The 72,089-nt window shown below is 32.4% G+C and overlaps 6 protein-coding genes, 1 long non-coding RNA gene and 1 pseudogene across 18 annotated transcripts; 6 read left to right on the top strand and 2 right to left on the bottom strand.

Annotated features, from left to right (window-relative positions):
* The window catches only part of LOC102618876 (geranylgeranyl transferase type-2 subunit beta 1-like), a 23,659-nt pseudogene extending 17,817 nt beyond the window's left edge, over window positions 1-5,842 (top strand).
* Window positions 5,843-11,156: 5,314 nt separating this feature from the next.
* Window positions 11,157-13,382, top strand: LOC102627322 (xyloglucan endotransglucosylase protein 6). The gene is made up of 4 exons (XM_006469681.4): window positions 11,157-11,444; window positions 11,633-11,733; window positions 12,221-12,414; window positions 12,775-13,382. Exons 1-4 carry the CDS (start codon window positions 11,285-11,287, stop codon window positions 13,193-13,195), a joined length of 876 nt encoding a protein of 291 aa, XP_006469744.1. The 5' UTR covers window positions 11,157-11,284; the 3' UTR covers window positions 13,196-13,382.
* A 10,739-nt stretch (window positions 13,383-24,121) lies between these two features.
* On the top strand, window positions 24,122-28,459 carry LOC112497274 (uncharacterized). The gene is made up of 2 exons (XR_003063993.2): window positions 24,122-24,430; window positions 27,713-28,459. It is a non-coding gene; the product is annotated as an uncharacterized LOC112497274 (long non-coding RNA).
* An 11,609-nt stretch (window positions 28,460-40,068) lies between these two features.
* On the top strand, window positions 40,069-41,130 carry LOC102619173 (fasciclin-like arabinogalactan protein 21). Its single transcript, XM_006469717.4, has one exon. It carries the CDS (start codon window positions 40,069-40,071, stop codon window positions 41,128-41,130), a length of 1,062 nt encoding a protein of 353 aa, XP_006469780.1.
* Window positions 41,131-41,282: 152 nt separating this feature from the next.
* On the bottom strand, window positions 41,283-43,924 carry LOC102627610 (uncharacterized). Of its 12 annotated transcripts, none has more exons than XR_003064106.2 (3): window positions 43,214-43,923; window positions 42,580-42,673; window positions 41,283-42,284 (listed from the first exon to the last, which is right to left on the bottom strand). XR_003064106.2 is itself a non-coding variant. In XM_025095627.2 (3 exons), exons 1-2 carry the CDS (start codon window positions 43,819-43,821, stop codon window positions 42,594-42,596), a joined length of 675 nt encoding a protein of 224 aa, XP_024951395.1. In that variant the 5' UTR covers window positions 43,822-43,924; the 3' UTR covers window positions 41,283-42,284; window positions 42,580-42,593. The 12 variants fall into 12 exon arrangements, 6 of the variants coding, with proteins under 6 accessions (XP_024951395.1, XP_052291409.1, XP_052291410.1 ...); XR_008052526.1 differs by having other exon boundaries at window positions 41,283-41,664; XR_008052528.1 differs by having other exon boundaries at window positions 41,283-41,620.
* Window positions 43,925-44,567: 643 nt separating this feature from the next.
* On the top strand, window positions 44,568-49,387 carry LOC102619459 (putative F-box/FBD/LRR-repeat protein At4g03220). Its single transcript, XM_052434935.1, has 4 exons — window positions 44,568-45,312; window positions 45,415-48,584; window positions 48,803-48,982; window positions 49,085-49,387. The coding sequence occupies exons 2-4, from the start codon at window positions 47,529-47,531 to the stop codon at window positions 49,385-49,387; spliced, it is 1,539 nt and encodes a 512-aa protein (XP_052290895.1). The 5' UTR covers window positions 44,568-45,312; window positions 45,415-47,528.
* On the top strand, window positions 45,213-46,039 carry LOC127900307 (pentatricopeptide repeat-containing protein At3g12770-like). The gene is made up of 3 exons (XM_052434936.1): window positions 45,213-45,592; window positions 45,642-45,733; window positions 45,819-46,039. The coding sequence occupies exons 1-3, from the start codon at window positions 45,213-45,215 to the stop codon at window positions 46,037-46,039; spliced, it is 693 nt and encodes a 230-aa protein (XP_052290896.1).
* Window positions 49,388-49,948: 561 nt separating the features above from the next.
* LOC102619770 (indole-3-acetic acid-amido synthetase GH3.6-like) lies at window positions 49,949-52,332 on the bottom strand. Its single transcript, XM_006469719.3, has 3 exons — window positions 51,884-52,332; window positions 50,877-51,784; window positions 49,949-50,728 (listed from the first exon to the last, which is right to left on the bottom strand). Exons 1-3 carry the CDS (start codon window positions 52,210-52,212, stop codon window positions 50,136-50,138), a joined length of 1,830 nt encoding a protein of 609 aa, XP_006469782.1. The 5' UTR covers window positions 52,213-52,332; the 3' UTR covers window positions 49,949-50,135.
* Window positions 52,333-72,089: the final 19,757 nt, after the last annotated feature.

Raw genomic sequence — 72,089 nt, 5'->3', positions numbered from 1 at the left:
ATGGTGAACTTGTCAGTTTTGTCAACAAAGAAGGTTTAAAGATTTGTCAAGATTTGAAATTACAGAAACGACTTAAGTGGGAGCTTAAGAAGTCTAAACAAGAATTAGGCGGTTTCTGTAAACAATTCAATTATGACCCCTTTAAAACTTCTATTTCCAAAGATTGTAATGGTGAGTGTTCTTCTAAACCTCGCAGGAAACATTACAAATCTAAACACTTTAAAAAACCTTTTCGTGATTTTAGGAAACTTCCTTATAAGAAACCTTCGAGGCCTTATAAGAGACAAAGTTTCTCTAAAAAGAAAGAACTTAAAGCCAAACCTATAACCCCATTCAATTTCAAAGATGCTACATGTTTCAAATGTGGCATGAAAGGTCATACTGCAAAATTTTGCAGAATGAACAAAAGACTTCATGAGCTTGACCTCAATGAAGACATTCTTTCCAAATTAGCTCCCCTCCTTGTTGAATCTTCTGATTCTGAATCTTCCATGTCGGGAGATAATGATCCTTACCAAGTTGATGAGCTTTTTGACTCAAATGACTCTGCATCTAGCAGTAGTGAATCTGAATCCGATTCATTTTTAAAGAAAATCAATGTTTTGACCAAAGACCAAGAAACTTTTCTTGAACTTGTAAAGCATATTTCTGATCCAAATCTTCAAAAAGAATATCTTGATAAACTTTTGAAAACTTTGGATTTTAACAAAGCCGAGACTTCTAAAGTCCCAATTGTTAAAAAGAATTCTTATGATCTTACTCAGATTTTGGACAAAAAGAAAACAAAAAAGTCAACACCCACTATCCAAGATCTTCAAAACGAAATCAAGCAGATTAAGCTTGAAATCAAGGATTTAAAAGAAAAACAAAAAAGTGATTCTGATACTATTCAACTCCTTTTACAAAAACAATTACAGGATAATTCAGACAATGAATCTAATCCTGATGATGATGGTGATGATATTAAAGTAGAAAATATTGAGTCAGTACCCAATGATTTTCTGTTTGTTTTAAAACAAATCACCACAAGAAAGTATTTGATTAAAGTCACTCTCATCTTTTCTGATGATTTTGCTATGGACGCCATTGCCCTTTTTGATACTGGCGCCGATTTAAATTGCATTAGAGAAGATATTGTCCCCAAAAGATTTCATGAAAAAACAAAAGAAAAACTTTCTGCCGCTAATAATTCGAAATTGAATGTTAGCTCCAAAGTTGAAGCCTCGATTTATAATAATCAAATTGAATTTAAAACTTCTTTTGTCCTTACAAATGATATTCATCATGCTATCATTTTAGGCACTCCTTTTATAAATCTCATAACTCCTTATGCTGTCAACTATGATGGCATATATTTCAAAGCAAAATCTAAAGAACTGGTTTTCCCATTTATTGAAAAACCAAAAACTAGGAATCTAAACATTGTTAAAGCTTGTTCTGTTTATCAGCACAAAATCAATGCCATTCTTAAATCCAAACAAGATGATTTGTTTTGTTTAAAAAAGAATTTAAACTTCCAAAGAATTGAGAGTCAATTACAAAATAATTTTATTCAAAGAAAAATTTCCGATTTTAAAAGCCTTATTGAAAAAGAAATATGTGCCGATTTACCTTCTGCTTTTTGGAATCGAAAACAGCATTTAGTAGATTTGCCTTATGAAAGTTCTTTTGATGAAAAACAAATACCCACCAGAGCACGTCCAATCCAAATGAACATGGAATTGGAGCAACATTGCAAAAAAGAAATCAATGATTTGGAGTCAAAGGGACTCATTGTCAAGTCAAGGTCCCCGTGGTCTTGCGCCGCTTTCTATGTAAATAAAAATTCTGAAATTGAAAGAGGTGTACCTAGACTTGTGATAAATTATAAGCCCTTAAATAAAGCCTTAAAATGGATTAGGTACCCCATACCTAATAAAAAGGATTTGCTCCAAAAATTGTGTTCTGCTCTTATTTTTTCAAAATTTGACATGAAGTCTGGTTTTTGGCAAATTCAAATTCATCCAAAAGACCGTTATAAAACTGCTTTTACTGTTCCATTTGGACAGTACGAATGGACTGTTATGCCCTTTGGTTTAAAAAATGCACCCTCGGAATTTCAAAGAATCATGAATGACATTTATAACCCCTACTCCGAGTTTTGTATAGTTTATATTGATGATGTGTTGATTTTTTCTCAAAGTATTGATCAACACTTCAAACATTTAAAGACTTTTCATCTTGTTACAAAAAAGGCTGGCCTGGCTCTTTCAAGTACAAAGATTTCATTATTTCAAACAAAAGTCAGGTTCCTTAGTCACCATATTTCCAAAGGCACTATTACCCCTATTGAGAGATCACTTTTGTTTGCGGATAAATTCCCAGACAAAATTCTTGACAAAACCCAATTACAAAGATTTCTTGGTAGTTTAAATTACGTTCTTGACTTCTGCCCTAACATCAATAGGATGTCTAAACCTTTGCATGATAGGTTGAAAAAGAATCCTGTTGCATGGTCGGATGAACATACCAAAGTTGTTAGGTTAATAAAACAGTCTGTTAAAAACATCCCATGTCTATTCCTTGCAAATCCTGCATTACCTAAAATTGTTGAAACTGATGCATCTGACATAGGTTATGGAGGAATATTGAAACAAAAGGATAATGATAAAGAACAGATAGTTCAATATGTTTCTGCTCATTGGAATGACTGCCAGAAAAACTATTCTACTATCAAAAAAGAAATCCTTTCCATTGTTTTATGCATTACAAAATTTCAAAGTGATTTATTAAATCAAAAATTTTTACTTAGAATTGACTGCAAAGCTGCAAAACATGTTTTAGAAAAAGATGTTCAAAACATTGCATCAAAACAAATCTTTGCACGTTGGCAAGCTATTTTAAGTGTTTTTGATTTTGATATTGAATTTATTAAAGGTGACAAAAATTCTGTTCCTGATTTTCTAACTCGGGAATTTCTTCAAAACAGATAATGCCGCCAAAGAAGAATAAAGGTAAAGCAGTTCTCAAAGACACTGGTTCCCAAGAACCTTCCAAAGAACCCCAGTCAACCCCTTCTAAAGAAAAATTACTTTCTTCTGCCATGCCCATTAAATCTTGGATTGAAATGGTTGAAGAACATGGAGTCCAATACAAATCTATTTCTTCTGATGACCAAGTAAAGCAATGGATGAGTTCCATTACAAAATCACCTGAGCTCATGCTCGCCCTCCAAAACCTTTCTCAAAGCCAAAATTCTCCCCAAAAAGAAATTGAAATTTCAAAACCCTCTTCCCAAAATGTTGTTGTCTCTGCTGAAAGCTCATCCTCCCAAATTGTGCTTTCTCAGCCAACTCCTTCAAAGAAAACCTCCGATTGGTTTGATAAAACCCATTTTCAAAATATCCTTTCAATGGAAGATGGATTTTACCATACTGATCATTTTCAAAGCATTTCAAAGTTTTTCCCAAAGGCTGGTTTTTCAAACCATGTGATTTAACAAAACCCCAGTCTTATTATCAAAGCATTTTGGAGATAACTGAATCAGTTAAATTCAAACATTTTTTCCTTGACAAAGCCCATCCAGAACCGGCTTATTCCACGGCCACAATCCTCAAAGTATTGAGCCCAAATCAGTGGGGTGACCTTCTCCACAATTTTAAAACCTTCCCTCTAAATTTTGAAACTCGTTTACCACATTGTCGGACTTTTTCCTACTGGGATTACCAACAAGCATGGTATAACACCTTTTTTATCCAAAACACTAAAAAATCTCATTCTTGGTTATTTTTCTTCAACACAAAGATAACCGTTCAAAGCCTTCCAAATTGGTTTCAGCATTGGTGGAATCATTTTGGCCCAATTCCACAAATCCTAACACCAAATGCTACAAATTGTCTAAACCTCTTCAAAGCCCATTATTTACCCTCTGACTCAGAGAAAAGATTTCCCCCCTTTCTAAACTTTTGTGCAAATTTCTTCTTACCTTGGGTCTGTTCATGGAACCTTCGTTTCCATACCCAGGATTCCCAAGTCATCCTCCAAAGAACCTTTAAAGTCAAATGGTGGTCAAAATTTGATGAACAGTCCAAACTGACTGTTAACATGATCAAAGATTGGCTTTCCTCTAAAAACCTCCTCCAACCATCCTTAACCACCTCTAAAGCCCAACAAACATTCTTAACCCAAAAATCCAAAGCCCAGTCTCTTTTGGCAGGTGCCAAAACTGAAGATGAGTACTTCAAAGCTATGGAACAACTCCTCGCCTCACGATCAAAGTCATCAGTGGCTGACACCTCTGAAGACGAAGATGAAGACGAAGATGAGGACGAAGAACCCTTTATTTCTCTCGGAGACGATAATGAAGATGACTGTTTTGGCATTTTCTCTCCAATAAAGCATTGTAAATAATTATTTGATTATTTACTTAAAAAAAAAAAAAGAGAAAATTCATTTTATTTCTGTATTTTCGGGTGGTCCCCTGGACACAAGTGAGAGCGCACATGTCTCTTCACCCGTATTGTATTTTTCTACAAAGAGTCTACTATTCAAAGCTACTATCCAATTGTTATTGTGCACTTAAAATCCCGCTACAGTGAACAGTGCAACTTTCCAGAGTTTACTGTGCACTTAAAATCCCGCTACAGTGAACAGTTCAAAAAATTTTGTATATAAACCGAGAGGAAGACTTAGACTCCTCAGGTTTTTCATTTTCTCTCTTCAAAGCTTCTCTCTCTACTTCTTCTCCCCCTTCTCTCTAAAAACCTCTCTCTCTCTCTCCGAAGGGTTCCAAAGAAATTTTCTGTTTACACAATAGTTTTATCACAAGAGCTTTGGGTGATCAGACTAGTTCTTTACCTTCAATCTTCCCGTCTTTCAATCTTCCCTTCTGGAAAGATTTGAAAATTTGTAAAGCCAGAAAGTAAAGATGTATGTTTAAATTCAGTTCTTTAAATTTCAATGTAATTTAAATTTTCGTAATTTACTTTAAAGCATTTACTTTTCTGCAATTTAATTTTATGCACATTTAAATTTCAGCAATTTATTTTAAAGCATTTTTCTTTTCAAAGCATGTTAGCAGACTGATCTGTATCAGATCTGCCATATAAATTCTACATTCCTCTGAGGCAAAGAGACCGGATCTCGATCCTCAGTTGTAAATCTTCTCTTCTTCCTCCATTCCTTCAGAGCACCATTTCCGGGATCCGGATCTGGTACTGTGTATGTACCCAAACCTTTAAAAAAAAAACCTAATCTAAATCTGACAATAGCCCATTAAAAAGAATCAACCACGTTCAAAGTGACTTAACTTTATTTGGTAAAACAAAACTGATTTGGTATATCGGCTGGAAACCCGAACGTGCGGACTATTGATCTGTTCTAAGTCAGATCTGGGTCCAAAGGCTTCACTTTGTGTAGCATCGATATGGTTTAACAACGCCACGTATCAATTAGTTATTAAAATTGACTAACCGCGTTCAAATTTGTTTGAACATTGTATGATCCAAAGAACTCCATAATCAAAGCTGGTAATTTATTATTTTATAAAATTTGGAAAAGCCGATCCATTAATTGTTTAATTTGAGTTTTAATATTGAAATCCTACGAAAGCACATCCATCCTTATATATATATATATATCTATATGATCAGAATACAATTCTCCTATAGATATTATATTGATGCACAAGTGAAAGTGATTCAATGTTTGCCGTCGATGCAGGACTCTCACTTCTTGAATGCCCTGGACTGAAACTAATTGATCCAGCCTATGCTTTGCCGGCTGATGTTGTAAATAGAATTTTCTTTGGCAAAAGATGAAGCTTTGGAAGGTGCTTGTTATACAATAGTAGCAGCAAATCAATATGTACTCATTACTCCATTAAAGACTTGGGTACTCTGGATCTTTCTCTATTTGTTTAGCTGACTTTTTTACTGGAATGATGTTCTACTTGGGGGTCACAATCTGCAATGCATTGCTAGCATATAAACTTGTTATGTAAACTACAGTTCTATTAAGCAATCGGCAATTTGTAATCCGTAGTAGAGTTGAATGCTTAAGTTTTAATTTTATGAAATTAACCATGAGACAATACACACCAATGGGCCTTTGATCCAATGAGAGAAGCATTGTACTTACAATGTTGAGTGCAAGAGTTCAAGCCTCCATAAGAGTTTTATGGGGGTTAATTTCAATACTCCCTCAAGAATGCTTAAGTTTTAATTTTATGAAATTAACCATGAGACGATACACACCAATGGGCCTTTGGTCCAATGAGAGAAGGTTTATACTTATAATGTTGAGTGTAAGGGTTCGAGCCTTCATAAGAGTTTTATGGGGGTTAACTTCAATACTCCCTCAATTATCAACATAATTGAGTAGAAACAGTCTCTCCAAGAGTTCAATATAATTGAGTGGAGACAATCTTTTCACTGAAAATATGGGTGGAGACAGTCTCTTCACTGAAAATATGGGTGGAGACAGTATCTCCATTACAAAAGTGGAGACAGTCTCTTCACTGAAAATATGGGTGGAGACAGTCTCTCCATTACAAAATGTGAGTGGAGTAGGCACCCCTCGAATATTAGAGAGGATAATTGAGTGTAGACAGTTTATTCACTAAAAATGTGAGTATGGGCAAGTGTTTCAGTGTAATTTAAAATATATGGATAAGTATTTTAGTGTAATGCGAATGGAGTAGGCGTGCTTTAGTTTGTCAATGTATAGTAGTGGTCCAGTTATATAAAAAAAAAAAAAAAACGATGAGACGATACACACTTTATTCGTTTTACGAGTAATACTAAACATCGGATATGGCGAGTTGGACCGACTGCAAGAACTTCAAAAGTGGTGGGTGCCAAAATCAAACAAATCATAGATCAAGATCTTAAATTAAGACTCAAAACAAATTGATTGCTGGCTCTACTGGGAGAATTGAAGAAAAAATTAAATTAAATAAAACCAAAGATAGAGAGAGAAAGCATCGATACATGGCCAAGAAGCAGCAGCCAAAACATAAGTCCCTAAAGCGAAAGGTGGAGGGAGGCTCGTGAGAGACAGTAGCGACCCTCAAATTCCTACAGCATGGAAATTTGGAAAGCGTCACGTGTTATTTTTAAATTCATTTGCCTTCACCTAAGCCGGCCGTCGTCAGCCGTCACCATATCAACTTGCATTTTTCAAACACATTTCACGTGCAGAAAATGGAATCAACAAATCATAGAATGACACGCCACTCCACCCACCCTCCCATGGAGCGATGTGTACTAATCGCAGTGGCGAAACCATGGCCTTGAAATTGCTACTGGGTATCTCGGATTTTGTCAAATTGTGACGGTGGTAATGTTAAACAATGGCGTCATGTTCGAGAAGACATGTTTTTCGTCAACATGCGTGCCCAAACCTCTGCTCCTACTCCTAGTCCTTCCCTAGGCCTAGAGCCGGGGGTAATGCACAGTCGTTTTTGCCGAATCTGACGTAAATATTGCTATTAGTAATTTCTGGAATTTCTCCGTCTCAAATCTCCATATTAGGTGGATTTATTCACCCAACGTCACCACATAGATTTGCCCATACCCATTCCCCAATCCAATTGCTAAATTTAGATTCATTCATTTCAATTGACCCAAGCCGTATTTCACCTAGTGAAGAAATACAGTAAGCACGTACAGTGTAACACATGCGTACCATTATCATAATCATTAATAGTGTGCGATCAATTGATCATACAAGATTTTTTCCAATATGGCTAAAATTTTCTCCTTTTTATTACATTTTCATTTATCGATTATCAATTATATGATTTCATTTATTAAGATGTTAAAACAAAAAAAAAATTCAAACGAGAATTGTGATCCCTGCTCTATACTCTATTTAGTACCACCTAATACAAGTATTCTTCATTATAATGATAATAATATCAACAAAAAATGATTATAAGGATTTTATATGAGAGTCCTACTACAGCCCAAAACTTATAATTGATAATAAATTTGTTGCTTATTAGTAATAGTATTTCGGCATACATTACCTATATTTTATGGCACACATTGCCAGAATCAGCGACGGATCCAAACTTATGAAGTAGTGGGGTACAAATTAAACTATTTAAAAGAACTTGGTCTTTTATTTAAGTACTTTTATTTAATTCTGTATCTATTCGAATCATTTAAAGTCATTTTGGCGAAGAAAAGGTAAGTTTGTAAAGAATAATTTTATTAAAGATTAAGCTACAGTCTTTTATTTAAGTACTTTTGGTTGAGTGGTCAGGGTTGTTGGACAGGAGTTCGAACTCTCATAAATATATTATGAGGGTATTTATTTTCTTAATTAATATTGAGTGAAGATAATTTTTTTTTCTTATTTAAGAATAAAGAGTAGATATTTTTTAAATATTTATGAACGATAAAATTTGGATAAAATTTTATTAGTATTGATATAAATTAGTCCCAGTAATAATCTGATTTATAAATATAATTATATAAAAAATAGACATTCCTCAAATATTTATGAGAGTTAAAATTTAAACAAAATTTTATTAATATTAATATAAATTAATTTTAATAATAATTTAATTTATAAATATCACATATAATATGAATTATAGTTTGAACAATAATATTATTTAATAAAAAAAAAAGAAAGCAGCAGGGCAGAAACAGTAACCTATCCATATGGCCCCTACACCCATAGGAAAAGACAGAGTAATCATTTTATCTCCACCTGCCAATCCATACACTGTAAGATTTATCTGGGCTACAAGAAACCATTGAATTGATTATCAAAATGTCAATCACCACCTCACCCACCCACCAGAAGCAATAATGAAATCCTGCTTTAATAAATAACGTTAATCAAGAAAAGGGGTGAAAATTAAAATTTAGAATTGCCCCAGCTGTGAGCTGTGTCTCATCTCAGGCCACAGCGGTTGAGTGTGTCCTATCAAGTGTTCTGACTGTGACGGAAGGTCGCAAAATATCTTCATCCACGTGGAGATTTACAATTGGCCTGTCAAATAATATTTCGTGAGGTAATTGGGTGACTGACCGATGACCATGATGCTTTTTGGATGTGCGTGCTTATTTTTTTCATATACGAAAACAAAACACCGTACCGCTGCTGCTTTCATGCATCTTGCAACTCTTTCATTACCCTCTTTCGGTCCTTCCTCTTTTTCTTTTACCCTCTCTTAATATCCCACTAATTGGTGACTACAAGAACAATAATCACTTGAATGCACATAAAGTTGCTTTTAATATGCTTTTATCCTTTTGATAATTTAATCAAAACCCTGAATTTCTCCTCCGTGATGTAGATGCTTTATTTGTTTTATGTAACTACATCAACTTTGTTTTGACCACTATTCTTACTTAAAAAATTATTTGAGATTAAGACTGAATAATTTTAAATTTGGATGAGTCTGATATAGTTTCAAATTATTTGGATTGGAGTAAAAATCATCTGATTCGAATCCTATTTTCAAGCCATCATTTGGATCATATGAATATTTTGGATGAATTCGAGTTCATATCAGTTCATATTTGGATGATATTTCATATTAGTTCGAATTGAGTCTAAATCTATGGTATTTTTGTTAATTTTTGCATAACATTCATGAAATCTATAATTAATTTTATATTTAATTATTTATATTTAAATTTTTTCAATAAGTAGTGCAATTCAATCAAATTGTTCGGGTCAACGCAGATCCAAAATGATTTGAAGCAAATTCGATTGAATATTATAGAATATCTTAATCGGATCCAAACTTATTCTATATGATCCAATGCCTACTCTTGTTTGAGATTTTGATTAACTATATTCAAGTCAAAAGTATTTGTAATTTATTTGAGGATTTTTAGGACTATTTTAAGTATCATTTTACAACTTAAATCTCTTTTTCAAAATTCTTTTGTAACTCTTCTTTTTTTTTCCTTATTTATATATTTTCAGATTTATACACAAAAAGAGTATTTTTAATTTTAAAAAAATGAATTCTATTAATATACACAGGAAAATCAAGAAAAAGTAATGTCGCATACAATTGAAACCATGCATCAATAATTTCGCTAAATTATTAGCTAGAACAAAAGCCTATGAAAAGAATAGTGCTAATCTATCATGACTTTCAAAATAATAATAATAATGATTACAAAACTTTAAAGTTATGAAATTTGGACCCCACAAGGCCACAAGCGCACACGAACATTAATATACGTCTTACTTGGCCATTCCCAACCCCACGGCATTTATTCCATTTCTTGCCAGTTTTAAATAAATCTTCTTATATTACATGCATGTAATTTATAATTTTCTCATATAAATAATAAATAATATAAATTTATTTATTATTTATATAAAAAAATTATGAATTACGTATATATAACTTAACATTAGCCGTTTTAAATTAGTAAACAAATTCTCAATAAATTTGACACACATGACACCTCTAAGATGCAGGAACCAAAAGATTTTAAGCATTTTTTTGGGAATTAAATTCTTTAGCTTTTGGTTTAATTTAATTCTGACTCAAGTGAACGAAAATATGGCAAACGTTGTAGTGCGCTGCTGCGTGTCCAGCTGGCATATTCGTCAGCACAGGAAAACAAAAAACAAAGATAATAAAGTGACCCCAGTTCCAATACTCACCCACTCGCGTCTGCATTTTATTATCACTGTCCGAGCCTGAGATCTGACACGTGGCGTGATCGAGATAGAGAGTATGGGGATTTGTTTACACACGAGGTTGTTGAACTCTGCTGTGTCGAAAGATAAATATCAATGGTTGCGAGTAAAAGAGGGTGCCTTTTAACTCGTACTGCCAGTGACAACTGGACACATAATTGAAACAGCTGTATTCATCCACGAGGCGCGATGTAATTGGTCTAGATCTGTAATTAATCCCATTCTGTTCCCTAAAAAGCGACGTATCGTACAAGTGTGACCATGTGTGACCCCACTCTGTGTACAGTGCACAGCTTTGGCCAGCTATGCTAAAATGGTGCATGGTAACGGCTAAATTTTTTCAATTTTGGCTTCTCTGACAGGTTCTTGAAGTTGGTGTTTTTTTGTCGACGTGGTAGATTACGTGGCAAAAAAGCCGGATGACGTGGCCAGAGGAAGGGGGACGATGGTGCTTGTCAAAGAAGCCAATAGGAGAAGAAATTGGCTATAAAAAGGCCAGTGTCTAGTGAGGTCTCTACAGATCAGCATTTCAAAGTAGAAGCTTCAACTTCCCTCCACTTCACTGGGCCTGCTCTGCTCATTCGCTTACTTCCTCTCCCCGTTCTTCTGTCTTCATTCTTCAATGGTTAAAATGTCTTTGATTTTCAGTCTGTTTGTGGGTCTTTTAATGGTAGGTTTGGTCAGCTCAGCTAAGTTTGATGACCTTTATCAAACAAGCTGGGCATTTAATCATGTTCAGTATGATGGGGACACTCTCAAGCTTAACCTCGATAATTATTCCGGTAAATTACACTTATCTTTATGTATGAAATATTTTTTTTTGAAAGAAAATTGAAGCTTTCAATTCCCTTTATGTAGTAATTTGTTGTTGTTCAGTTAGCTCTTGTTCTGTTCATTGTTCATTGAAGCAGGCCTCAGACCATTGCATTAATATTAATTAAAAAAAAATCTATTGATTTGTTGGTTTCAGGAGCTGGGTTTGCGTCAAAGAGCAAGTATTTGTTTGGGAAAGTCTCCATCCAAATTAAACTTGTAGGGGGTGACTCTGCTGGAACTGTCACTGCCTTCTATGTAAGCACACACTAACAACAATTCTGCAGATAACCAACTCAACTCAACCTGGTTTACTTGGTTAATCATGATGGGGGAGGGGACCTCATTCAATAATGTCACTTACTACTCTATTCAGTATTCTTCATCCAAAGCATTGATAAACTTGACATTTGCAAAATAAATTAAATCCTGGCTTTATATGCAGTCATAAAATAGCAAATGCTAGTAAGTAGTAACCCCACCACCTACCAACAGCTACTGCTGTCTCCCTCGTGAAGCTCATTAAGGTCCATAAATTCTGCATTTACTCTCATAGTCCTCACCAACTCCCACCCCGTGACTCAATAATTTGTTCTCTCCTTACATTTTCCCTTGTTCTATTAGCTTGTGTTACCATCATTGAATACCAAAAATCTAACTAAACTGTGAAATTGTCTGACCCTGACAGTGATGTGGGTTTTATTATAATATCATTTTGACATCGATTTTTATACTTTAATCACAGATGTCATCAGACGGTCCAAATCACAACGAGTTCGATTTTGAGTTCCTGGGGAACACTACAGGAGAGCCATACTTAGTCCAAACCAATGTTTATGTGAATGGTGTGGGCAACAGAGAGCAGAGACTTGACCTCTGGTTCGACCCAACAAAGGAATTTCATACCTATTCCCTCCTTTGGAACCAGCGCCAAGTTGTGTAAGTAACTTGTTTTTTAAAATTTCTAGGGTCCTGAAAAATCAGTGAATAAACGGACAGAGTGACTATCATGAGCTCGGATCATTTCATGTGTTACCTATGGGTGATACTGGGTTTGGTACTCAAATCACAAAGCTCCATAGAAAGAAACAGACCCACAAAATAGGGACCGAAGTCTGAACTCGTGTATATATTTATTGAATGGGGTCCCTACGGATTTTAGAGATACAGATATTTTTCCATCCTCTGTTATGTTACCTGCCGCTATTAATTTGGTTTGTAGCAGTACACCATACAATACGTACACTATACATAATTTGGTATCTGAAAAATCTTTATGTTTCGATCTTTTTTGTTCAGATTTTTGGTGGATGAGACCCCAATTAGAGTGCACACTAACTTGGAGCACAAAGGAATTCCCTTCCCAAAGGACCAAGCCATGGGTGTGTACAGTTCAATATGGAATGCTGATGACTGGGCCACACAGGGGGGAAGGGTCAAGACGGACTGGAGCCATGCACCTTTTGTTGCATCATACAAGGGCTTTGAAATTGATGCATGTGAGTGCCCAGCGTCGGTTGCAGGTGCCGATAATGCCAAAAAATGCAGCAGCAGTGCTGAGAAAAGGTTCTGGTGGGATGAGCCAACATTGTCTGAGCTCAATGTGCACCAAAGCCACCAGCTCATGTGGGTTAGAGCCAATCACCTCATCTATGACTATTGCACTGACACGTCTAGGTTCCCAGCTATTCCCACCGAGTGCGTGCACCACCGCCACTAGCCATGAATGATTGTGAATGACTGAAGGAAAAAGGATTTGCGTTTCTTATGTAAAAAAGTTGAAAAAAAAAGGTCAAAAAAAAGGGAGGGGTGGAAAAAGATCGATCATAACATGTACTCCATGTTGTTTTGTTCATTCTGGTTGTAGATTGTATGATATTATTAATATGATCTTGGATTTCTATTCATCACAAGCTAGATAGACTAAATAAATGGTGTGAAGTAATTTAAAAAACCAACATAACATTTCAACTGAATGGGGACATTCCTAAAATTGTGACCTTGGGGGACCATTGGAATGGTTGAGATAAAAGGAAATTGAGATAACGTCATAGGAAATTGAAATTCTGGTGTGATGTGGACCCTAAGCTTCAGTGATAAAGTGAAATGCTTCATCTCTTCCAGTATGAAGTTTCTGTGCCCCATTGTTCAAGAGTGGGGGTATTGGCCTTTCACTGAAATGGTTCAAAAAGTTAAAAGTCACAGAGAGATGGAAGAGCCACTGCCAGTTCACCTACCCTTGCTGAAAAATTGCGTAATGTTATCCAAAGGCCACCGTATTTGGCGATATGTGAAACTGATTCAGTGTTAAGGTGAGCACAGTACTGCAAAATAGAGGTTGGACAATAATTGAGTGTATGCAGTAGGTTCAAAGATTGTAACTTGTGTTTTGGAGTCATTTCCTTAGAGTCTGCGGTGCTGGTTGATTCTAAGAGCTTATCCATAATGTGTGGTGCGTATGTTTGATTAAATAATAATTAACTTATGTAATGCAGCAAGTAAATGATTTGATGAACACAATAATTAAGGGGTATGCCAAAATTCAAATCTTCTTTTGGAATTATCCACCGCGGCTTTTAGCCTTGTCTAAGAAAAGTCAGTGAAATTTCACATCTGCTGCATTTACTTATGAATCAGACCAAGCAACAGTGAAGCAATTGACACAAAACAATATTGACCATTAGCATGCTTAATAAGCACATATCATTTAATAAAGTTAATATTTAATTTACTAGAAAGTCATAGTTTAATTGTGCATTTACAAACTCTATTAAATCATATGATTTAATAACATGTATGCAAAAAAAAAAATTATAAGGGCACCCCCAAAATAATCTTTCAATGCAGGATTTTAGATTTGTTAAAGTTATCAAAAATTAGAAAATTATTAAGTCATATGATTTAATAGTGTAGTGATACCACGTAGGCTTTAACCCAATGGTAAATCACTACTCTCATAGTTAAGAAGGACTATGAAGATAGTAATTCGAATCTCTATATGCTCAACTTCCCTCAATTATACAAAAAATTATGTGGAGTTAGTTTGTAAGTCTTTCTCTCTTGTGAAATGTGAGTGGAGTAGAGACATTTTTCGTCGGTGAGGGTCATATGTCTGGGCATGTACTTCATATATTTAATGTAATAATGTAAGTTTTAAGTTATATATCTAATTATAAATATCAGTGTAATGTTTACTCTAACAGCAGTTGTAAATATCTATGTAATCGAATAATTTTATGTGTAATCAGTATTAAAAAATAATAAATTTGAGTTGTTAAGACTTGTTTTTAAAAAAAATGGTGTTATTAAATATTAAAAAATAATAAATTTGAGTTGTTAAGACTTTTTTTTAAAAAAAAATAGTGTAGTGACATCATACTATTAAACCCAGTTGTAAATATTTGTGTAATAGAGTAATCTGATGTATAATCAATATTAAAAATAAATAAATTTGAGTGGTTAAGACTTGTTTTTTTAAAAAAAAATAGTATAGTGACATTACACTATTAAACCATATAGCTTAGTAGTTTTTTCAAATTTCAATAAAGTCTAAAATTTTGAACTAAACTAATACTATATATATATGAAATTCTTAAGTGCGGACGCACTCATTTCTTTTTCATCAGTATATGCTATTAAGTTATATGATTCCGTAACTAATTAATCACTATTCTATAAAACTAAATAACTTAATAATGTATCCACGTAAAAAAATAGTGCAAAGAAGACTCGTGCGTGCGTTGATAATGAAGTTTAGGTGGGAAAAAGAGAGGGTATGGAAAACTGGACATGAGGGGATGGTTATCTACTCAGAAATGATGCAGCAGGACCCTCAAAGAATTCACCCAAATGCTTTAACGAGACATGGTATGGCCAGAAAGTTTGATAGTAGTCAATTTTGAGAATTAAATGATGCACTTAAGGGCCCTCTTACGTACAAGAACAAAAGCCACAGAAATATCAAGTGGATTTGTGCCATAAACAGCCACAGCTACATGGTTTTTAATTAGACAAGTAAATTCTATCCACCCAATGGAACAATATTGGTTTAATCATCGCACAGGCTCAATTAATTCTGATAAAGTGAAAAAGAGGATGCATATGTATCACATGGTGTCAATTTTGATTTGGAATGGAGCATTATTTGATGATTTGAGTATCACATGCTGAAAGAAAATCTTCTATTCTGTCGGTAACAGAAGTTTCTCAATCTTGTAACTCTGGAATTAGCATTGAAAATCAACGATAATAGTTTATTATAAGCCTAATAATTGAGTTAATATTAATAACTAAACTAGAGATATATTTTGGTTTTGGCTTTCAATAATCCTTCAAATTGTACAAATTCTGATGGATTGGATGGTATATTACTTGGGGTCTTGCTAAGTTATAATTAATTTAACTTAAAGTTCACTTAAAACAATACAAAAATCAAGTGAGTCTTATTACCATGTTATTTTATTCATGTTTAGGTGGATTGTAAGTTAAATTAATTGTAAATTAATAAAATCCTATTATTTGTATCATTACGAGAATTAGCTTCCCATTATTTTTACGAATAGTCACGAGAGGCATATATAAAGCGTGTCACTTACATAACGTATATGGTGTGTTTACTCGTTACATTGAGGAAAAATGGAAATGACAATCAACAATCATTAATAGTATTTACTTACTAAAAATAAGGAACGTGAGTGAAATTGGAATGGATTCTACAAATTTGAGAATGAGAATGGGAGAATGAAAATGAAGAGTAAATTGACATTTGTACCTAAAGTAAAAATTAAAAATTTCTTTTCAACTTATTTAATAATAATAATAAGTAACGTAATCACAAGATCGGAGAGCACCCCTTCTTCCGAAATTGCGGGATCATTTTGCCAAGTTCCTTTGACATGGTTCTCTCCAATGCTCTAATATGCTCCACTTGTTGGCTTATAGCTCATTAATCCATGCCAGTAGGTGGAGGCGATACACCTAGATCGAGGAATATAGTCCATTACACACTAGGGCCAGCCCATAAAAGAAAATCTCGTTCAACACTCTATGTTTTTAAAGTCCTGTTTTGTCGATGTTGTTGTTTATTTATTATTAGTAATAATTGTAACAGTTTATTTTGACTCCAAAAAAAAAAATATTAACAGCAGTATAATTTATTTCGATTTTAATGTCTATAGCAAGAATAACAATTTATTATGTCTCTCATTCTTCATTTCTCATTATGATTTTAGCCCATTTTAATCAATAATTGGTAAATGCACAACTCACATATATGATGGGAATAAATTTCAAATATAATACAAATAAAATTAAAGTAAGTTATAATTAATATAAATAATTTTCCATAAAGAATTAGAAGTGTACAATATTTTACTCTTTTTGGTAGAATGAATTTTTTTTTTAATACATAGAATGGATTTTATTTACTTATGAGTTTTTAGATTCATCTCAAAATAGAAATTAGTTTCTAATAGTTATAATTTGGGCTTCTTTATCATTTGCAGCTCTATAGCCCATAGTGCAGCACTTGAGAGAAGGCTGGAGTCCACTGTTTATTATCATTATTATATTTTTAGTGGAAAAATTATCCACGTTAATAATGATTTTAACCAATAGAATAAATATGATGTAATGCTTAAGATTTTGTGTGGAAAATCGTATTTAAAAAGAGTGGCTGCCGAACTTAAATCACATTATTACTCTGCAGATAATACAGAGGAGTGCTAGCGACAGCCGCCCTTATCAGTCACTAGCATCTTCTTTTGCCAGGTGCCTCACTATTTTGATATTTGTGTAATTTTAATTTAATATTAAAATATTGATAACTTTTAATTTTATTTTAGTAACATTTCTTTATACTGAACGAATTTACCGGAATATCCTCACCCTCTCCCTCCCCCAAGTGTTTTTCTTCTTTTTCTCCTCTATACCTACTGCAACTTCTTCTTCATTTTTTTCATCAATTTCTTTTCTAACCTACGGAAATGAGGATAGTGATGGATGATTTAGTAGAGGATTTTGCATTAGGCTCACCGGAAATTCAATCTTCAGTTGGGTGAATCGTAAAAGTAAAATTTAAAAAATATTCTATTTGAAAAAATAAATAACAAAATTATCTTAATCATGTAGTTATGACCGTGTACACCCAAAAAAAAAACATATCAGAATTTTTTATTTTTTTAAGCTTTCAAAAAATAAAAAAGAAAGAAAAGAAATTGATGAAAAAAATGAAGAAGAAGTTGCAGCGGGCAGAGGAGAAAAAGAAGAAAAACAGTTGGAGGGAGGGAGAGGATGAGGATATTCTGGTAAATTCATTCAGTATAAAGATATGATATTAAAATAAGGCTACCTCTATGTTACGTTGAGAGAGACAATATCAATAAAAACCCCTAATTTTTATGGAAACTACACTAATTGAATTAAAAGAAATACTTTTAAATCTTAAAGAAGAAATAAAAGAAATTAAACAAGAAATAGGAAAAATAAAAATAGAATTATCTGTAATCCAATTAAGTCAGAAGAAAAATAAAAAAGTAGAAAAATTTGAAATACTAAAATCTGGAATAATTGGAACAAGCTTTAAAGAACCTATACAAAAACCTCAACCAGGCAGCTATGATGACTGGTTCGTAAAGACTCAATACCCAAAAATACTAGAAGAAACAGAAAAATTGAAAGCAGAACTAAAAACTAAAGAAAAAGGTAAAGAAAAACTAGAAATAAAAGAAACATCACTTAGTGATACAGATTAATGGATGAAACATTAGAAGAATTAACTGAAAAATTCAGTGATATAAATCTAAGTGATTTGAAAGAATTTGAAAGAGAATATTGTATAAAAATGAATGTTGCTGGAGGACCAGAAATGAAACCTAATGTGGCAGAACCAAGCCATAGGTATGAAACAAATAAAAAGGAAAATAGACCATTTTTTGAATATTATCCACCTACCAAAAATCACCAATGGAAAAAAGAATACCAACCTAATAATGACCATTTATTACCAATAAGCAATGCAGGCACATTTCTAGATTTACACTGCAAAACAGATCCCCGAAAGGCCTTAGTAGAATGGGGAATGCAAATGAAATTATTTTTTCTGTTTAATGGATCAAGAGAAGATTGGAATGTTGAAACAGAAGAAGAAAAAATAAATATATTTGCTGATATTTTAATAGCAAGCTTCTCAGGAAATGTATTTAATTGGTGGAAAGGATTAAGTGAGGATACACAAGAATTAATAAAGGATTCAACCAAGATAGCATTAGGAAGAAACAAAGGATTAGGAATTGAAAGAATAATTGAATATATTGCTAGTGAATTCTTAGGAGAAGATTGGTTACAAAATTCAGAAAATGAGTCAAAACGTGATAAGTTAGAAGCAAGAATGAAATTAATAAATTTAACAATTTGTAATATGTGTTTTGTCAAAGAATATACTTGTGAATTTTTGAATTTTCTAAATATTATTATACCCAATTTATGAGTCATGAAGACCAAAATATTTATAAAAATTTATACTATTCGAAACTTCATTACCCTTGGAATGGATATTTTACTAATGAATATGAAAAATATACTAGTAATAATGAAAATAGACTCCCAGACACACTAGGATCTAGAATAAGATTTTTAAATACAAGGTTAAGTGAAATATGTATTCAAAGAAATCTAATAAAAAAGAGTAAAAATATTACAAAAATATGTTGTGAAAAAACAGAAATGCCTACTCAGTGGGGATGTTATGCACCTCATAAACGGCACAGAAAATCTTACAAAAAAGAAAAAAGATATAAGAAATATAATAATTTTAAACGAAAATATAAAAAAGTAGGAAGAAAATATTATAAAAGAAAATATAAAAACCAAAGAAAAATATTAGATAAAACCAAATGTAAATGTTGGAATTGTGGAGAAATGGGACACATCAGTACAGATTGTACAAAAAAGAAAGTTAGGCTTTTAAAGGAAGATTTTGAAAATATAGAAAGTGATTTAGAAGAAATAAGTGATCTCTCAGAATATGATGGAAAAGAAGTTTACATGGTAGAAAAATCAGAAGATGAATCCGAATAAAGAAGAAAAAATGGAAAATGAAAGAATAGAAGAAATAGAAGAGATAGAAAAAGAGGAAAATAAAAGTGGATATAGTCTTGTAGCCACTTTTAATAAAGAAAAATATAATAAACTTTTAAAATTAAATATGGAAAAACCAGAATATGGAATACTGCATAGATTTAGAGATCTATTTAAAAGAAAAAGAATTATACTACATGAATATTATGAACAAGAAAAAGCTGTAACAATTACACAAGCTGAAGGAAATATTAGATTTAGTTTGCTTAATAAAAGGTCAATAGACTTAGCATTAAGAAAAATAAAAAGTGAATCAATCAAAGAAAAAATTCAATATGTATATTTGGCAGAAATCCAAATCTTAATAAAATCTCTTTTCAAAGAAGGAATAGATAGCCCCATAGTTCTATCATTACATGACCAAAGATTTACAGACCCTGGCATAGGACATTTAGGGACAGTAGAAGGGAATTTATGTTACACTAAATTATTATTTACCTGCCACTCTAGATACTGTGTACATATAAAAGATAAAAATATAGATGAAACATTAAGTTTACATTTTAAATTACTAAAGAAAAACCTAATGAAAGAAGGAAATAGAATAATGACAATACACTACTCAGCTTTGTATAGTTTTTGTAATTCGAATTATGGAGAAATATATGGAAATAAACCTTATATAGAAATTAATAAGGATTGTGAAGATATAGCAACATTTATAGAACCTGTAATTCAAGATTACAAAATTCCTATTAATTATGAATTAAAAATAGATGATAGAAAACCATTTTTAGATAATAATAATGAAAACTCTATAATTCCTATAAGTTTTGCAGGAAGAACTCTAATAAGAGGAAGTTCATCTAGAAGATTAAGCACTAATAAACAAATAGTTAGATCCATACCTACTAATAGTGTAATAAAAATACTAGGTCAATACTTTAATGGAATAGATTATACAACAAAAATACTTATATTAATAGATACGGGTACCAGCCATAATTATATGAACCATACTAAAAATAAAGGACTTTTAGTAAAAGAAAAAGAAATTCCTTATGAATATACTGATTTCAATGGTAATAAACATATTTGTAAACAAGAAGTCAAAGTCCCTGTAATAATAGAAGGACTTAAAATAATAGTACCTTGTTATATAGATTCATTTATGACTACAGATCCAGAAAAACATATAGTACTAGGAAATAGTTTTTTAAGTGATTTAGAATATTACAAAATTGAACCAAATAAAATAACTTTCCTTATACAAGGTCAAAGAATAGTTTGTGACACATGTTAAAACAAACTTATGTAAAATATCCTATGTCTGGCTATATACAAATAAATATAACAGAAAAAGATATAGATACTTGTGCTTTAATTGACACAGGTAGTGAAATAACTATTATGAAATCTTTTTTATCCAATAAATGGAAATCAAATGAAAAATTAAAAATTGTAGGAATCACTGGCGATAAACAACAGGTAAATCAATCTATATTAAACTTTGAAATATTATTAGGCAGTAAAATAATTCGTATTAACCAAATCTTTCAATATAATAATCTAGATTGTGATATACTTTTAGGCAATGATTTTCTACAACAATTCCAATATTACCAACAAACTACATACATGATCACCTTAAAAACCCCTTGTAATCATATTTTACGAATCCCTCGTGAATTTCGACCCTACAGAGTTCAGCCAGCCCAGCGTGGTGATAAGTACATTTATGAAAAATATTATTTAATACAAAAAGGTCAGAGTTACAATATACAACTAGAAACAATAAGGTCACAACTTGAACAAGTTTATAGAGAAAATCCGTTAGCATTATGGAAACCAGATCATCCTAAAGCAAAAATAAAATTAATTGAAAATAGAATCATAAGATTAAAACCCATGATGTATACAGAAGAAGATAGAGAAGAATTCAAAATCCAAATAAAAGAGCTATTAAATTTAAAACTCATTAGGAGTAGCAATAGCCCACATAACAGCCCAGCATTTATGGTCAGGAAAAGAGCAGAACAAGTTAGAGGAAAAGCAAGAATGGTAATAAATTATAAAGAACTAAATAAATATACAAAATTTGATGGATATTTTCTCCCTAATAAAGAGGTATTAATAAATCTTGTAAAAAATAAGACCTATTATTCAAAATTCGACTGTAAATCAGGATTTTGGCAAATAAAAATGGAAGAAAATAGTATTCTTTATACAGCTTTTAGCACCCCACAAGGTCATTATGAATGGTTAGTAATGTCCTTTGGACTAAAAAATGCCCCTCAAATTTTCCAAAGTAGAATGGATAAAATATTTAGAAATTATAACTATATTATAGTATATGTTGATGATATATTAATAGCATCAGAAACAGTAGAAGAACATAGGCACCATTTAAAGGAATTTGTTAATATATGTATTAAGGAAGGTATAGTATTATCTAGTAAGAAACCAGTTATAGAACATAAGAAAATAGAATTTGTAGGAATGATACTCGACAAATAAGGTATTAGACTTCAGAGCCATATAGGAAGAAAAATAATCGAATTTCCAGATAAATTAGAAAATAAACAACAAATACAAAAATTTTTAGGTTGTTTAAATTATGCAGAAGGATTTATAAAAGATCTAGCAAAAAAAAGAAATATACTCCAGAAATTACTAAGAAAAAATAATACTAGAGGATGGAGTGAAGAACATACAGAAACTGTAAAAAATTTAAAACAAGAATGTAAAAACCTCCCAGCATTAAGATTACCTAATGAAAAAGATAAATTACTAATTCAAACAGATGCATCAGATTTATACTGGGGAGCAATTCTGAAAACTGATATAAATGAAATTTGTCGATACACAAATGGAACATTTAATCAGGCACAAATCAATTATCCAGTACATGAAAAAGAACTCCTTGCAATATACAAAGGAATTAAAAAATTCTCATTATTTTTACTTCAAAAATAATTTATTGTAGAAACAGATAACTCTCAAGTAAGTTCTCTTATTAATAAAATTTTACCGAATGAACCTCAATATAGAAGATTACATAGATGGCAAGTTTATCTGTCTTATTACAATTTTAAGATAGTACATATAAAAGGGACTAACAATTTCCTTGCAGACTTTTTAAGCAGGAACATAAAATTTGGAGAATGAATCCCGAAGCAAATAGAATTATCGGAAAAATAAAAGCCAAGATACAAAGACTCAAGGCTGAAGCATCTGACATAATTGATGCAATACAATACATAAAATAGGCTTCTGAGGCTCATGAGAAAGGAGTACATTTGTTAGAGTCATACATAGAGGACTTAACAAAGGCGCTCTCTATAAACACGAGCCCAATAGAAATAAACCCAAATATAGGAAGCAGTAGTGGACCCTTCAGAGAAGATAAACCAATCTCTGACCCAGTTCTAAATAAAACCATATCCATAGAAGTTGAGTCACCAAAATCAGACACTCTAAAAAAGTTTATTCAAATAAACAATCCTTACATAGAAGAAGAGGAGAAACCCCTAAATCCAAAAGAAGAAGAGTATAAACAATTCTCTACATGGGTATATTCCACTTGTTCTCATAATAATACAATTTTTAAAGCACTTGGAAAAAATATGTACCCTAGGATGATTGTTACAAAAGGAGTAGACCCACTCCTTGTTGGGAAAATAGCAAAATATGGCTATTTAGACTTAGTATATCCCGATATAGACCTTCGAGAAATAGCCAGCCTTGATGATTTATTGATAAAAGAAGTCTCAAGGTTTGCCCAAAAAAGACCCATATACTTGAAATTTTACACCATAAGCCCAGAATACTATCAGAATGTAGAATACCAGGCTTTCTATATGATTTCTGTAGGTCATCTTACAAACAATTTTAAAGTCGAAGTAGGAACAGAATATACAAATGTTCCTCATATAAATGAATCTTCGATCAAAACACGAAGAGCCAGAAGAATAAAGGCCATATGGAGCATAGCTAAAGATTTGTATAAAAGAAATTTCAGATCCATTATTAAATTTCAGAATTACATCCTTATAACTTCTGAGGATGGTCATACACCTTCAAATTTGTTACTAGACTTCATCAACGAAATAAGTACTATTTGTTTTCCCAGTAGTAGTAAAACCATGGAGCAGGCTTACCAACTCATGGACATAAAGCAATGACAGACAAGCTGTGGCCGACAACATAAAACAAGATAAGATAAAGCTGTGATGGAAGGCATCTGATAAAGCTACAACAAGACAAAATAAGATAAAGATGCTTGGCAAGATAAGGGACGTGATAAAGCTACAAGATAAGATAAAGCTGTGATGGAAGACATTTGATAAAGCTACAACAAGACAAAATTAGATAAAGATGCTTGGCAAGATAAGGGACGTGATAAAGCTACAACAAGATGCTTGATAGATGTAAAGAAGTGATGTAAAAGCCCAATAATACAAGGGCAAAAATGTAACAATAATGTAAAAGCCCAATAATAGAAGGGCAAAAATGTAATCATAAATTCAAAGTAACTTCGAATATAAATAAAAGCAATAAGCTCTAAGAGCTTATCATTCACCATAATTCAGTGTCTTTCCTTAGCATATGAATCCTCTGAAAAATAAAAAACTAAACAACTCTACAGCTCTAATTCCTAAATCAAGGCATCACTGATCAAAAACAAATAACCCTATAGAGAGGAAAGAGAAACTTAAACTTATTCAACATTTCTAAGCCTATCGATCAAAATCCATACAGTAAGGCCGATCGAGTCCACTGATCCCGTTGAAGCAAGAAGGCCGTTGAGGGAATAAGGACAACCAGGCTGCAGGTCACTGGAAAAGGATTGGAAGGCAAGGAAATAAGGATAAGCTAGGTAATAATTCTCAAACCTTATCTTTGGTGGAAGTTTGTTGATAATCAATGATGAGGAGATTTATGGAGGAAGAGCATAAAATGAAACAAATTTTTGGTTGTTCTTTTCTGTAAAATGAATCATAGATTTTATTTAGGCGAGTCTAAAGAATGTATGTTAGATCCTAATACTAGAATAACATATAACAATTTTATGATGATAATAGACTTTAATTTAGGATCATATAAACAAGATTCATATTTGTTAAGTAAAAGAGATCTTGTTAGAACCGTAGATCTGTTAGCGGTATTTTCATTAGAACTCCCATAGGAAATAAAGCGGAAAATAATAAACTATATCGAATCAAAAAATCTAAAGCATAACATAATTATGATGACAATAGAACAAGGAATTGATATAGCTCTGGCTTATATAGAAAATGAAAATAGAGAGGCTGGACCATCATATGTAAATTACATAGAAAATTCAGATAATGAAGAAATTGAATTATAAGTTGAAAAAAGTATATAGGCTGGAAACCAAGGTGTGCGGGCTACTGGTCCAAAGGAGAATTAAATATCTTGGCTGAATTGCCAAGGATCTCTTCATCTTGTCAACGCCACGTACTTTTTAATTACAAGTGATATGTTTAATCAACTATATATATATATGTCCGTTATTTTAATCTTAGAATAAGAAAAATAGAAGTTGTTTAACCATTCAGAATATTTGATTATTTTATTTGTTTAATTTGTTTAATTATTTGTAATATTTGTTTTTTTTTTTGGTACACACGTACAAGATGGTATCAGAGCCATAACCAGAATCATAACTCTTACTAATTAAAATCTTGATGATATTTTACTTCTTATAAAACTAATTAATGGATCCGATACAAACATTAGTTAACAACTTATATACTTTAAAAGTATATGATAAAGAAGAAATAAAAAATCTCATAATGGCTTTAAAAATTGATAAGAATAATATAAGAAACATAGAACTCGAATTAACAGAAGAACTTAGAGAAAGGCATATAGACACAATAAGAGGAGAAATATTAATAGAAAAGAAAATGAAGTTTATAGATGAAATTATAAAATTTCTAATATATTGGTATAAGAGGGAAGCATTATGAATCATAATCAACATGCATTTAATATAATACATGAATTAGCAGATTGTATAGATCACATGATTTTAGGATGGGAAAACATATTAAATATATACATAAATCTAATAAGTCAGAAAATAGAATTACTAGAACAAGAAAGAATAGGAATAATAAATTTAGGACCAGAAATCTACTCTGAAATTATAGATTTATATGAATTTGATAACCATGTAATGTTATTTAAAGAAATAAACAAAACCTTAGAAAGAATGAGAAATAGGTGTAGAAGGGATGGAAGAAGTCAAATACATCCACAATTATAAAAGTTAAAAGTTAAAAGGACCCAAAAGAAATTAACCAAAGAAGAAAAAGACAAAAAACGTAAGATACATTGGTCGTAACTTAGGTACTCCCTTAAAATAAAATTAAAAGTTATCAATATTTTAATATTAAATTAAAATTACACAAATATCAAAATAATGAGACACGTGGTAAAAGAAGAAGCTAGCGACTGTCTCTAGCACTCCTCTATAATATATAGACGTTAATTTTTATATTAATCATTTCTTCTGATGAAAGCTAGGTTTATGTTTCTGTGGCAACGTTTCAAGCCCATTTAGATCTTAATGGGCCAACGTAGTCTAGACCTCATAATGAATAATGAAATACAAGTTCTAGAACTAGAAGCATAACATTATCCACGTGTGTGGTGAATTTAAAAATTTGGAGTAACATGATTGCACCTCAAAAATCGTCTCTCCATTTTTTTTTTTAAGACGTTATTTATGTGCGCGAAAAATATTCGTCGTGGGAGCCATAAAGCAGGGTGTTAAAGATTATTATAACCATGCCATATGAATGAATTTGAAATATAATACAAATTATCAATAAGTTGTAATTATACAATCTGAACAAAAAATATATATATATATATATCATTGAATGGTAAAATGCAATAAGTTATTGGAGGAATCAATAAATTATATCAAAATGTATTGTATTGACACAGTAATATGTTAGATCCATTTCCTCGAATTGAAGCTAACACCTGCGATCGAACTAGAGATTGAGGAAGCAATGGCTATGATACCAAATGAGAAATTAAAAGATTCAAGGAGTTGAGCTTTTTGACCAAACTTTTAAGATTACCGAAAATTCGGTAAACTCAATCAAACCCCATTTTTTGAAACAAAAAATTATTCTTTGTAGTTTTTTTAAAGTTTATTGTAAAAAAAAAAATCTAATGAAGATAATTTTTATAAGTGAAATATAATTTTTTTTCAATTTTTACTCGTATGTTTGTTTAAACGTCAACTATATGAATAGTTAATAGATTTTATTTTTAGAGATTATAATTTAAAAACTTAATAATAAATTAATCATGAATGATGTATCGAGAAATCTAAAATAATCTATTAATGCATTTAGAACAAAATTATGAATGAATTGACATATGTGAACGAATCTATGGCTCTAATTTCTAATGCAAATATAATATTGCAGTATATTAGTATAACTTATTTTGTCTATATTTGAATAGAGAAAATTGTTAACATATATGTTTCCATAATATTGATTTTGATGATAACAAACAAGAAGGGGGAGCAATTTGTGGAATCATTCTTTAAATACATGAAATGTTTGTCATCATCAAAAAGGGGGAGATTGTTAACATATATGTTTCTATAATGTTGATTTTGATGATAACAAACAAGATTAAGAATGATAAATCTTTTAAGCTCAAATTATTTTTTATACATTTTAAATAAATCATTATTTTTACATTATAAAGGTTTTATATTTAATGGAAAAATGATTTTATGAAATTGATTGTTTTTATTCTTTTTAAATAAATCATTATTTTCACATTATAAATGTTTCATATTTAATGGAAAAATGATTTTATGAAATTGGTTGTTTTTCAAAGTTTATGGTTTAATTGAAAGAATTTTGAAAACTTTGAAATAAACAAGTATTGCTTGAAATTTTAGAAAAGGACTTATTTTGAAAAGTGTCATAGCATTTTTGGTTATACCATAATTTCAGAAAGTTTTGGGATTAACAAAACATTATTTAGAAATTATGAAATTGGACCTATTTGTAAAATTTTATAACATTTTGGGTCGTAATATAGTTTTATAAAGTTTTGGGGTCAAACGATAAATTTAAAAAATATTTCACTGTAGCAGTTACTGTAGAAAACGGTGATCCGACATCTTGATAACGGCTCGCCGACATCTAACAGAATTGAAGATTAGCCTCTGGACCTAAACGGCGATCCGACAATTGTAATAAACGGCTCGCCGATATCTAACAGAACTGAAGATTAGCCTCTGGACCTAAACGGTGATCCGACAATTTGAAAAATCAGCCCAACAGTCATATTGACCAGTCAAAATGGCGATCCGACATCTAGTTAACGGCGATCCGACAGTGTGCAGAAAGTCAATAATGACTAGTTTTCAACTCCAACTATAAATAAGCTCAATCCAATTCAAACAAAGAGAGATCCAAGAGTTATCATTGAGCATAAAATTATTATTGAGCTTTGAACTTGTTTTTATTTCTTTGATTCACATATTGAGAATTCATTTGCAATCAAACACATCGTGTGAGAGAAAATTCATTTGTAATATTTATCCTTGAGAGGTTGTAAGCGTTGGGATACACTTGGGTTAAGAGATTGACGATAATCTCTTGTTGTAAAAGTCCATTGACACCTTGGAAGTCAATTGTAAGCGTTTGAAGCCTTGAGAGGCTAGCTTAGTGAAATCCTTAAGCCTGATGAGCTTGGAGGTGTGGACGTAGGCGGAGATTACCGAACCACGTAAAAATTATTGTGTTTGTTTTCTCTTCCCTTACTCATTTATTATTGTGCTTTCATGGAATTTATTATTTTCGAATTTATTAAGGCATTAGATTGGATTGTTGTATGATTTTCTTAGCTTAAATTTTAATATCCCAATTCACCACCCTTCTCGGGTTGCCTAGTTAGTATTTAAAAAATAAAAGGAGTTGTGATTTGTTAGAATACTATCACATAAAAGTAATTTTTTTTTTTTGGTGCTCTCTGCCTTATTTAATAAGTAAAATATCTCAATCTAATCTTTTTTAACTAGTGAAATTCTTTTTACCCAATAAATTTTATTATTTTACTTAATTTTAATTAATTATTATGAACCGATGGATTTCATCTAATCGTTCATCTCACTATTGATACTGAGATATCATCAAGCAACATCAGTGCATCACATTGAAATGTCTTGCTGTCTTGTTTCTTAACAAGAAATGACAATTGATTTAAATAAATCACATTGCTGCAGAGCCGATGCTCATTTGTGAGAAATAGCCTGGGCCATTGGATTTGGGCGTTTGGGCCATTGCATGTCCATCTGATTGAAGACCCCATATCTAACAAGCAAAAAATTGTAGACGTTTCTTATCGAGTGTTCTTGTCTGCAACCCCAGTACCAATTATGAAATATGTGGAGCATCTTGTTCTGAAAACGAAAAGAATAAATAATTTCAGTAGAAACACCAAACCCCATCAAAGTTTTAGCAATTATTTGAAAGTAGGGTTCTCTTAAGTTGTATTTATTTTACTTTATAATTAAGTAAAACAATACAAAATTAACACAGTAAGGAGGTCAAGTGGATCAATAAGTGATTTTTTTTATAGCTGTAAGTTACACTAAATGTAGTGAGCTTATCCGTTTATATACCATTTATTCCCTTATTGTTTTCATAATAGCTAATAATGCCCCTTACATGCAGTATAATTTTATGGTAAATCATAAAAATATACTTTTATTCACATTTATTATAAATTAAATGAATCATATAAATAGAAATTAAAAAAATATATAAGTAATAAAAATAAGAAATACATGTTTCAGTGTGAATAAAAATTAATGACAAGATATTTTTTTTTTGTACTTTTTGTTATTCAAGCCACACACATATTTTTATAACGAATATATATTTTACATTCCTAAAAAAAAATAAAGCAAATAGCCTATCTATCCCTTTTTTTCCTTAAGTATTTTTGGTGCTAAAAGCTTTTGAATATTATGAAAACAATAAGGGGTAAGTGGTTTATGTTGATTTCAGAAAAAGAGAAACTGGCAGTCTCCCGTAAATATAAATCAGGAATACCTTTAAAAATAGAATTTTCGAACAAAACAAGCCACAATCACAAATAAATAAAGGGTTTGTCGGTGATGTTTATTTTCCTACAGTATCAAAAATGTAACAAATGTAAACCTTTCGATTTTGATCAACAATGTAAAATATTTGTATGAATAAAAAATATAAATTCTTTAATAATATTGTATAGTTAACAAACTAGTTAAAAAGATTATTTATAACTTAACCAAAAAAAAAAGTTATAATAGATCACAACCTCTCTCTTTTCACATTAAATTCGTAAGTATTTCTATTTAATTTGAATTCATCTACTTAATTTTAAAGATTACCTATTACTTGTTAATTAACTAATTATTGTTCCACTTAATTAAACTAATAATAGAGATTAAAATATTTAAATTAAAAATCTAGAACACTACAATTATTAATGCTATAAAAAATCATACAACATCGTAAAAAAATCTTAAAATGTATATATAAAAGTTGTAAAGAGTCAACATTACAAAAATTAATAAAGTTCCTGAGCCGACCAACGGATATCATCACCGACTAAAGATCTCCCCATGCAATCACCAATTTTTTTTTCTTTTTTTTTAACCAAATCAGGAAGCCCATGCAAATTTGACATTAAACCTACACACTGCATAATTGTCTTTTTAAACATAACAATTGGCTCCAGTAATTTAAAGAATATCTCCAAGAATTTCAAATTTGAACTTTGTCTAAACGATTTCATTTAGTTAATTACGCACGCAATGATTTGAATAGTTGAAGAAACATAAATGTGTAGGTCCAATTAATATTATAAAGTTGTTAGGTTTCCAAGTCAAGTCACAGCTAGGCGGCAGGTAATATACACATATATAATAATAGTATTATTATTAAACAGGCACAAGTATTTATATATAGGAAATGGATGACAACTTTGGATAATGTGGACTCAAGCAGCCGACGTATTTGTTGTATCCAGGACGGGAAGCAACATGGGATCTTTATTGAAACTCAATGATAGCATAGCACTCCTTCAACAGAAGAAACAAAGATCACACGTTCCTCAAGACCCTACTCTATCCATGCAAGTTGTTATGTATAAATTTGAGGTCGTGCTCGTGGGATGAAACATTTCACTACCAAACATATTGACGGTTTCATGAACCGACGTCCTCGACTTTCTCCTTTTAAGCTACATAATGAAGCTTAAATTATCATTTAGTGCGTGAATTGACCTACATGCAGTAAACTGGACTCTGGCGCTGCCCTAGCAACAGCATTGGCCCATCGGCTTGGCTTTTTGAATTTTGACTTGGGTCTAGGCTTTGGTTGGCGAGCAGTTGGCCGCTTACTGGCTACCATTTACCACCGACAATAACTCTACCAACCCTCGTCCTAAGACAATTGTATAATGGGTAAATTTCAAAGCATTATCTCCTCTGAACTGACTATCTATAGAGGACCTGTCTACCTTACAGATTCTGTAAGTAACAGACCTGTAATCTCAATCGTTGAATGTGGATAGAGAAAGATGGAGGGTTGGCAACGGTTAAAAAAATAAGGGGAAAAAAAACCCAAAGCATGGGGAAACCGGCTTTAATGGTTAACGTGCAACATGTGAGAAGTAACAAAAAGATACATGGCTGGTGAAATTTACAGAATTAATTGTATTTTAATTAGGTTGGTGTCGGTAAAAAAAGACAGTTTAGGTCATACTACCTCCGAGGCAACTGCGCGCGATTGCTTAAACTGGACCACACACCGTGGATCCAAAGTGAGAAAATATTTTGGAGGGGTTTTTTCACACCATACTATTGCACGAGATGCAACGTCGCCTTACTTGCTATTTGCATGAGTCTAAATAATAATTCGATACGCTGAAAGCCTATAACCACCAACATTTTTCCACTATCAAACTACAAATATTTAGACTTTCAATACACGGCCCATCAGTCTAATTTTTTTGACCAATTTCAGTGATGGGTTACCGGTCAGCAATCGGGAATGCATTCATTTTGTCACAGGAATAAAACCAGAATGGCTGGTTCCATATATAATCTCCCATTCCATCCGCCGTCCACGTGCCACGCATCCATATATCCTCTTGTCAACTCACAGGCACTTACAGAATCTGTAAGGTAGATTGGTCTTATAGATTGCCCTCCTTATGTTTAAAAACTTAAAGTTATTCTTATATTTAATTATAAGATAAGGAAAAATTGAAAGTGGATTGATGAATTTTTTTGGGAAAATTTATCCATTTGACCACCTTCCAACTTTTAATATAAAAACAAAACCACACTCCATATTTTCTTACAATAACAATTAACAACCATTTACAAGGTTCTTAGATCAAAATATTCCCTAAATTTTTAAAACTATACAAATAAAATATTTCGCCCAACACCGCCTAAAAACATGTCCCATCACCCCAACTATGCATGTGGGAGTTCCTTTACTTCCGGTGTTTCTTGAATTCTAGTAATTTCCTTCACTTCCGGCTGCGATTTGTGTGAGTTATAGTTTGATTTCAACAAGTTCCTTCACTTTCGGTTTCAGTGGTTTAGGTACTTTCTTTTATTTATTAATAATTTAGATTAAATTTTGTTTAAATTGCTTGGTTGATTGATCATTGATCATAGTTAATCATTAAGATATGTATTGGATATGAAAATATTAGAGTTTTCTTAAGATTAATATATCTAAAGGGGGATTGCCACTTTCCCCCCTACAGTAATCAACATATACCATTTACCTCACTGCTGTTTTTATAATGGCCAAAAACCCCCATGACAGCATAATTTACAATATTACTCTTATTTTCAACTACTATTTTATTTACATTTATTATAAATTAAATAAATCACATGAATAGAAACTAAATAAAAAAATTAAGTATTAAAAAAAGAAATATATGTTTTGATATGAGTAAAAAAATTAATAATAAATTTTTTTTCTTGTAATTATTTATTTTGTGAACATTTTCTTATAATAAACATTTTGTAATATTTTACAATTAAATGTAAAAAGTATAGGCAAAATATTTTATTATTTATCTTATAATAAATTTTTATTTGTCATTCAAGTTTTCTTATAATAATTTTTTTTATCATTTTATAATAATTCTATTATATATTTACTATAAGAAAATTTTCACAAAATAAATAAGTACAAGAAAAAAAAATTATTGTTAATTTTTTTGCTCATATCAAAACATATATTTCTTGTTTTTAATCTTTAATTTTTTATTTAGTTTCTATTCATGTGATTTATTTAATTTATAATAAATATAAATAAAAGAGTAGTTGAAAATAAGGGTAATATTGTAAACTTATGCTATCGGGGGGTTTTTGGTCATTATAAAAACAACAAGGGGGGAAATGATATATGTTGATTAATGTAGGGGGGAAATTGGCAATCTCCCTATCTAATAAATGGCACACCAAGCGTTTGTTTAAATGCCTCTAAGGAATTATTGATCTAAATTTAAAGTTATTTTGAGGTTAAAAAGAATGTTGGTGTGCCGGCCAATCAAGAACATGGATGGTTGCCTGTGTTACCTAAAGTTTTGGACATGCCAAGCTTGGACAACACATGTTGCTTCCCCCCGTTGCCCAACCAAATGGCCATGCATGGCATGAGAGGCTTGGCAATGCGGGCGACACGCTTGCGTCACCCAGCCAAGTATATGATGTTGCCCAAATTTGGTTGGGCAATACATGTTGTCGCCCATATACTTGCATTGCCAGCATTCTGGGCGACAACAACTACCCAAGTTTTTCGAATGTTTTAAGTTTTGTTTTTTTTAAACATTTATACTAATGTTGTCCTAATTTATTGTTTAGATATGTCCGACAAGCAGATGCATCCCTGGTCACTGAAGATACCGATCGAGGATCACTTTCTAGGATGTGTTATGAATTTAACCAGATTTAATTTTGTGACCACACATTTACAGACCAAGTTAACTGACATTCAATTTGGGCTATTCAAAAAGTCAATTTTGGTCATTTTCTAGCCATGGGGGATCCTGAATTTAGCAGCAATCTTGTACATTTTTTGTTGCTCAGACTAGTCCTGAAAACAAGTTAATGATGAGTATAAAATGTGGTTTAAGATTGGCAACGATATGTTACGTTTCTTTATTTGAGAATGGTTCTTAGTGACAGGATTGAAATGTTGTAATGTGGAAAATTTGCACAAAAAAAACTTTGGTTGGCGAATACGTCATCAATATTTCGGTGGAATAAGGTACTTTAAGCTTAACAAATAAGATAATAGGTTTGATGATTTTGATTTCACTAACATGGATGACACAGATGTGTTGAGGATTGCCTTATCATGTTTCGCAGATAGGGTTTTGTGTGTAAGACCGTTTGAAAGGAGAATAACAAAAGAGATAATGCATGCTGTGAATGATTTAGATTATTTCAACAACTTTTATTGGGGCACCTATTCAAGGAAAATTCTCTACAAGCAAATGACAAAGCTTGATTGGTAAAGTTAAAAAATATAAGAAAGAGCACAACAAGGATCACATTAAAGAGAAGTACATGTCTTATCTAATGTTAGGCCGTACACTTAACTTTAGCTATTGTGGAGATTTGGTTAGGAAGAAGTTTGCTATAGATATAATTATGAATGAGATTCTGTAAAAAGACATACAATAAAGTAGTATTATTTCATATTCCTATTATCAATTGACATATTCAGCGGCCACCAAAATCAAGCAATACACACCTCTCTAGAAAATTGGGCAATAGGTTGTGTTGCCCGGGCAATGTGCCTGTCGTACGCATAAAATAGGTGTGCAATAGGGATGTCACTCGGGCAACACAACACGTTGCTTGATTTTCCTGAGAGTTGTATATCGCTTGACAAAATCAAGCAATGGACAACTTTATGGAAAATCGAGTGACAGACAATGTTGCCTGGGTGACGCACATCTATTTGGAAACAAAATACAGTAACTTTTCCATTCTCATATTCCATACAACCATCCTTCAAAGTCTTTCACGTCCCATCAAAATATATCTTAAGCACTATCGACTCTATTAACCTGATGTAAACTAATAATAATGTTTTATTAATAATACTCCAAACAATAATATTCGTATATTAATTAAATAACTAATCATGAACAAATTTGGGTGATTCGGGTAGTAGCACTATCGCCTAGGTGACATAAAACGTTACCCGAATTACATGCAATTGTATGTTGGGCGATGTGAGCACTAATCACCTAACATGCAGCATCCTATTGTCCGGGCAACGAATACTAGAATCCAAGCGACTAGTGCTTGTCACCCAGGCAATAGATACCAAAATCCAGGTGACAAGTACCTGTCGCCTGGGCGACAAGTCGTTCTAAGCTTGGGCGACGTGTACTTGTTGCTTGGATTTTGGGTTTCATCTTCAACATTGTTCAAGACCCATTTTCGTTAGATTTTACCAGAATTTTACTAACTTATAAATTTATAACCTCATGATTAATAGTAAAAAGTGTACATGTAATAATGATAAAATTATTAGTTTTTCACTTGAAGTGTTGATTAATGCACTTATAACTTATATGAATACTCCCCTAATAAATTTTTATGTTAAATTAATTCGTAATATGTTAATTTTTATCTTGTAAATATTTTTCAGGAATAAAGACGAAATTGGATTTGAAAGCGAGAACAAAGAAGAACCACTGGAGCAATTTTGAATATATCATTGAGGAGATGTAATAAATTAATAAATAAATAAATAAATAAAAAGAATAGGTGGGCAATCACGTTGGTGATGGTCAGGAGGCCATTATGCCTCCTGACCATCACACATCTCAACATACACACACATATATATATATTATAAAATAAAATAAATAAAGAATGATGCATTGCTTGCCTATAAAAGGAAAAGAGATGCAGGGAGCTGAGTAGCAAGTCGAGAGAGAGAGTTGTAGCTAAGAGGGAACTGAGTGAGGAGTTGAATAATTTCTTTCTTTCTTTCTTTTCTTTTCTTGTTTTCTTCTGTATCAATTTTCCTTGTAACATATTTCAAAAGTTTATCAAATAAAAAGAGTGTTGTGTTTTCTTTCAATATGAGTGGCTAATTTTACTAAGCTGAGGTAAAGGGTAAAGCTCGAGGTTTCAAACTATCAAATTTATTACTTTATCAAGTGAGTTTTTAAATTTATTTTATTCTTTTCTGGTTATTTTTATGTCATATTAATTTATAGATTCTCTTGGATCTGTATGGTATTTTGACATAATGTCGACACATTAATACAGTTGTGGCACATTAGATACTTTATTCCATATTTATCCACACACATAGTTAGTTAAGAATTAAATGATATAATAATTAATTGGTAAAAGTGAGGCAAAATATAAAAATGAGAGAATATTAAAATTATAGTTTGAATATTGAGAGTGGTCCCCATAACGTTAGCATATGTTTAAATTGATTCATAATAATTTCTTTTCCCGCAATTAATTTTCTTTATTTTAAATTAACTATTAGATTTTAAATTTCATGTGGCTCGATCCCGGACTCACCGGGTTATATTATAACTTGACACTCTTATACTTAAGAGTAATAACACTTTTGAGTTGTGTCACCTCATGTTAACTATTTAATGTACCCACATTGTAATAAAATGAGCAACTGATCTTTTGTATGAAACCCAACCAAATAATAAAAAATAAAAATTGAAGAAATACTAACCTCAAGTTTTTATTATTCTTTAGTTTGTTGCTTGATTTTATCTTCAATGCTTGAATAAATATATTAGTTTGATGAATGTGAGATAGGTGAAAAGGGGGTTGAGTGATAGTTGGATAAATAACTACGTTATGAATGTGAGAGAGGTGAAATGGAGAGTGTTTTGGTCGTATGTGGAGAGCTTTGGCTGTTGCTTAGGAGTTGAGGGTTTGTTTGTTTAGTTTTACGGGTATTTTGGTCTAAGAATTCTGTAAATAGTTGTTATTGTAAGAGAAAATTAGAGTGTAATCTTTTTTATGTTATTGTAAGAGAAAATTAGAGTGTAATCTTTTTTTATATTAAAAGTTGTAAGGTGATCAAATGAGTAAATTTTCTAATTTTGTATCTTTTTAATAAAATTAAGATAAATTGAAGTTCTTAAAAATAAGACAGATAAATTTAAAAATAATCAATTTATGACAAAGGTAACCAAAATTAAATCTTATATAATACTTGTAGACTGTACTGCCTTTCTTTTTATCATTAAACGGTGACGTTTAAAATGCAAAGAAGAAAGAACCCACAATCAGCCCCCGAATCATTAGGAATCCAGGATCAGTTGCCATGATTGGTTGATTGACTGATTCTCAACGCACCGGGGTCCACAGCACAGGAATGACATAAACTCATAGGCCCCCAAGCAACCACACTGGTCCGCCAACGCCCAGCCCAAAATTTGTGGACCAAACTTTAGCTATTATTACATTCATTACCCCTAACAGTATCATTGTTAGGTCTTTTTTTTTTTTTTTTTTTTCTAACACAAGCCTATTATAATCATGGGTGGCTTTAAGTATAGGCGAATAAGACGGTTGCCTAAGATTCTAAATTTTAGAAATGTCTAATTTTTTTAGTATTAGTAATAATTCTCTAATTAATAAAGATTTTTTTTAAAAAAATTATATGTGGTAGAAAAGCTTAATAGACATCTCTCTAATTAATAATTATCATATAATTAATTATTATTATTATTATATAAAAACCTATAATTGGTTATCTTATTGTTAAAGAGATATAATTAATAATATTGTCTAACCATTAATTTATTCATTATTAGTTTTTCCAATAAAAATAAGTAAATTTTTTACCTTTTCAACTTCTTAAAAAAGCTCAATTATTCAACATTAGAATCTTTAACTCTTAGTATTCCTTTTAATTTCTATTAAAAATCTTATAATCTAGAAAATCATTGATGAAAAATTTCTTATTCTCTTCTCTACAATGAAGATTATTACATGCATTAGTTCATTTTAAAAAAAAATTACTTGAAATACAAAGTTCATATCCATTATTTAACCATCAATTCATGATCTCAACTTTTTATGTGCTACCATTCTAAATATTATATTTGAAAATAATATTGTTCTCATTTATTCGTTTGTTTATTTTTGTATAATTTCTAATGGTAAATTTTAGATTTTGTTTTTGAAAATTTTTAAAATCTTGTTAATTATTTGTTGAAATTCAAGAACTAAAATTGAAATAAATTTTCAACTCTTTTTTATTTTATTGAGTATTGAAGTTATTAAATAAAAAAAAGACTCATTAAAAAAAAATTCACTCAAGACCTGATACTCTAAAGCCGGCCGTGATTATAACCCATCCTTCAATAAAAGACAAAAATTGGATCACCATTCACATCACACGCACAATCGGAAAGTATACCATTTTAAAGAAGAATAGAAATCCAGAGAGAAGCCAGTTGTACATTTCCATTTTTAATTTCGGTGATGAACACGTGTCGCCATTAAAATCGTTCACCTTATGTGTTAAGTGCCAGCATTGCCTAGGTTGAAGAGAATCAAAAGCTACAACAGAATTTTCTCTGTGCCCGAGGGCCTAAAGCAAAACACATTCATTAAATCTACCTTTATTACAAATCGGGTCCCATCTCATAAAACTAGTGAACTGAAACTCCTCTGCTCTTTCAACACCACACGTTCATACAACACAACTGAAATCTAACCCATGCTTGTTTGGTTTTCCCCCCACTCTCTATAAATATAACCCATCAACCCACCCAACACCACCGCCATATGTAAGCCTGGGTGCCCAATTCTCTTCTTCAAACACTCACCAACTAAAACACAAGACACCAACCAACCGAATACAAAGTAAAGATTTTTTTTAAATGGCTAGACTTGTGTTGGTTTCACTATTCATTGTGGCTGAGATTTTAATGGTACAAGCCGTGGCTGATAAATCTGAAGTGAACCCAGTTGGGTTTAATAAGCCTGAGCCAGCTAGGGTGGCGGATCAGCCTGCTTCAAGCGTCTCTGAGTCATCTTATTATCATAATGATCCTGAAGCAGCTGAGGCTCCGGAGATCAGACGGCTGGGAAAGCATCATCAGCATCATTCTGATAAGTCAGTGGCTGGCGGTGGTGTCATCATTGGTGGCCTTGTTACTGCTATTTTTGCTGCTGTGTTTTGCTACATCAGGGTTACAAGGAAAAGGAATGGCGCTGATGCTAACTGACCAATTTTTAGAATTATTCACATTTTTACCTCCCCTTTTTCTCATTTGCTAAGAGTGGGAGAGCAAATGAGTGATTTTGAAACAAATCTATATACATGATGGAATCTGAGGATATACACTGTATTGTTTGATATCTTGTGTGAATATTAGATTGAAATTTCTTTATTGTTTTAACTCTTCCTTCTTTGCTCTGTTTCATTTTCTTTCTTCATTGGGTGAGCTTTCAAGTTAATGTAAAAATCTAGTAAGAGATCGCTCTAATTATATCTTCTGAATTCTGATTCTTCATAAAGTTAATTTAAGTTAATTACTTTTCCATATTAACCCAATTTGGCGGAGGGTCGGGGTACTTTTTCAACTCCCAACTATTAGTTTTTCTTATCACCATTTGGTCCATTTCCATGGTAATTTTCCTGTGATTTTGCTGCTTGATTTCTTATGAAGTTTAGGCGTATTTGGCATCACTTTTCAGTCGGTCTTCCAAAAACGTGTGAGAACACCCAGATTCAAGCTGAGCCATTGGTGGGACTTGAATGACTAAGAGCCAAAGTAGGTCTCTCATTTGGCATTCATATTATGATTTATGAGCTATGCCTGTGATATAGAAGTCAAAAAGGGGCAATCAGGAACCAGCTTCGTATTTTAAAATTCCAATTCTGTATTAAAATATAGATCCCTTCTGTTCTAGTCTTTAGTCCAGAGATTCAATGGTCATGTGCCTTTTTGCAAAGTCACAGTCATGATGACTTCACAGTTCACACTTAATTCATATAATTCAGCAATTGTTATATGTGTAATGACAGTTTTTCCACAGTTGAAAAGGTTTTGGGTATGTAACGTAGCTGGGTATCTCAAAATAGTATCTGTAATTGACTGGCTTCGACAATATTCTACCCAATGAAACAAATTTAACATATATTAACACTAACGAGTAATGAAATGAGATTGGGCCTAATTTGTCATGCGGGCAAAAGAGCAGGCCCATAAGTTGAAGCCTAACCTCTACCGAATTTATTCTTGCTTGTAAGCAGCGTGGCTTTCATTTTCTCGAGTCTCAATGGGTACTTTCCACTTTTCCTTTTCCTGTTCTGTTTCCTCCCAAGAAACAAATACAAACCACAAAAACAATTAAATCTTACGAATCTTGCTCTGAAACTAAATTCTCTTCACTGCACCGAAATGGCTTCTTCTTGTTCAGAATGTTGGCGGGCATTAGCCTTCTTCACCATCTCAGTAGTCTTGGCCTGCATGGCAATCTCCATGTCACTGCATGCAATCCCAAAAGACAACGGCAGTCCTTCAACGAAACCCGTCAACTATCAACTCTTTTCAAACGCTTCTAAAGCCTTAAGAAGATCAGGCTTCAACATCATTGCCACTCTCCTTCAAGTCTCCCCTGAAATCTTTCTTTCTTCTCATAACTCAACAATCTTTGCCATCCAAGATTCTGCCATCTCCAACACTTCTCTCCCTCCTTGGCTCTTTAAAAAGCTTCTTCAATACCATACCTCTCCTCTTAAGCTTTCCATGAATGATCTCTTAATGAAGCCTCAGGGTAGTTGCTTGCCTACCTTTCTTCATCAAAAGAAAGTCGCCATAACCAAGATCGTTGTAAAAGAAAGATTGATAGAGATCAACAATGTGTTGGTGTCTCGACCTGATATATTTCTTGAAGGATCCTTGTCAATTCATGGGGTTCTTGAGCCATTTTCATCTTTGGATCCTCAAAATATTCACCCAGGTTGGGATTACATTCAATCACAAATATGTGATTCCTTTTCGAGTACTCTAGTTTCTGATATCACTGAATCCAAGAACATGGTCAATGAGTGGACCAAAATTATCCGTTTGCTGAGCTCAAATGGTTTTGTTTCTTTTGCTATCGGCTTGCATTCTGTTATCGATCAGATTCTTGAAGATAACATCAACCTGAACTTGACCACAATCTTTGCCCCAGCAGACTTTGCAGTTGTAGCATCTTCTTCTCCCTTGCTTGACAGAATCGTGAGGCTCCATATATTGCCTCAAAGATTTACGTATAAAGAACTGGCTTCTTTACCCGGTAAAACATTACTAAAGACGTTAGTACCCAATCAATATCTCGTGATCAGTGGAGGTGCTGATTTTATCCAAGGATTTGACATCAATGGAGTGCATATTTTTGCCCCTGAAATATTATCGTCCAAGCAGTTTGTGATTCATGGAATTTCTCAAGCTTTTCGAGATAGTAGGACTTCCTGACAACATCAAAATTGGCATGATTTAACATTAGCTATAGAGTATTGTCCAATACTGATGCTTAGCAGTGTTTACAAGTTTTCAGTTTAGCCAGTTAATTCTTCTGTGCTCCAGGACTATTTCAGTTGCTATTAATTTGTTTTAATGGTAAAGGCTTTGGCACGTGTAACCCTCAAGTGTATTAACCATTCAGCTTTGTTTGTAATATAGTGTATACAATCCTTTGAAGTTTGAGGTAATGGTGCAGGATTTGCCACTCAGTAGCCCAGGCCAGAATGATGGAATGTCATTACTTATGGCACAGAATTGGCACCCGTGGCTCTATGCTGGAGCTAACTATGTGTGTGTGAAGTGTGTTTTTAACCTCTATGACATTCCTAACTAAGAATAACTACCACTATTACTATTTCTGTGTCCTTCAGGAAATGCGCCTAGATGCCCTCATCAGGTTTAACCCTCCGAATGCAGAGCCACTGCAGCATTCACATTGTCTCTGTTAAAAAAAGAACTGTCATCTTTGTTGTGCTATTCCCACATCTGGAACCAAAAAGAATGCATATAAACGAAAAGAAAAAATAAAAAGGAAGAAAATATCCATAAGCTCCGAAGATGAGCAACTGAAAATAAGTCATATATGGTTTCTATGTTTCGAATATAACACAGAAACTCACGGTACAAGTATAAAACGTAATGGTGAACAACATGGCACGAGCTTCAAGTGGTTAAGTACCAGAATCACATCATTTGCATGATCGATTGATAGGGATGATAAAATCATAAAGGAAGACACATGGCCAATAATATATAAAATACATGCATTCAAAATGTAAATTATCAATAGACTTCAATGCTCAAATCAATGAAGAAATAAGTATCTACAGGTAATGGGAATAAAAAGCAAAACTACCACACTTCAACCGAATTCAAGGATTTCTGAAATGATAACTGAAGAAATGGACAAGGTCATGTGCGACTTTCCTGTGTGGTAGTAAATGCATGTACCTCCAGGATCTTACTTCTTTCAAAACGGATCCCTTAATTTTTACATATCTCCCCCAGTCATCTTCATTATTTGCACACAACCACATAATGCCGAACCTAGAATATGAACTGCAATGTTGCGAGAAATAATGTCTTCAAGTAAACAACCTACAAATCTAAGAAAACAAAGCCATTCAAAAGGATGATGATCCCATTATAACTAGCTCATGAATTGAACATTGCGAATCCTAAAATTACAGATCATACTAAATGGCAGTCAGGAAATTCTGGCCATTGAATTGCAAGTCTGGTAATGACGGAAAAAATGAATACTGTCACATTATGATATCAAATGCTTGACCAAAGAACAACAGATAGAAGGTAAAATAATTCTACGTAACTGGTGACCACTCCTGACCGGCTTCCAGAAGAAAAGCTGACAGCCATTGCAGAATTACTGAATTTACTTACTTGATCATTAGTAACTAAGAACCACTTGCTCCACTCAAGAAAGGAATTTCATCCTCGATGAAGATGGTCATCTCACTGCCTCTGTAAAACTTTACTGACAAAATTCAGCAAACAGCATAAAAAGGCAGTTGATGACAGCCCATGTAACATATCACAGCCTAAAAAGTCTTTGGTAAACGCAGAACTAAATTACCAAATCACTAAAATGGTTAGAATAAAATACTCCATGTATGTGAATTTAACTGATTCAATTACAGTATTATGAATATGATATAAACATCTGCTGACATATAATGCAGAAAATTAAGGTTTCACTTCTATAACTAGAAAGTAACACAGAAAACAGCAAGAAAAGCAAATTATACTACTGGACAGAACCTAGAAACCAATACAAGGCCGTCAATGCTGGATTCACAAGGAACAAGGAACTCAATCTCAAAATCCATAATTCACAGGCAATTCATTCCTCAAATACATGTCTAAGAATTCACTTTCCCCGCACCCAAATTAATCAATCAAATTTACAACAAACAAAAAATGAAATCGAACCCATCAAACAGGCAATCTAGTTCTTCTCATTAAAATCCTTGTCATATTAGACCCGTTAACGGTAACATTAGCAGCATCAACAAACCTCGAAGTCCTAAACAATTCCACAATCTGCTTGATCTCCCGACCCGCACACTCCTCCATAAGAACCATACAAACCCCACCAATCTTCACCGTCCGCTCCATCTCTCCGACAAACCTGGAGGGAAACAACGCCTCCGCCAAATGCGCCGTGAACGCCACGTCAAAAGCCTCGTCGAAAAAGGGTAAGTTGTGCGGGTCCGCCCGGCTAACCAACGGCAAGGAATCCATCAGCTCCACTCCTGTGACGTCAGCGACGCCGATGCTGTTGAACGCCATGACCTCGTGGCCGGCACCGGCGGATACGCAGAGGACTTTGGAGTGATTAAAGAGGAGGCTTTTGCCCTGAAGGTGTTTGAAAAAATGCGCGTAAGAGGTGACTTGTTGCTTCCAGGATTTTGAGGACCAGAGGCGGTGGCTTTTCTTCTCGAGTGGGAGGTGTTGGCGGTGCGATGAGTCGCAGGAGGATTTGGGGAATTTTGTCGATTTAGGTGAGTTTTCTAAAATGCAGGTTTCTGGGGTTTGTAGCATCAGCATTACAAGCGTGAACGTTGCTATTGTTATTGCTCCGTACGATATCTTTCGAAGCAGAGCCTCTACGTGTCTCTCCATTCTTTGCGTTTTTGCAGATCGAACCGAAAAATCTCCAGCTTTCCTTTTTTCTATCTTTCCGCTTCAGAGCACACGATATCGTTTCGTATAAAAGAAGTCATCCGCTTGTATTATAAATTTATAATAATGATAATAACAATATTGACACCGTTGTTTCCCCTTATTTTTTTTTTTTCTAAATTCATTATTATTATTATTTTCTTTATTATACTATTATTGTTGTTGTTTTGATATTATTAATAATATTTTTTTGAACAATAATAATCGCAATTGTTGAAATACCTAATAACAAAAATGACAATAATTAACTTAGGACATTTTAATAACTTAAACGATTAATAGAAATATAATTATTCTAACTCTGATTTATATAGTTCAAATAAATAATTCATTCTGATTCATATATTTTTTTTATTTCAGTCCATTTTTCTTATTTGTATTTTTTGTTTTTATTTCAATTCATTCTTTTAATTTCAGCCCATTTCAATTACCAATTAATAAATAGATTATGAGAGTTGAATCCAATTTAAATCAACATACATATTTGAATCCCTGTTCCATTTGCTAGAATTGAAAATCTTATTTGATTGAACTAGCAATATGCTTCAAGCCCACATAAATGAATAATACCTTTGTTCCGCAAAATTTATAGTAATTTTTAGTCTAAATTTAATAACATTTATTGCATTGAAATAAAGCTAGAAAATTAAAAATTTAATGAACTTGGAGAAATTCTTAATAAATGCTGAATTCAGACGAAAAAATTAATAAACTTCTAAAACTACTTCATTTTAAGAAGGACATCAAGAAAAACAGGTTCTAATTTTATAACATGCGGTCAAAATCTCAAAATTCATAACAAAAGCCACCTTAAAACTGCTCACAGATGCATGCTGGCGATGCAGACGCCGCATGCTCTAATAAGTATTTCTTTCCTCCTTATCAAAAAAAAAAAAAAAAAAAGAGAAATGTATTTCTCTCCTCTCTATCCTCTTCCCGCAAAAATCTTACCGTTGGATTCCGCAACGGTACCCACATTTGAATTTCCCGCGTTCCTGTTCATCTTTCTCAAACAGTTCTCCTATTCTTCCTCCTCATCGCCTGTGTGCGCAGACGATGACAATTTCCACCTCCATAGCTTCGACCCTCATTCTTTCTACGGTGCTCTTATCGATAATTCCTCCCACAAAAGGCACTTGGGTCAAATCCATGCCCTTTTGCTAGTCTCCAGATTGCAGGAGAGCCGGTTCTTGATTAACTCAGTGAGAAATTAGCTCTGCAAAGAAGATGTTCGATGAATTTCCTGACCGGACGTGTTTTTGTGGAATGCCGTTATTATATGTTATTCGAGACACAATTTGTTTGTTGAAGCGCTGGAAGCATATTCAAGAATGCAAGTGGCTTGGGTGGCCCCCAATGGCTGTACTCCTCCTCTTGTGCTCAAAGCTTGCGTGGCCTTGCCTTCGCTCTTGATGGGTCCGCGAGTACATGGTCAGATATTTAGTCTCGGGTTTTTAGTCTGTTATCTCTTTGATGGGTTGTTTGATAGAACAATTGTTTTCCTGGACTTATATCATCTCTGGTCACGCACAGAATGGTCAGCCTTTGGCAGCTTTGACGGTTTATTGTCAAATGAGGAAAACGAATATGGAACCGCACTGGATTGCTCTTGTGATTTGGAGTTTTTGGAACAAGGAAAAATTGTTCATGGTTTCATGATTAAGTTGGGCCTTGAACTTGAATCTGATTTGCTTATTTCACTTACAGCCGTGTAAGCAAAATTTGGGCAAGTGATGGTTGCGAGATCATTGTTTGATCAGATGTAGATATCAACCAAATGTGACGTTGCGGAATGCGATGATTTCTGGTTATGCAAAGAATGGTTATGCTGAGGAAGCTGTGAAGCTATTCCGTGAGATGATCTCTAAATAATATTGGAACAGATTCTACAACTGTCAGCTATCTTAACTTGAGAACAAGTTGATCTCTTGCGTTAGCTAAGTGGATGGATTATTATATTGGCAAAAGTGAATATAGAAATAATGTTATTGTTAACACGGTCCTCATCGATATGTATGCAAAATGTGGAAGTGTAGATTTGGCTCCAATGTTTTTCGATAGAACACTTGATAAAGATGTTGTCATGCGGAGTGCCATGATTGTGGGATATGGATTGCATGGTCGGGACCAGAAGCAATTACTCTTTATCAAGCAATGAAACAAGCTAGTGTTCAGCCGATCGATGCTACCTTTGTTCTTGCTGCGTGCAATCATTCAGGTCTTGGAGAAGAGGGATGGGTACTGTTTCACCACATAAGAAAGCATGGAGTTGAGCCCGCCACCAGCATTATGCTCGTGTTGTTGATCTTCTTGCTCGTGCAGGCTATTCGAACCATGCATTTAAATTTATTATGAACATGCCATTGAACCACGGTTATCTGTGAGGCGCGCACTTCTGAGTGCTTGGAAGATCCCCATGCAGCAGTGGGAGAATATGCTGCAGACCGTCTGTTCTCATTGGACCCACACAATATAGGGGTTATCTTCAGCTGTCAAATCTCTATGCTTTCGCTAGCTTGTGGGATTGTATTGCAAAGATACGGGGTATTGATGAGGGAGAAAAGACTGACAAAAGACCTGGGGTATAGCCGGATCGAGATCAATGAAAAGCTTCAAGCATTTGGACGTTGACGCATTAGACAGAAAAAGGAAGCTGGATTTGTCCCCCATATGGAATCTGTACTACATGATGTGAATTATGAAGAAACTGCGGAGACAAAATTTGCAATCATAGTGAGCGGATAGCGGTTGCTTATGGGCTCATCAGTAATCCTCCTGGAACTGCAGTAAGGAAAAAAAAGAATCTGCGGGCATGTGTAAACTGTCATTCGGCAACTCAGCATTTATCGAATCTTGTCAACAGGACGATTGTTGTAGGAGATTCAAATAGTTTTCATCATTGCGCAAATGGAGTTTGTTCTTTCTTTTGGAGATTACTGGTAAGTACAGTAACTAGCAAAAAAGAATCTGGGAGCATGTGTAAATATTCCCGGTATCTTGATGCATATACGAGAGAGATCAAAATATTATGATTTGTGATACCACAATTTTCTCAAACAATAGTGGGTCACTTGGACGGTTACAGAAACAGGCTGAACACAGCAGTTATTATACTACTCCACTTAATTGATTGTTTAAGTTGATTGTTGTAACAAATTGGTAAATTTTATTGGCATATGCAGCGCCATAAATAACTCCTCCGTCTAAAGGAATTTTTAACTCATGTTTTGATCCGTTATGGGAACATCTTGACACAAGATGTTGTGGTCTACAAATTTTTATAATGAACTTGTTTTCTCTGTATATTTTCACTTAGGGCCCAAGACCAATCAGAAGCATGGATGATGGAACTGTGAATGTAATTTATTAATGGAACCTCTCTTTTCAGATTCCTGATGCAGGATTTGAGGGCTGGGATTGTGTGTCAGTTGGCAAAACATAATTATTTTTTATTTTGCTTTCTAGTTTTATTGGGAACCTATTATTTTGCTCTTTAAGTTACAAACAAACTCTGACGCTGTTCCCGTTCTCGCCATACTTCACTCTTTTGAAACATTCAAACCCTAGTCTAACAACCATCTCACAACACACACTGAACTCAAACACTACCTAATGAAACACACAAAAAAAGAATTATCAACATCCAAATGGAAACAAGATCTGCAAAGCGAAGGAAACTTTACTTTTCAGAAAACGATCAATGTGACAATGGCATCGACCGAATCAGTGACCTCCCTGACGCCATTCTTCATCACATCCTCTTCCTTCTTCCCATCAAATCCATTGCACAAACCTGCACCTTATCAAAAAGATGGCGATCCCTTTGGTGCTCTTTCCCTGACCTCGACTTCAACACTATCAACCCACTAGCCATATCTTCCGGGAAGTATAACACAAGCAGCGGGGCAAAGAGGCCACGTTTCATATCTCTTAAAGAAATGGATTTGATTTCCCAGGTGTTGTCCATTCGTGACAAGCATTCCTACATAAGGGTCCTTCGCTTTCGTGCTCATTTGAGTTTTTCGTGTCTCAATGGCTTGATCCGTCGTGCTATACGACACAATGTAGAAGAACTTGACATTGAGGTTGCCACAGATGACTACTTCAATCTGCCGCGGTGTGTTATAACGAGTGATTCTTTACGTGTATTCAAGTTGAGATCGCGTTATAGAGGATTTAGATTGCCTCCTTCATCAGTAGTAGCAGGTGGGTTTCGATCACTACACACATTGTCACTTTCCCTTGTGATTTTATTCAACCAGCCTTGTCTTTTGGATTTGTTTACGGATTCATCGTTTCCCCATTTAAAGAAACTTGATCTTGATGCTTGTTATGGGTTGAAACAACTTAAGGTTGGCTGTCGAGCCCTAGAAGATTTAACCCTAGATAACTGTATTCAGTTGTGTGGCTTGGATATTTTTGGCACAAAACTAGAAAGATTGAGAGTTGCCAGTTGTTTTGATGCTTATTGTGATAAGAGTTGGGTCAAGATTGATGCCTCAAAACTGAAGGTATTGAATTGGGAATATAATGCTATTACTGCCAGCAGTTCTTTGGAGAACTTAGCTTCTTTGCATGAGGCTTCAGTAGGTTTTATCTTACTTCATGAAGACTTAACTTCGGCCAAACTTCAGAGTGTATCAAATTTTTTATCAGGTCTCTCTCATGCTCGTTCTTTAACACTTGAAAGCCCTTGCATCGAGGTACTTTCTTTATTCTCTTAGAGTTCTTAACTGATCCACATATAGGTGTAATTTATAATAGATTCATGACATTGATTTAATTTAATGTTGAGGTAATCAAAAGGTATCAATGTCAATCAAAGAACCATTTCATTCTATTCTTAATTTTTGTATATGTCTGTATGCATTGAAGTGTGACTTAAAATTCAGTTAACTCTGTATTGAACCATGTTCCGCAGATACTATCTAACAGGAATTATTTTACGAATCTTCATACATTTAACAATCTAAAATCTCTGGAGCTGCACACCGGTTTTAACAAACATAATGTACAAGGATTAGCATGCCTGTTCAGGAGCTCACCATCAATTCACACCCTCATTCTCAAGATTATTAACGACTACAAGATTCAAAGGCGAGTAAGTACCAAAATGTACCCTTCATTTGTTCAATGTGAGATTTCACACATAACCGGATTTGTGTTAATTTCAACAGTTGTTTTCACTGTTTCCCTTTTTCAGCAATGGAATAGGGACTTATGGGACATGTACACTTCTGAGGAAGAGCAATATTGGCAATCTCAAAGCCAAACTTTGAAGCCCTTCTTAAACAACCTGAATGTTGTAGAGATCCATGGATTTTTAGAATGCGAAAATGAAGTTAGTCTAGCAAAGTTTTTGCTCAAGCATGGAAAAGCCTTGCAAGAAATGACTCTTTGTACGGGGCACTGCAATTACAGAGATTCTCTGCGCCGACAGAAGGTTAGGTCACAGATGATGGGTTTCTCCTGGGCCTCTTCTAACGCTAGGATTGCTTTCCACTAGATAATTTCTTTAGATGCTTTATTAGTGTACTCGAGCTAGCCACTTGCTAAATTTTTTAAAAATTGAACGTTTCAAGCTCACAAATCTTTCATTTTGAACCTGTTTGGTGGCTGATAATCAACTTTCTTCGACGATTATTTTCACTAATTTGTGTCATACTCCACAAGTGCAAATTGCTTCATTGATGTTGATCATGTTAGGTGTCAAATAGAATTTAGAATATCAAAGGAACAAAATTGATTAGGTACTAAAATGGTTAAGGTTTAAAATCATATACATGCATTCAGTTCTCACGGTTTAGAGTTCATGTGAAATCAAATTTTCTAATGTCACATTAGTTCAACCTTACTAAGAGAGGTGCTTGTTGACTTAGGCCGGCTTTCGAGCCCAAGCCCCTTGTATGGTCTAGGTTGGGTGCTTGAGCGCATCTTTTTCGTATCGATCAAGGCATTCAAATGTGGAAGAATCCACATCGCTTCACTGGAACCCTTGAAAAAAATGAAGCAGCGAGAAGGAGCTAAATTTCTCGATTTTTAGTACCATGAACAGGGAAAAAAATGATGGACAAGTAGAAGAAGATATTACTGGGACAAAAACTGTTTTTATGTGAGAGATTAAACAACATTGAGAGGAACAAAAGAAGGATTAAACTATTATTTAGTTTATCACACCACAGTTTCCTGTTCAATTTCCAGTAGTTTTACAGAAACCCTAACACGCACAACAGATAAAAAGGCTCCGACTCTCTTTATTTAGTGATCTCAGTGCACCATTGCTTTTGACCAGGAACCCATTTCGGGCATTTAGGACTGAAGTAATTCGACACAACCTTTGAGTTCAGAAGCTCAATTATGGGAGCATATTTCACACACCGTGGTGTCTTGTACTGATTTATTGATGCACCTTGACTAAGAGCATAGTCCATGAGCTTGTCAAATGTCCCACTCTCCACGAGCTTGATCTCTAGAGGGCCAATTGACTTATCGGAAACCCTGCCTTGGCGATAAACACTGTTGAGTGATTCTTCAATGGAAAGGCAACAATCCTCGAAGACTGAAGGAGGAATTTGAGTTGCACCACTTTGGCTAATTTCCCAAAAGAGCACATAGCGGCCAGGGATGGTTGATGTGTCCGCATAGCTTGTGTATTCTATGAGAGATGCATCAAACGGCGAAAGATGGTTAGCGGCATTCTTCACTGCATTTTGTAGCTCAACTTCATCTGTTTTATCAGAATCAATGCTCAACGCAACATTTTTTCGGCACACAAAGTTGAATTGAGGTGCCTTGTTCTTGAATCCGGCCACTTTCAGTATGTCTCCAACTCGATAACGATATAGACCTACATGATCAAAAACGTTAAATTTAGGAAATATTTTCAAGTGCTATTACATATTTTTAGGGATAAATCTTATGAATTATTATTTGAAAGCCACAATTGTGCTACTTAGTAAAGTCACAATTTTACTGTAAAGTATGTTGAAACTTACCGGCATAAGTGGTGACCACAAGCTCATATTCTTGTCCCAATTCAACATCAGTGAGATCAAGCACTTGTTGCTGATCTTCTTTAAGCGATTTTGGTTCCCCATTTTTCCTGTTCACTGGCAAGAACTCAAAATAGGCCATGGTGGGAAGTAGAGTATAGGACACTTCGCTGGGGTTGCACATAGGGTTAAGGTTTAGCCCAAAGTAGCACTCTGAAGAGGCATACATTGTGCAAACAAGAGGAAGGCCATTGCTATAATAATCAAGAGTTGGAATATACTGAGACATTGTTCCTGTCACAATAACATCAATATACTTAGTGTTAGGCCATAACCTAGTTATGATCCCTTTCCATGACTCTTTGCTACATTCAGCCTCGATAAAATCAGCAAGCTGGGTGTTAGGCTTTAAAATTTTCAACACAGCCTCTCTCACAGACGGGTCAGTGATTTTGGGGTCTATCGTTCCTTTTCGAATATCGTTACAAAGAAGAGGCCAGTGCTTTTCAAGGAACCTAATGGCTCGAATGAAGCCAGAAGCAAAAACAGCACCAACACGAAGAACTTGAAGGTTTTGACAAAGGCCACAGAGCATCTGAGAGTACATACTTTGGTAAGAGTCTGGACAGAGAATGGTTTCATTTGGGCTAGTGTAATTGGTGTATGGATCAAAAGGCCGGTCCTTAAAAAGTGAGCTTTTGTAGTAGCTGGTTAAGACCGGACGAGCCACAAGTCCTCCTGGGGTTTTAGCTTCTGATTTTATGAACAAAAAATACATTGCCTTCCCTTTGTCCAAACCTGGCACAAATTGGTCCACTACAGGCATCAAAAGGCTGTAAAGCAACGATCTCCTCTCCAGCTCCTCTTCTATTGTGGGCATCAGCTTTCTTTCTCCACCGGATGTTCCAGAGCTTCAAATCAATTAAATAACCCCATATTAACAATTTTTTTTTTCGTTAAACGATATTTTCTTTCGAAGAAATTAAAGTGGTATGTATAAGGGCTCTCACCTTGTCAAGAACTCTGAAATGGGCTGTGAACACAAAATTGGAGAACAATCTCCATTGGCAATACGGTCAACATATGGCTTAAGATCCTCGTAAGTGATAACAGGCATCACTTTCTTGAAAGTACCTTTGTCTACATGCCCATTAAGGCCATATCGTTGTAAGTACTCAACGTTGGCACTGCAAGAAAGGATTTCGGCTAGAACACGATCTTGCACTTCATCAGCTTGACTTGTAACGCTCTCAATAAACTGCAATGCTTTCTTGTTATTATCAGAAACTAATCCATCATGTTCAGCTCTCTCGAGTAAGTTTTGAGGAGCTTCTGGCATGGTTTCTTTGACACAACAAAGTGAACTAAAGAAGATGGAGAGAGCTAATATAAGCAATCAAAACAAGAGAGAAAATTTTGGTTTGCAGTAAATGAGATGAAACTTAGAAGATATATATAGACTCAGTAGTGGTGGAGGCTATGTGCCCGCTAATGCATACCAAGACTTTCAATCAAACAGTATTTACACTGTGCTAATTAACAAATGAATTAAGATTAATTAACATAACACAATTTGCTTTAGTTTAATTAATTAAATTAGATTTCATATGAGGCAGAGGCATAAATGGCATTGGTATGGGCATAATCACTCGATTAAGTGCTTGGCTGACAAGAAAAACCGGGAAACCGTTTGGAGCGGTCTAAATGGTGGACGATTTCAAGGAAAGGGAACCGGGAAAGAAGGTGATTGGACTGGCAATTTCCGGTAAACTCGGTACGTACGACCTTGTGACTGCTTCGGGTAAACCGAGTACATGCGGGCATGTACTGCGGGTGTTGTTAGAAACCCAGCAGCGGCTTTATGAAATCTTGCCTTTTTTTAATTTTACTTTTTGTCTTTTTCAAATATTTGTGGCTTCTGCTTCACGGTAAATCAATATCAGTATAGAATATATCCGCCGACATTCATTTCCCACGATTCTTTAACACTAATTAAGCTTCAAGATACGTATATATATTTGAATCATTTCGTACATATGTTGTTTCAATTTCAATTATATCATCCAATATTAAAGTTTAGTTTTTAGTTTTCTGTATGTAAGTTAATTAATTTGTTGCGTATCAAAAATATCAATGATATGATGATCGATCATCATCAACTAATAATGCTGGAAATAAGGTCACATATAATATATGCTTATAAGTGTGCTTGAATGTGTGAGACAAAGAAGAGTACTGTTGGAAAATCCAAATGCTCTAATTCACCATTTTACATGTGATGAAAATGAACTTAACTAGTCAAGTAGTAGTGGTAGTTTCTTGAGAACCAAAACGTTTGAAATATAACCTATATAGCGATTTTATGTAATGCATTTGCATGTGGGTCAATTTTTTATGCAAGTGAAGGGGAGAGTAAATCCAATTGGTGACGTTGAGGCCATGTCACACAAAAAGAGAGCCGTTGACTTAATGGGAAGGTCCCATCCCGGCCTCATCTCCGGCTGTCTCCTTGGCGTGTGAACAGTCGTTTTCAGAGGGACACGCGTCGAAGGACAGTTGGTTGTCCCCACTCTCAGTTGCCTATGTTTCACAACATCAACCCAAGAAAAAAGAGTCGTTGCTTAGGCGGGCGAAATGCGGGTGATAGAGCCCCCACCAAGGCAGGGTAGCCGGCTGCCTTGTGCTTGGAGTTGCTGAGATTTATGATTTTTATCAATATTTAATGGAGATTTTGTAGAATGTTTATGTGAGATTATTGTCTTGATTTTTAATTTATTTATTGCTACTGTGGGTTGAATCTCGAGTCTTGACCTGTTACTTCCACACATTTCATCTCTGTTATATCATTATTTATTGAGACTGAATACGTACATATATGGTCACTAAAGTACTTAATTGCTATTAGATATTTTTTTATAAAGTGTTTCTCTGATCCTAAGAATCATTTTGTTTACTCCAATTCTTGTCCTTACAACATATTATCAGGAAATCATACTTATTCATATTCTCATCTTCTTGTTATGATATAGGTATTTTTATAATTTATTAGAGGCACATAATTTACTAAGGAACCTGTTGAGACCTCCTACACCGACTTTGGTTTTTTACAACTTAGATATTTATGTATATCATAGGTTGGACACCTAATTTTAAATATGTAAGAAACAAATTAATCTTTCTTATTGGTTTACACAAGAAATTTGAAATCGTTTTGAAATGTGTGAAAAATGATGTGATTTACATCCTATGGGTAGTGATCTTTTATGTACTCATATGACTTTTAGCATTCCTTTAATGCGATATATAATAATTACTACTAATTATTTCAAACTATTTTTATTTTTTTAACTTTGAAAGCCAATTATATTTACTCCAATTAACAACTGTTACACCAGAAACAAAAGGGAGACCGTTTTCAACACTATCTGGCAACTGTTGCCACAATGCATAAAGTTCTCTCAAGTCTCTACCCAACCTTTGATGTGTGACTTATGCTTGCATTTTGCCATTTGTTATATATATGCATAAGCAGGAATCAAAATGCAGTTTCAACGCCTAATTCCTTGATGCATTGCTTGCTGCCATGGGAACACCTTGTTAAAAATTTTTGCGTCTGTTACTGTGGTTATTTATGAATTCAACTATTAATTGATACCTAATATTCTCAGCTAGCTTTCTGCTCCAACGACAATCGCACGGAAATTTTGCAGTGAAACCCCTTTGCTGTTACCTACAACATAACAATTATTTTGATCACAAAGCACCGATTTTTGGCCCACTCAGAAATCATAGCCCCTTTTTAGACTAGACAGCTAGCCTTTAAAATACTGTCAAATCCAATCAAATCACTTTCTTGCATTCTATTTCGGAGCCCACATTAGCTGGTACCTTGGAAAGTGATGCTAGTCTTAGCATGTTATTGTTTTAATTATTCATGCAATGTTACCCTTCATTGTAATGCAAGAAGAATTTGTTATTAAAGGTTGCATCATCATTTTTGCATGTTCATGATGTTGCATGTGATTAAATTTTACTTGAAATGTAAAAGTATAAGATTTATGCACCACAGTGTGTTAGAGGTGACTTTGAAGCGCTGTAATTTAGTTATGCTATATATATTATAATTTTATTGCTCTATTAAATCATATCACTTAATAATTTTTTTTGACCATTATACTATTAAATCATGTAACTTAACGACTTTTTTAGACTTTATCAGATTTAACAAATCCAGTAAAATTATTAAATTATAAAGTTTAATAATGTAATAATTAATATTATGCTATTAAACTATGTTTTAATAGTTTTTCCGTAACTTTAACAACCAATCACATAAGGTATTTACTCAAGTGAAAGATTAGATGAATAGCTGCATAATCTTTATGACACCTCAACAACTCTCTAAGTGAATCAATGCACAATTTTTCTGGCAAGACAATGATTATACTTTTGATAAGAAACAACGAGAACTGGAAATATACATTCATCTAGCTAGCTTTCAGTACTGATAAATTCTGACACTTCAAAGTTAAAAATCAAACCGGACTTTACATTTCTACTGATATAATCTAGCAATCCCACTAACTCAAAAGATGGTGAAAAGTAAAAGTCCTTGAAGATTTGAGGCTTCTTTCTTGTTGCATTATGTGCGTGTACATCAAAGGCATGTGGAGGGAAATGGAAAGTCGTTTTCAGAAAACGTACGCTTTCATTTTCATAGCAGGATAAGAAATAAATTAATTGCTTAATGGCTTTTTCATGATTCAATAAGTTTTCTTGTTTTTCACTCTCATGGATAATAGTTTTAACCTTCGTTGAAATTTCTCAGATAGTGATAATGGATGTCGGTACCTGTCTGTGTCTAACAACTGTAACTACACTCTTCCTTGTCAACTGCTATAGCATTAGTCCACTGTTCATGTCCATGCAATGAACCCTATACTTTTTAGATGAAGCCAGAATTTTTCCTTTTCCTTTGCACATGCCATTCATGTACTGGAAAGGAAAATTTCGTGCAGTGTAATTGATCTGGAATGTCTGCTCTAATATGGCAATTAGGGTTTTGTGGAGAAACATGCATGCATGTGAGTTAGTAAATATAATGCTGGTTAGCTTAACCGAAAAATCCTCTTGAGACGGTAAGTGTGGGGTTTGAACCCCGTTCACGTAGATAGGAAGAGAATTGAGTTGTTATAAATTTATAAGTTTAAAACAATGTAAAATCGTCAAAAACCTTGTGACAGCTTGCAGTCTTATATTTCTCAAGTAAATTCCATCTTCTAGAGGTCAAAATTATTGATTGCTCCTGCCAGTGTGAATACATATACATACATATACATTTTCTAAGATTACTGTTTCTGTCATTATAGATGGGACAAAGCAAAAAGAATGTGAGTTTGTATTCATCTTTGCTGAAGATCCTAGCTAGCTACAATAAGTGCACCATGCATGGACCTTCCGGCAAGATATATCAAACTGTCGGAAAATTTTATCAAGGCAAGTTTAAAGTTTGGTTAAAACAAATGGTGATCTAGAACTTCATCATGGATTATGAACAAAAATAGATAAGTTAGGTGGCATCATACTTATCCCAAAGTTAATTAGATTAAAGTTTGATATGATAGTTCAGCAAAAAGATAGAGAGATCGACTGATTTTCACCCCAAAAAAAAAAAAAATTACAGGTCACAATAACTTTTCAATTTCATCACTGAGAACAAAGCAAAGCTAAGATTCTCATAATAATATTACCTTTTTTGGAATCACGATTAATCCAACTTAATTAGAGTTGCTTAATCAAATCTAGGTGGGCAAAATGCAAGGCTATGCTATGCAGTATAGTGTGAGAAGTACTTTTCAGCCCCATCTTCTCATGTAGTCAAATTGGCCAACATATGGGACCAAAGTATCCGATTTCAGCTTGACTACAAAGTATCACTGTCTTGTACAACAAGATAATTGTGGACACAAAGGAGACACAAGTCTTTCAAATCGATTTTACTTTTTCTAATAAATTTTCTTTTCCTTCTCCATTTTACTTGACGATATCCAAACAGGTTATATAAATATTTTTCCCTGAATAATAAAGGGGATTATATGGCTTGGGTGACCGAAGATTCCAATAATAATAGGCATGTGAGGAGTAGCATTATATGATAATTTTGACACGCTTGATTGTTTATGATAGTGCTAGAAACTATTCAGATACGAGCGAATCAACAAGAAAAGAAAATTAAAGGCTAGGGTTTTGGAAGCAATGGGTCCATGGATGCGCCAAAAAGATCAGAGGATGATTTTCGTGTCTGCTTGATATTGATCCTTGGTGAGAAATTTAAGGGAAGACTTAATGATTGTGTTCGTTGTGTTGTAACCTTTTGTCACCTACTTAATTACACCTGTATAGACCTGTTATTTGTCACAAGTCACGGCCGTCGATCTCTTATATTTATCCATTTATTCTGTTGTTAACAGAATTGACAGGCAAAGACATGTACAAAGGATAAGATAACAAATTGTTCGGGCACAGGGGGGTTCTGAGAAGACTTGACCTAGCTTGTTGCTCCATCGTTGCTGTGAATTAAACATAAAATATGATATGACTATTTAAGTTTTTTTAACAAAACCAATCAAAAGTCTTTTCCGTGGCCACATGCCCCCAGTCATTAATCTGTTATTTGATCACTGAACACATAATTAATCGAGCCTCTGTCTTTCAATAAATTTAGAGATGTTTACGATTTTTAGTTAAGTTAATAGGTAATTTCTCCATTTAATTTTAAAGAGGAGAAGGGTTCAAACCTCCAAAATGTTTATGAGATTTTTTTCTTTTCTTTTTTTTTTCTTTTTGGTTAAACTTCTATTATGCATTTTTTATGTTTATTTATGTTGAATTTTGATTAAATATTTCAATGGACATACTATATACCTATTTGTAAATTGAATTGCATTAGAGTAGTGCTCCTCCACCCTGAATTATCTTACGAAACCACTTTCTTAAAAATATAGCAGTAAAATTCCACAAATAACCTTCTAGATAAAACCCACACATAATAATAGAGTTTAAGGGGTTTCATAAGACTTCAAACTTTTTTCAAATTCTCTCCTTTTTAGAAGTTTAAATAGTTATAATAGAGTTTGAGGCGATTTTTAAAACTTTCAAAGGGTGTTAATAGTTCAACTCTAGTATATAATAATATTTAGGCTCTATTTGGTACAATTTTTTAAGTAAAGCTTCTTTAAATAGAGCTTTTGTTAGTAGAGCTTTTACCTAAAATTTTTAGTTGTTTTGTTGTCAATGAGAGCTTTCATTAAAAATTATAAAATTACTTTAATAGATAGGTTTTTTAAAGTTATATTACGAAAAGAATGAAATAAAATTAGCAAATAAGTAGATGATACTTTAATTATTTTGACAATTAAATAAAACGTTTCAACCTCTATTTCCAAAAGCCTCGAATTTAAACTTTTACCAATAGAGGCAAAATGACTTATTTAAACTTTAAAAACTCTATTAAAAAAAAATCAAACAACAACAAAAATTTTGATATAAGCTTATGAGATTAAATAAGTACTTATAATCATTAGATAAGTCATACCAAATAGGTACTTAAAATTCAGGAATAATCTTTTTAGGCTTTTCAAACAAGTCCATTTGGTCTATTTAAATAAAAAAATTTCAAAACTTACATTTGTTGTGGAGACTAGGGAGCATTTGGCAATGTTTTTTAATTAGTGTTTTTGGCTCTTATTTTAGAGAAGGGAAATGATGTTTTTGATGTTATGTTTTTAAAATAAAAATTTATTTAGTAGTTTATTTTCAAAACAACATATGAAAATGAAAACAGTAAAAATATATTTGGTTATTTGCCTAAAAATGTGAAAAATAATAAAAATGTATTTGATTGTTTGTCTAACAATATAGAAAACTGGGAAAATGTGTTTGATAGAATTTTTGTAAAATAGTTTTCTTCGATTTATTTATACATTTTTATCTTTTATTATTATAATTTTAATCAAAACAAAATCAAAATTTCATATGACAATAATAATTTTAAGAAAACCCTCAAAATTTATCAAGTTCTAAAAAATTAGAATAAAATGAAAAATAAAACAACATATAAATTTAAATAAAATAATTTAATATAAAGCACCATTATTTATTCTTACTAGGTAAAAATTGCCCCAAAAAAAGAGATCTTCATTTTATATTTGACATAGCGAAAAATCATACAAAAGTTATTGAACAATAAACAGTTGAAGGAGAGAGTTTTTACAGTTGAAAAATAAGGTATTTGGCTGAGCGTGCAAGAGATAAAAGGAGAGAGTTTTTACGGTTGAAAAATAAGGTATAAGACTATAAGTAATAGTGCGGTAAAAATAATTATTAATGTAATAAAATAATAATTAAAGAAATAAGAGTAGTGGGCCAATATACCAATTTTTTCATGACATTTTTTGTTTGTTCTTTAACTTTCGTTCAAAAAGTAGAGAACACCAATTTTCAGAAACGTGGATAACAAAAATGTTTTGTTTTTTAAAATTTTTGCTGATTATCATAGAATAGCTTTATCAAACATTTTTTTTTGTATTTTCTATTTTTGAAAAATTAAAAACACCCAACAAAAAATATTACCAAACACACCCTAAGATTGTCTCGTGCTATTAATTAGTTCAAACCTAACGAAACTTAGAGTTGGATTACTAGCATCCCTCTTTTCTCCTCATGAAACCTTTTTTTTTGGGGGTTATATTTATGTTATTTCTGAAAAAAAATTTAAATACATTTTTATTTTTTATTTAATTTTTTCTTTTAAAACTTAAAGTAGTAATATACTATTTTTTATTTCTTTTGCAATCTTATTATTACTCTACACATAAATTAAACAATTTTATCTATTAAAAAAAATTAAAAAATTTTATGGGTGATGAATTTTTTAATTTTAATTATTGGCTTAAATTTCACATATTTTAAATTATAATTCAAAAGCAATCTTAATTATAAAAAATATTTAATCAATAAGAAATATAAAAAATAATAGTTTATTTCAAATTTGTACAATTTATTTTAGTTAGATAGAAAGTAAGAGGTAAAAAATAAAATTAAAAATTAAAAGGATTGATTATGAATGTAAGTAACTTGGTGGGAAAAAAATATGTGTTTAATTCTTATTGGTCCTTAAACATAAGTTTATTTAAAGTGTGATTTTATAAAGATAGTGAAAGGGCGCCAATAGTTTCACTCCAAAATTTATATAGGTGATTGGTTATATTAGAAGCTTTGGTTAAGAGAAGATGCAGATTAGTAATTCTAGTTTTACAATATGAATTTTACACCACTCACAAAAGTGCTCGTTACAGTTAGCCCTAACTTTTAAAGAATTGTTAGAATGCACAAGAAGTATCGGATGTGCGACTGCTAGCTTTGAAAGAAGTATTTTTGGTTGCACTAGCACTACAATAACCTTTTCCAAAGCTCTTGTGCAAAACATGAATACTCGAACAACATACATAAGAGTTTTTAAATATCTAACTCTACACACAACATGCATGCATGCGCGCGCGCGCACACACACACACATTAACATGTGATCAAATGGTCACATGCAGAACATATTAGGCATACATGATGTATCACAAAGTTGATGCACCTTATATGTCATGTGATGAAATTAAAGAATATGTCTCTTACAAGAGACACATCCTTACATGTTCAAATTTGAACATGTAACTTCCAAGTGGTTAATGAAAGTTACTTGTTCAAAATTCGAACATATAACTACCATATTTTTGCTTATATAAAGGCATGAATGCATCACAAGAGATACACATTCCAAGATATCCTTAAAGACTTATTATATTATGTTCTTGATTTTTTCATGTAACCACCAGCCTAACGGCGGTGTAAAACAATCATTAAAATTCTAGCAATGGTATCATAGCGAAGGTTTCAATGCAGAACAAGGATTCAAGTGTGAGAAAGTTTTACCAAGGAAATTCATCATGATTTAATTCAAATCAATTCCATTTTCTATTCCAAAAGCACTCTAGACGTCTTAACAAGTTCACAGAGTCCAAAAACACAAAGTTTTGACGTCAGAAAGGATAGAAATCATTAAAACAAATGAGTGCTTTGTAGAGGGTTGTAGGCACATGCAACATATGCGCTTTAGAGTTTAAAGACGCGTGCAACAACAATCGCCCATTTCAGCCGATCTGAACCCAAATTGCTCTAACCCGACTCTTACTTGACCCATGTCAAAATCCCATGTTGATCTACTTCGATTTGGCTTTGAACTGCACTTCGCCCTTATTCGACCCAGTGTTGACCTAAAATTTGATCATTTGAACCAAACCGTTTGTGGACCGCGGTTTGACCCATTTTCGATTCATCTGAACTGGCCGTTCCTGTTAGATTCGGTTCAGGCATCAAATCAACCCTAAACTACACCAAATTTTGCATTTTAAGGTTTTCCACTAGCATGGAGTGATTTGTGGCCTTAGAATTCAATTTTAAAGGCTCAGGATTCAAAAATTTGGGGAAGTGCAACTTTTGCAATTTTACCTAAGCACCATAAGGGTTTACACAGGCGAACTCTTATGCCTGAATATTTCTAAAAGCCGCCAAATCTTAAAGAAATCAACTTCTCCATCTGAGATTTGAGTGTGAAAGAAATCAATTCTGGTTGACAAATTCAAGGTCTAAGTCCACTATGTCTTGCAAGGATTCTAGAGCAAACTGAATAAATTTACTTGCGCCAACTTTCTGACAACAAGAAAATTATCAAATTGCCAAATGCAGTACCAGTACTAGTAGGAGTTTCATCAAGACCATATCTGCACTCGCACTCGAATGAGTAGAGTTCTAGGTTAATAAAACCTAGTGATCATTAAGTTCAATCCAGCCTTTGATTATTAAATCCGTGTAACCCACAATGCTATAGTTGTAATCTCTCTGCTAGTTAAGTAATAATAATAATAATAATAATAATAATAATAATAATAATAATAATAATAATAATAATAATAATTATTATTATTATTATTATTATTATTATTATTTATTTGTTTAGTTCTTAAAAATGAGAAATAAAACGAAGTCATATACAAATAAAGTAGAGAGATTAAATAATGTTAATTTTAATACTTGAAAAAGAAACATTTTTTATTTGTTAATACATTAATGAACTTTATACAATTATTAAAGATAAGCCCACATATGAGACAGAAGTGATGTTAATACATTAATGAACTTTATGCAATCATTAAAGATAAGCCCACATATGACACAGAAGTGACAAAATGAAGGAGGATAATGCCTTGGCAAATGTTACAATCCTCAATAATATGTAAGATGATTTGATCCCATTATATGAAGGGCATGATATTGGAAAAGAAATGATGAATTTGTTAGAAAATAAACATGCATACAACTTCGGTTAGCAGAATTTAATGGCCTCCATATGTCTGAAAATGATAGTGTGGTGGATCATATTATGAAATTGGAAATGATTAGTATTAAAAAATTATTTAATTATCAAGCGATAATAATGTTATTTTGTGCTTATGTTATAATGTATATTTGTGTTTATGCAATATATTAGGAATTATTAATTATGTTTTAAATAAATCTAATTTTGTGTATTTTTGTGTGTTTATTAGGTAAAATATTAATTTCAAGTAATTCGAGGCTCCAAATAAATAAACGGATGTCAAATTTGGATTTCGGAGGTCTGAAAACTTTAGGATGAGTCAAGATCAGCTTAAAATTGGGCTTGTATAAAAAAATTTGACTTTTTCTATTGACCGAGTACTAATTGGATGATAAAATGAGCTTACAATAGATATGAGTGTATGGGATAGCTGGCAATTTAGACTAAATCTCAACAGTTCATGATTCAATGGCCATGATTGTGCCACATGACAACGGTTGGTGAAGCAAGTTGTAGGATCTGAATCTTTGTATTCGGGTCAACCCGATCCACCTATTAACCCGCCAAATCTCAACCATTCTTTGGTCAAATCAGACGAATCAAATGATGCCACGTGTGATGTTGACTTTGGAAGTTTGACCAGCGGTTATATCTTGATCTAATGGTTGCTAAGAGCGCATGCATGAAGTTTATGATGGACTGCAAAACACTGAATTGTGAATTTATTTTTCTATAAATAGAGCCTCATTTTTATGTTTTTAATTATCTCTCTTTTTCTCAATTTCTCTCCATCTCCCTGTAATCTTGATTTTCAGGTACGTTTTTAATATTTTGTATAATTATTTTTATAAATAAATTTAGTTTTATGTTCAATTTTAGTTGTTTTTATTACTTTTAATTATAAGTAATTTAATTTTAATAATTCTTTTTATTTCAATTATGCTTAACTAAATAATAATAGTTAGGGTAAGGTGAAACTCTTAGAAAATAAATATGATTTAATCAAATTCTATTTTTAATTTTATAAATTAAATTATTTTCTATTTAATTTTATACATATATTATATTTTGAAATTTTGATTTATTGTAGACAAAAAAGGGAGTTTGGCATAATAAATTCTTAATATCTTAATATAAGGTATGGTAAAATGGTATTTTGACTTATTGTATACAAATTAAATTTTGGCACAATAAATACTTAATCCATCATAAAATTAAAGGGAAAATAATAATAATTTATATAATTAATCTTTTAGGCAATAAATCTAAAAAAATGGCAAAAAGAATTTATTAAGTTTTATTTACTACTAAGAGTGGATCCACAACCCTAACTAATTCAATTTCATAATTTATTTAAATTAAGTTATTTATATTTAAGTTTTATTTTCAATTTTTAGATAAAATAAAATAAACAAATTAAATCTTTTCTCTGTGGATTTACCTCGGACTCGCCGAGCTATAATACAACAAGATACTTTTATACTAAAGAGTTAAAAATTACTTTTAAGTTGTCAGAAAATTCTTGCAAAAGATCTTTCCAATGCAGGCCACTTTATTCCAAAATGCAAGTATCAGTCCTTCTCAACAATTTACCAAAAACTTGGGATCATTTAGTAACATCTTTGACATATGGGCAAAAACAATAGTGCATGAGCACTTTAACATCTTTGAGATTAGGTTTAAATATGAGTTTGTGACCATAAGAAAAGATAGTCTTGTAATCTTGAGGGGAAAAGAATTCATGATATGTATTCCATTGACTCTATTATTAATAAAATTTCCTCTTCTGATTAAGTTTATGTGTTTGATTCTCATGATAATACTTTTCTTTGGCATTTACGATTAGGTCATGTAAATAAAAATAAAATGTTCAGAATAAGAAACAAAGGAATGCTACCTCATATAAATATTGATGATTTTAACATATGTGAATCATATGTTAAAGAAAAATCGTCAAGAAAAATCTTTTTCTAGATATTGGAAATCATTACATTTTATTGAGATGATTGATTCAAATTTATGTGGATCTATGAGAACAAAAACATATAAAGGTATGTAATATTTCATCAGATTTATAGATGACTCTTCACGATTTGGGTATATATATTTTTTAAAACACAAGTTTAAGACTTTCAAAAAATTCAAAATATATAAAAAGGAAATAGAAAATCAACTGGGTCAATCCATTAAAGTCTTGAATAGTGTTCGTAGTGGTGAATATAAAGGCTTTGATGATTTCTGCAAATAGAGTTGGGTGAGGCATAGCTGTACAATGCCTTACACTCCATAACAAAATGAAATTGCAGAAAGAAGAAATTAAACTCTATTAGATATGCTGAAATCTATGATGCTTTATTCGGAAATGTGTCTACAATTTTGGGGAGAGGCATTATCTACAACAACATATATATTAAATAGAGTTCACATAAAAGCTAAGCCTTTAACACCCTATGAAATTTGGACTGGTACTAAATCTGACTTGTCGAAATTAAAAGTATGGGGATATAAGGCTTATGTTCTTATTCTTAAACCTTTACACAATAAGATAAGTGCCAAGACATGGAACTGTGAATTCGTTGCTTACACTGACAATGGAAGTGGTTATTGGTGTGTGTGCAATCTCTAATGCTATGGGTGTCAATGTGCAAGTGTACACAACAAATAATATGATGATGAGTATTCAGATTGTCTCCACAGGGATTGATGTTATCAGATTTGCTATAGTAATCTTAACAGTGCAGTTTTGTTCTTAATTAAAATAAGCAATTTTATGAAACTAATAACTAATTAAAATAAAAATACAATAAATAAAATAAAATAAAGAAAATTCTCACATCAAACACAAGGATAAAACCAATAGGAATAGAGTAGTTGAGTGAATAAATTCACTTAATGGCATTGACTATTATTTCAATTACAGTACCGTTGCTACAACATCTATTACACCACTGGGCAGAATCCTTCATGCATTCTCAGTTGTCGCTTGTTGGATATATTATATCTAATGCAACCTAATAGTGACTAATTGTTACGCCAACATTAAATATAGCATTAAACAATATAGGTTCCATTTACTCTACAAGGTGAATCCCTATCTCTAGTTAGATTAAGTATAGCCCTATTCAAATTGAATTTAACTCAACTTGGGAAACTCAATCTAAAACTAAGTATTGTCTTAATAAGATCCACCAAGTCAGACATTTTTTAGGCTCTTTCTTAACTAGTATTCTTAAATGGGTGGTTAGCCAAAATAGAGAATAAAATAAATACAATTAAGACAAAATTCTATAGTAAACATAGAGCAACGCACGTATATAAGTCAAACATCCATTAAGATTGTTTATTACTTAACCACAATCAAATTCAGTTCATGATTTGTGACATAAAAATAAACAAAAAAGTTTCAGCCATCAAATACATCCCTATTATAAATAGAAAATAGGAAGAACTTATTTCTATTTTATTTATGCGATTTCTCCTCTGTTAGCCTTCAATCTCACTCTTGAATTCTGTTTTCTTGTTGTTTCTTTGCGGCTTTTCTCCTTGGTTGACAGCTTCCCCTTTCCTTTTGTGTGTGTGCCCTTTTGTAGATTAGGATGAGGGCAACTGGAAGTCTAGGGCTCGTATCTTCCAGATTTAGAAACTCCAGATCGCAATCTTCTAAGTATCTCATGCGAAATATTCTCTGTCAATGCTCCATGATTGCTACAACAATAATGCTACAACAATGGTGCTACAGCAACGGTGTATTCCAGACTTGTTTCAATTTTTTTTGTATTCAACTTCTTTCCTTATCTTTGCGAGCCTATTACAGCAGTATTCCTTCCTTAAAATTTGAGCTTCTAGTCACCTGCAATTATACATATGATCTAAGTACACAAATTATTCTAAATCAAACAAAAGTTATTAAAAATAAACTAAAATGGCTATTTATGCAACATATAATTAAAATGCAATAAAAACATATCATTTATTCTCTAAGTATTACTGATTTGAGTTTAAAAGTGTCATGATAACTCTTATTTCATAGAGTTATTAGTTATTGTTTCTATACTTTAGAAAAAGGACTAATAGAAAGTAGAGATGTTATATTTTTGGAACAGATAAAAGTACTTGAAGATAATGCATTTATTCTTTTTTAACAGATAAAGGTACTTGAAGATAATGAGTCCTTACCTACTTCATAATTAAAAAACAATGATGATACAAATACTGAAATGGAAGATGTAATTAATCCCATCATTTTTACACAATCAGATGACAATAATCATATTAGTGGGAGTAAAAGAAAAAGAGAACCAATGCAATAGTTAAAAGAACATTTTTTTTTCATTTGAAGAAATAAGTCAACTAGGTGATAATACCAAAAGTTATAAAGATTTTATGAATCAAATGGATTTTAAAGAGTGGGAAGAAGCCATGAAAGATGAATTAAAATCCATTGAAACAAATGAAGTTTGTGAGTTAATTGATTTACCTCAAGGAAGAAAGTGCATAGGCTGTAAATGGGTCTTTAAAAAGGAATTAAGGCAAACGGAAGTCTAGACAAATACAAGGCTAAGCTAGTTGCTAATGAATATACTCAATATCTTGGAATAGACTTTGTTGATACTTATTCGCGAGTTGCAAAATTCACATCAATTTGAATTCTCATGGCAATTGTTGCTGGAATGGATTTTGAATTACATCAATTAGATGTAAAAACAACATTTTTCAATGCTAAATTAAAAGAAGATATTTATATGTCTCAACTAAAATCCTTTATATGAACTCAAACAATCGTCTACATAGTAGTATTTGAAATTCCATCAAACAATCTTGGATTTAGGATATCAAGTAATCCTCTAGATCATCGTGTTTACAGTTGGAAATGCCGAAATAAGTTATGTATACTATCACTATATGTAGGGGATATGTTATTGGCTGGTAATTGTATGGACATGATTAACGAGACAAAATTGTATCCAGATACAAAGTTCGAAGTGAAAGACATAGGTGAGGCATCTTATATTCTGAGAATTCTATAGATAAAGGTTCTAAGATGCTATATCTAGATCAACAAAATCATTTAGATAAAATGCTCAAGCGACTCAATAAAACAACAATTCTCCATACGAAATTGTGCCCAACAAATAAAATTGAAATAAAAGAAATGGAAAATGTACCTTATGCACAGGCTGTTGGAAGCCTTATGTATACATTGATTAGTACTAGACCAGATATATCGCATGCAGTGGGAGCTGTTAATAGGTATCAATCAAATCCAAGAAAAGTATATTGGCAAGCAGTTCAAAGAATTTTGAGATTTTGTAAGTGGTATAGATGGTAAAAAGTTGACAAGTGGTAATGTATTCCTATTTGGTGGAATAATTATTTCTTCGCGAAGTAAAAACAAGTTTGCGTTACAAAGTCAACAATGAAAGTAGAATACATGTCTTGCAGCACTACAATTGGCACTGTTGTATGGGCTAAAAAGGTTAATAATCTACAACTAGATTTATCTAAAGAACCTATTAATTTGTTTTCTGATAGCAAGCTAAGTCTGCCATCCTTTTAGTTAAAAGTGGAGCAAATAGCTCAAAAGGAAAACATATCAATATAAATTATCACTATATACATGATATAGTAGAGAGGGGAGAAAAAAGTCGACTATATCCCTTTTAGCAAGATAGTAGCTAGTCTCATGACCAAAGGATTATCTCTAGAAAAGTTTAGAGAGCATGTGACTACTATGGTTTAAGAATCATCTAGATGTATAGTCATAACATGCAATAGAAGGGTATTATTGAAAATTCTCGGGGGTGCTTGAGAAAACAATTGTATCTATCTAATTCATAAATTGGTCAGATGAAAGATAGAGAACGCTAAGTAAGGAAATATGGGTTATAGTAGATCATTTTGCATGTAAAATTTGTTTAGGGACATCAAAGAGGAATCTATGTAACACTAGGCATTTAGTGTAAAGTCATCAAATAAAACTAAGTGCAGACAGGTCATTCCTAGTTTAGGATATTGGTGCCATTTTATTTTTGTAAAATGTAGATACCTTTACCTTTGTAGTTAGTCTTGGTATCATGATATATGATGATAAATGAGAATGTGCACATGAAGATTATAATCATCTAAGAATATAAACTACATCATCTGATGAAGTAGGAGATGTTAAGATTCATACGATCAAATGGTCACATGCAGAACATATTAGGCATGAATGATGTATCACAAAGTTGATACACCTTATGTGCCATGTGATGAAATTAAAGGATGTCCACACATCCTTACAAGTTCAAATTTGAACATGCAACTTTCAAGTTGTTAATGGAAGTTACTTGATAAAAAATTTGAGCATATAACCGCCATATTGTTGCATATATAAAGGCATGAACGCATCTCAAGAGATGCACATTAGACCTAGATTGTGTGTGTATATATATATACACACTAGAATTTTAGTTATCATTTTACACTGCCATTAGGTTGGTGGTTGCATGCAGAACTCTAAGAACATAACATAATAAGTCTTTTAATAGTTTAATGATAGTGAGAGCTATTAAACCACATGGATTAATAGTGTAATTGTATTATACTTTTAAACCGCACAATTTAATAGCTTTCTCGGGGTTTCATAAAGTCCAAGATCCTAGACTAGGTTAGCACCACAAATGCACACATGCACACACACATAAATGTTCCAATCTAGAATCCTAAATTTGTTAAAGTTTGAGAAAACTATTAAGTCATATGGCGTAATAGTATAATGTCCGAGAAAGCTGTTAAGCTATATGGTTTAATAGTTTTTTCGGACTTAATAAACACTAGAATCTTGGATAAGGTCAACACTTTATGTTATATATATATATTAAGTGCGAGCGCCCACTTTTTCTTTTTCAAACAAACACGTTATTAAGTCATATGTTTTAGTAGAATAGTGGTTTAATAATTAATTGAACACTGACTTTTATATGACTTAATAGCGTGTTTGGATAAATAAAAATGAAAGCGTTCACATGAAAAAAAGGACACAATCTATCAAAATTCAAAGCCTAAAAAATAGGCGTCTTTGTGAATGAATTCATTAGAAGAACTGAATAGAGAAATTGAAGACTTCTCTCACTTACTAGCTTTTATTCTACTTCTTACATTCCTTCTCATTTATAGTATTTTCATAGTGTAGTTTTTAAATGATGGACAACTCCTGTTAAGTATGCTTAATGTTATTTGTATCCACGATTTTTTTGTCTGTCTAGTCTAATTAGCATGTTATTTCGCAGCATATAATAGAGCTTTTAATACTCCTCTACAATCTTTATAACATCCCTTTAGAATTTTATTAATAAAATACCCCATATTTATTTATAAAATACACCCTTATATTAAAATTAACAACATTCTAACAAATTTCAACTTAAAAAATTTATTTCTTTTAAGTTTTTGTCTATTAAGTACAAACATCTTAAAATTTTAAATTATTTTCTTCTTATTATATGATTTCTGTCTCCATAACCCCTTAAATTCTTAAAAGTTTCTCAAAAACAATTTTTAATTAAAACTTAATATAAGTATTAATTATGATTTGGGTGGATGTACAATTTTTTTTAAAAATAATGTATTAAATGTTCAGTTCAATTTCTATTCAAAATGAAAAATGAATTAATTTGTATTTGATTACAATTTAAGTAATATCAATATATATTTTTTTATAGGTGAGTATTTTCAATTAAAAGTAGATTTATGAGAAATTTTAAGGGGTGTCAAAATGCCAACTCTAGATGCACTTATGAACTGGTCTATCATTTCACAAACCCAAAGTTCAACCCACAAGATTCCACCAAGCGTTATCCGAAAGACACCTCAATATATTCGGAGAACATTGGACGACTCGTTTGGTTTGTCTGAGGATGTGCAGTCTACGAAGATAGTAGGCTGCTTTTTAACCGCGTTGATGATCCAAGAGAAACAAGGCCCATTCAGTCCAGTGCTCCTCTTGTACCCAAAAAAAAAAAAAAAAAAAGCCCCAATCAGTCATTCTTATTGCAACTACGCAGAGAAATACAAGTATTATATGCTGTGTTTATGCATAGGAGCTATAGTTTAGGCAATTGGCTAAGCCCTCTCCTAGAATAGAGGTCCCATCTTAGTATTCTTTCCTACTAAAATCCTATTCTAGGTTTATTTTATTATCCAAAACTTGAGGCCCCATCCTAATATATAGTTCTACTAAAAAAATAGTTTTATTTATTTTCTTGTTTAAAATTTAGGATTGCAATATTTCTCTATTATTTACCATTAAATCTTACTCGAATTTAGGCCCCACAAAGATTTAGGTTGCATTTGTTTTTTAATCTAAAATCTGAATAAGTCAAATTTAGCTGAAGTTAGAATAGGTTTGAATGGAAATTTTCAAATGATACGTTTGTTTTTCTTTTTTCGACATCTAGACGGAAAAATTTAAAGCTAGTAATTTGACAAATATTCTTTTAAGTGGTGCATATATTTGTTCATCATAATTTAAAAATTTAACAAGTTTATAAGTTTGATAGTATTAAAAACAAATATATTATCATTGTTTCTTACTATAATTTTCTAAATTAAAGATGCAATTGTAATATCAACTTTCATTATAAAGTTAATATTGTTGTTTTACCTTTGATTCATTACAATGGACATAATCTAATTTGTCTAATATTTTGGTTTAGTTAATATTACCATGTGAATAAAAATTTAAACCAATTAAGAAAAATAACTTCATTGATAATACAAAATTATTCGATTTATACATGAATTGTTAAGACTATTTTTGAAATTTGAAATTAAAATTTTCCATTTAGATTTTGTACTTCAGATAAAAGTAGATTTTCTTAATTTTATATTTAGATAAAGTTGTCTCACAATAGGTGATAAATTAAGAAAACAAACAAGCCAAAAAGATTAAATATCTGAAAAAAAGTTAAATTTAAATTTCAGAATAAAAAACAAAGAGCACCTTATGTAAGGGATTATCCTCTATTTTGAAAGTCAAATTTCCATTAATACCTTATTTGTTTAATGATTTCTACTTATATATATATATATATATATATATATATATATATATATATATTTATTTATTTATTTATATTGAACACAAGATTTTGTTTATTTCCAACTAAAACACAATCTCTTATTCTTCATAATCTCTCAAAATTAAACACACTTAAGTATATAACCCAAAAAAATCGTTAAAATTATATATGTTAAGAATTTATATCTAAAAAAATTAATCATAAATGTTTATCATAAAAATTTCAATCAACACATTAACATTCATTCAAATAAAAAGACTTAATAGGCCTATTTGCACTATAAAAATTACTTGAAACAGTCTAATTTGCTTCTTCTTCTTCTTCTCCAAGCGGCTGGCACTTTTCTAAACTCGAATGATAGACAGTTTATAGTTCGATCTGTCTTCTAAAAACAAGTAATTTAGAGCATTTCTCTTTGACTCTAAACAAGAGGCTTCGCAATAAATTAAGTCAATATTTGACACCAACAATTGGCATGCTGGTTTGAATAATTGAATTTAAGAGGTTCAATTCAATAACTTCTAACATAGTACTTTATTATTATTATTCTTATTATTTTTTCCTTATTGGGATGCTAGTTTGAATAATTGAATTAAGGGGTTCAGTTCAATAACTTCTAGCATAGCACTTGCTTCTTTTTCCTTTTTTTCTTTTTCCTCGAAAATAAGATAGCTCTTGTTCTTAATTACCATATCAAATTATCAACAATTTTTGGAACTACAACTT

The sequence above is a fragment of the Citrus sinensis genome, chromosome 2, assembly GCF_022201045.2.
Source record: "Citrus sinensis cultivar Valencia sweet orange chromosome 2, DVS_A1.0, whole genome shotgun sequence".
NCBI classification, from domain to species: domain Eukaryota; kingdom Viridiplantae; phylum Streptophyta; class Magnoliopsida; order Sapindales; family Rutaceae; genus Citrus; species Citrus sinensis.
The sequence above is the reverse complement of the archived record's forward strand: the minus strand, read 5'-3'. Positions and strand labels throughout refer to the sequence as shown.

Coding starts and splice junctions, on each gene's coding strand:
- LOC102627322 (XM_006469681.4), top strand. CDS start 11,285: ATGGTTAAAATGTCTTTGATTTTCAGTCTGTTTGTGGGTCTTTTAATG. Junction 11,445..11,632: donor TAACCTCGATAATTATTCCG/GTAAATTACACT, acceptor TGTTGGTTTCAG/GAGCTGGGTTTGCGTCAAAG. Junction 11,734..12,220: donor GAACTGTCACTGCCTTCTAT/GTAAGCACACAC, acceptor CTTTAATCACAG/ATGTCATCAGACGGTCCAAA.
- LOC102619173 (XM_006469717.4), top strand. CDS start 40,069: ATGGCTTCTTCTTGTTCAGAATGTTGGCGGGCATTAGCCTTCTTCACC.
- LOC102627610 (XM_006469682.4), bottom strand. CDS start 43,821: ATGGAGAGACACGTAGAGGCTCTGCTTCGAAAGATATCGTACGGAGCA. Junction 42,661..43,213: donor GAATTGTTTAGGACTTCGAG/GTTTGTTGATGC, acceptor AAAGTTTTACAG/AGGCAGTGAGATGACCATCT.
- LOC127900307 (XM_052434936.1), top strand. CDS start 45,213: ATGCAAGTGGCTTGGGTGGCCCCCAATGGCTGTACTCCTCCTCTTGTG. Junction 45,593..45,641: donor CTTATTTCACTTACAGCCGT/GTAAGCAAAATT, acceptor TTGTTTGATCAG/ATGTAGATATCAACCAAATG. Junction 45,734..45,818: donor GGAAGCTGTGAAGCTATTCC/GTGAGATGATCT, acceptor CTCTTGCGTTAG/CTAAGTGGATGGATTATTAT.
- LOC102619459 (XM_052434935.1), top strand. CDS start 47,529: ATGGAAACAAGATCTGCAAAGCGAAGGAAACTTTACTTTTCAGAAAAC. Junction 48,585..48,802: donor TTGAAAGCCCTTGCATCGAG/GTACTTTCTTTA, acceptor CATGTTCCGCAG/ATACTATCTAACAGGAATTA. Junction 48,983..49,084: donor ACTACAAGATTCAAAGGCGA/GTAAGTACCAAA, acceptor TCCCTTTTTCAG/CAATGGAATAGGGACTTATG.
- LOC102619770 (XM_006469719.3), bottom strand. CDS start 52,212: ATGCCAGAAGCTCCTCAAAACTTACTCGAGAGAGCTGAACATGATGGA. Junction 51,785..51,883: donor ATTTCAGAGTTCTTGACAAG/GTGAGAGCCCTT, acceptor ATTGATTTGAAG/CTCTGGAACATCCGGTGGAG. Junction 50,729..50,876: donor TGTGGTCACCACTTATGCCG/GTAAGTTTCAAC, acceptor TTGATCATGTAG/GTCTATATCGTTATCGAGTT.